Source organism: Phyllostomus hastatus, unplaced genomic scaffold (genome assembly GCF_019186645.2).
Source record: "Phyllostomus hastatus isolate PE091 unplaced genomic scaffold, TTU_PhHast_1.1 phas_contig_148, whole genome shotgun sequence".
Classification (NCBI taxonomy): domain Eukaryota; kingdom Metazoa; phylum Chordata; class Mammalia; order Chiroptera; family Phyllostomidae; genus Phyllostomus; species Phyllostomus hastatus.
In genome coordinates, this window is record NW_025333607.1 from 19,515,886 (window position 1) to 19,587,974 (window position 72,089).

A 72,089-nucleotide genomic window follows, 5' to 3' on the forward strand; every position below is an offset into this window, starting at 1 on the left:
ACAATATTTAATTTTACTGCCATTTTCCCTAGTGTTTTATATATTAAAATTTGACCTAGAAACACTATAATAAAGTGTGTTTATTCAAGGAACTTGAAATAAATATATTTAGGAACTTTGAGAAGGGGAGGAGGGAGAGAGGGGGAGGAAGCGAAGGAGGGAGGAGGAGATAGCTCTGCAGTGAGAATTAGAAAGTTCGATCAGTCACCTATGTGTTAAAGTAAGATAAAAGCCTGGAAAGGAACACATCTTGTCTTGGACCAGACTCAGTTCTAGGTGCTTCGTATTTTCATCATTAATCCTCACACTGTGGAGCAGGTAATATTAACCTCCATTTCACAGGTGAGAAAACTGAGATCAAATAATGTATTGTGAACAGTCTTTACCACTTTCTACCATATAAGACATCTAAACTGACCGTGAGATGGCAAAATAATATCAACTGAGTGAAGTTTGATGCCATTCCAGATCTGCCTGTAGACATGCTAAATATGTGCCCTTTTTATTTAGCTCTACCAGTATCCTAGGTTTCATAATCACAGCATTTCAGGATTTCAGTAAGACACTCTACATTTTTTTAAATTTGGTTATATACTCCATCTCTCTTTTTCTCCTCCCTCGCTGCCTCTTCCTTTCCTTCCTTCTCATAACATGTCTGTTGAACGAAACCAGGAGATTAACAGAAATGATTTCTCATCATTAGCTTATGTACAGTGGAGAAGACAGCCTGGAAAACCATTCCGTGGGAAGGGAAAGTGGTTTTTGAAGGTTTCGGGGCCCAGAGCTAACTCTGGGGACGGGAAGCAAGAGTTCCAGGAATGGAAATCACAAACGTTCAGCTATTCTGGCACGCAAATTTTAGCAAGACAGAATACTCATCAGCCATAACAGAAAGGCCCTTGAGAAGCTGCTACAAAAAACAGCTAAGTCCTTATTTCTCTATAAGTTAGCTTTAAATTTGGGATCAGGTAGGACTTCCCAGAAAAGGTAAAATGAGGTCTGAAAATAGATTTTAAGAACAGGAGGGTTCTGCCCTGCAGTCTCGCACGTCTGACTTTCTGGTCTTCAAATATTTTCTTAGGTTTTTTCCCCCACAATTCTAAATGTGTGTGTGTGTGAGTATTACACATATATGTCAAAAATATTAATTTGTGTGGCTAGGTGTTTGTGCATTGTGTGTATGTCACCAAAGACTGTTAATCCAATCGGCGTAGGAAAGGAAACTCGCAAAGTCAGAGTAACGTGCGGGAAAAATGCAGGCCAGGCTGCAGAACTTAATCAGGTGCCCAGTTCAGTTCACTTTCCTGTCTATCCATCGATTCTTTTGAGCTGGTTAAAAATCAAAACCACCTAAATAGCTGATTATTACCAAAAGTTAGAGGCATGCTTCTATGTTTTATAAAACATCTAAAGATGAAGATCAACTATGACAAAACTATGTGATTATGGTTACTATTCTACTAAAATGTCAATTAACTTCCAATCTATATATTTAGCTGGACATTTATGAACATCATACTCATGAAGTCTGGTAAGATAATCTTCATAGTCTTAATATAATGTTTTGCTCTCTATCGTAAAGGCTTGCACACAGAATCCTGATTTTGACAGAATGTCAGTATCGGGGGAACAAAATCAATCCACTGGTTGGTTGGCTCTACACAAGTGTGTTGCTTTATTCCACATGCCATTAGGGATTTGTCCTCATTTCCTTAAAGAGGATTGCTGGTGTTGCTTTTATGCCAGGATGTTGCTTTTTACTAGATTCCATGAGAGGTTATTTCCAGTTTATGGTGAGTTTTACTCTGAAAGCACAGTAGGGGTGTTTCTGCTGTCCATTCACAGACTCCGAGGAGCATGTCTGCTCTCCTGCCGTAAATCCTGCCTAAGCCGCAGCTGCTTCCCGAGCGGGGGGAACGGGTTGGCGTTGGATGCTGGAAGAAAAGCCCGCCGCGCTGCCCGCTACAGGTGGCCAATTCGGTTGAACCGCAGCCACAGGATGCGCTGGAAGCCAGGCTGTGTCCAGAAGGTTGCCGTGCGGCTCATTCATGGAATTGCCAGCGGAAAACTTTTAAAAATCCTCCCACACATCATGGATGTTCAGTCCAGGTAAGGTAGCAACCTACCTACCCACCGCTCAGCATAGCAAACTTGTCTGAAAGCGTTTGTTTGGGGACGGGGACACAAGTTATCGTGGTTATAAATTTTGGATGGTTTTAATTTAATTCTGTTGCCTATTGTTAGAGCAATATTAGACAGAAGGGTTTTTTTTAAACATTACATTATGAACAGGAAAATTTGTTTGCAAATAGGTTTATTTTTTGACAGTCACGGGGGAGGGGGTAAAGAAAGAAAGCACGCAGCCTGACCACTACAAGAAAAGAATTAGGTGTTAATCGTAAGTTCACAACATACACGAAGAGTTTAGAAATTCGTAGTAAAAGCACAGGCTGCCGGTGTGGGCGTGTCAGCTTGTAGTCCCTGCGTGTCACTGAGGAGTCCTGAAGGTCTCAACCAGTGACACCTGCTTCAAATGCCTTTATGTGTCTCGTTGCAGTCAAACACGAAGTGAGGCACCTGGAGACCTTGGTCATGAACCAAGGGGCCCACGTTTGTGTGGGATAAGCTCAACATTAAGAAGTCAGTGGTTGTAATTAAATGAGCGCTCTTTCATGAGGCTCTCACGGCAAAAATTACAGTGGGATGCCTCCACTCCACCGGTTTTTGTGAATCCCTCCCTCCCTCCCAGCCTGTCACAGTGTGCCTTTAGGTCGCCGTTCAGAGTAAGTAAGCAAAGAGAGAAAAAATGGCAAGGAGCGCCGGAGCAGATGGCCGACACAGTCCCCTCCCCGCGGCTCCTGCTAATGGAGAAGTCTGCGCGACACTACATGGTAAACAGTGTTTATCATAGGTGGGATCATTAGCCCCGTAGCCCCTCCATTAGCTCTTGACCCCTACAGCTCGGCATTAATGAAAGCGGAACTGCCCGTCCCTGGGGCCTCCGCAGTGCTCCCGCAGCCCCGGTCCTGGGCGTGCACGGCTGCTGCGGGGGTCGCCGCCCGAGCTCTGCCTCGCTGCCTCCAGCGTCAGCCCCGCACAGCTGCGGGTCCTGCACGCACGCTGGGAAAGTTCGTCCTCGAGCTGCGCTATCCGCGCCCACCGGGGAGGCGCGCCTCTCAGCCTAATGAGCTCCCCCGAGAACCGTGGCTGCCTCCCTGCTGGAAAGCTCCAGAAATGTATTCCAAATGTGGAGGCACCCAAAAGACACCTGTAATTAACTCTTGTCTGTCTCTCTTTTCTCTTTCTTTCTGATCAGTCATTGTTTTTGTTTTCTGGCTTTTCACCCTCAAATAGCCATTCTGATTAGTAAAGCTTTGCTGCATAATTTGGGAACTCCACATGGGGAGGTACTCCCTGCTGAAGGTCATGTCTTGAAGTGCCGTATGACTCTAACCTTGCTCTTCTCTTCATTGACAAGTTCAGCGGGTAAGGAGCGCACACACACACACACACACACACACACACAGAGGACTTGGGAAAACAAGCAGAGGTGTTCGGAACCTTCACTCCACAGACAGACGACCGATCGCAGTCTGATGTTCACACAGCACTTCTTCCTGCGACCTCCACTGGAGCCTGGCCTTGATTTTGGTAGGAGGTCCATCTCCTGTTCCTTCTCATTTCCCTCGGAGAGTTTCCTATTCTCCTTTCTAGCTGCTGTTTTTTTTTTCCCTTTCACTCTGTCATCCCAATGCGGCCTTCCTGTTGAAAGCTGACAGTCTGTTGACTTTAGTTATGAACATACCAATGATCGTGATGAGGGTTTCCAACCTCTCTCCTAGTGGGATGGGGAGCCGTGTACACATGCGCAGCAGGGGCAACGCCGGGGAAGAACCACAACTCCGTTCACTTGGTGGCCTGAGATGACGTGTCACCTTCATAGGGGGGGATGACATAGGGTCGTATGCCATCCGCTCTGATGTGCAAACATGTATCTAGCCCACAGCCATCTCTCGAGGGGTAGCACTGGTTTATGTATGGAACTGGGATTGTGATGAAGTTCTAAGCTGTCTTCTGTTCATTTATCCAGACTTGAGAAGAGCATGTTTTGAAGGCGACCAGGGAACAGGAATGCTAATAACCACGGTAATTAAAATGATCTTGCAGTTTCCAGAGTTCTTTTATAAACATCTTACTGAGGCAACCGTGAAAACAATAGAAGGAAGTCTGTTCAAATAGCTGACACTGGCGCCTCAAAGTCCCTGAATCTGAGATTTTAGAAAAGTCGACAATAAAGTCAAGATTCTTTACTCCCTAATTTTCCCGCTTCAGGGCTATATTTACACAACACAATCAACCCTGCTGTTTCAATCAAGCCAGCAAGAAAAAAAAAGTCAAGAGAACCAGATGTTTGGCATTTAGTATAGAACACAGCTGGCTGATTGTCTGAACTTTTCATTTTTTGAACTAATGTTGCTGTCACAGTATAGAAACATCACAAAAACTGATTTCTTTGCTTGTTAAATGTAAATAGATCCCTTAAGGGGCATGGGATTAACTACCTCAGAATTAACAGCAAATGGTTTAGATTGGGTGAAGTTGCAAGTGGAGACAGTGAGGAGGAGAAACACAAACAGTGTTTGAGGAAATTAAATTGTTCATTTTCCAAGCACTGCGATAAATTTTATCTTAAATTGTCTTCAGCTACACGGTGCCATAACTGCAATGAAGAATCAACTACTAATTGATTTTATTTTCAAAAGGAGATTATAACAGATCTTTTCAGTTATAAAATTAATAATTATTTGAAAGTGTGATTTTTGCACTGTAAGATTTTGAATCTAATTTTATAAATGTCTATTTCTTTTACTATTATATTTTTGTATTTACATAGAATTTTGTCTCTCAACTAAAAAGATTTTTAAAGCATTATGTGTTTAGCCCCTTAAATAAAGCAATTCCAGCATCATAGAGGAAGTCATGCATTAGCAAATTGCAGTACTAAAACATAAATATGTGCAGGACAAAGACACAATAAGGTTAAATAAATGTTATTGTCCATTTTTCTAGGACTCGTGTTGGTTTCTACACAGATAATGCATTTTAATTTCTGAGTCTTTGCTCTAAACTATTAATTTTATATTTAGTGTTTAGAATGTATCTTTCCCAAGAAAGTGAAATGAAACAATCATCTACGTATTTCAATGCAGTAATTTGCCTCCGTCATTCAATGGTTCATCAATAAAATATGTATTGAAAAATTGAATATGCAAAAGCTATTATTCCCGGCACTTTTAGAATGGAAAGGTATATGTACAATAATGCCTGTTGAAGTAAGGACAGCATAAGACATTAAGTATGTACAATTAGCAACGCAAATAACAAATGCTTGTAGTTTTTAGGGGATGATCCGTTCATGCTTGACACACGAGAAGGAGCTACTTGGATGAGCTACTTGGATGAGCTAGGCATTGACAGTGAGGAAGAGTCTGAAAAGTGGCGATGACAAGACGACGTTCCAGGCAGGCTGACCAACAGGAGCAAAGGCACCAGGGCGCCTGCTCACGGGGGACCGTCAGATGTCTCTGCGTTCGGCACTAGGCGCACCCGTGACAAGAGCGAGAAACGAGAATACAGGTTACTGGTGACTAATTCTCCAAACACAGGGTGTGTTAGGTAAGCAGGTGCACTACAGTGCAAAACACATTTGATAAGATATAGAGAAAGTAATATTTTACAACTCGTAACAATGTACAAAAAACAACATTCTTGTCTTGCTGGCTTGTGGCACCTCATGTCTCCCACTCCCCACCCCCCCCCCAAAACAAGTGATGGTGAAGCCCTAACCTTGAGTACCTCACACTGTGACATCATTTGAACAGAAGATTATTGTAGATGTAATTACTTCACTTACAATGAGGTCATACTGGAGTAGGGCTGGCCATAATCCAGTGCGACTGGTGTCCTCATTAGAAAAAGGCCACATGGAGACAGAGACTGGTGTCACTCAGCCACAAGCCGAGAACAGCCCAAGGTTGCTGGCCCAGCATGAGACACTAGGAAGAAGCAAGGGATGCCATCCTGCGATCGTCGGGGCAGCGGGCCCCATCAACACCTGGTCCCAGGCTCCCAGCCTGCACGACTCAGTGAATTTCATTTCAAGAGGCCGTGGGGTGTGGCATGCCGGCCCTGGCAAATGAAGGCACTGGCCACACAAGAGAGACCGCAGGCCGGGGACTGGCGACCCATTTGCTCGGGGACCGCTACAGCGGTTCCGGGAAACTGGAATTTTGTTTGTCGGTGGGTTGGACTGCGTGCTACTTTGATTCATTTCCACTTCAGGGAGGCAAGAGACATAATTTAAGAAATTATCGAAATGTTACAGGATCATTCAAAAGATGTGTGTTAATTATAAATATCGTATGTGCAAGATACGGTCTAAAGCACCAAGATCTAAACATAGATGAAGTTGAGACAGTTAAGATAAAGTGATATCTGAATTTAGGCTTCTGGTGCTACTCTGACAGAACAACTAAGAAGATAAGGTTAATTTATGGACACTGATTTTAATAAAATGTTCATTAATTAGGGGAAAAGAAATGTTCCTCCAGATCCAAACACTTAGTTCAATCCTAACGGCTCGGCCCACAAAAAATTGCAGACAAGGGACTGGAAAAGAAGTCTGGGAAGAACTACACCTACTGGTCTGTAAAATGAAGCACTGAATTTTAAATCCAAAAAGAACCGGATGAAAATAAAATACAGACAGTCCCCAACCCACAATAGTTCAGCTTAACGGTTTTCAACTTTACGATGGTGTGACAGCGATAGGAATACATTACATGAGACAGTCAACAATTTGTTAGCAAATAGGCTTGTGTTACATGATTTTGCCCAAGTGTCAGCTGGTGTAAGCGCTCTGAGCCCGTTTAAGGTAGGCGAGGCGAACCTAAGATGTTCTGTGGGTCAGGTGCGTAAAATGGGTTTTTCAGGTTTTGCTGTTTTCCATTTCCAGTGGGTTTATCTGGACTTGACCCCGCCGTAACTTCGGGAGCGAGTGCACTGCTATTGAAGATGCACGCCTAGGACAAATCAAAGCTGCACTAACGTTACCTCCATAGTCCTTCGTTAGGAAAATATGAATTATTTTAAGGTTTTGCATAATATAAATATAACTTTCATTGGAATAAAGTGCAGAAATGGCACGGAATGAAATGAAACCTCGTGGGGGGAGGTAGGAGAGGGTCCAGGGGGGTAAATGGTGACGGAAGGAAACTTGACTTGGAGTGGCGAACACAGTACAATAGACAAATGATGTGTTACAGAATTATACACCTGAAACCTGTATAATTTTACTAACCCATGTCACCCCAGTAAGTTCAAGAAAGAGTAAAAATAAATAAATAAAAACCTTTAAAATGAAATTTTCATAAGGTTACAAGCTGTAAGACAATGGATTTCTGGACGGGAGTAATAACACTGCAGCTCATCAAGTTTCGAATTACATGAAATGACTCAAGGTGCATGGTCGTGTGTGTTCACACACATTTAATGTTCACAGTAACTCTTAAACCCCCCCCCCAGCGGCCCTCCTGTGCCCCCGCCCCGCAGCGAGTGCCCAGCGCACTGGCTTCCCAGGTCGTGGTCCCTGAACCAACAACCATCGCTGCGTCGGTCAGCAAGGGCGTCTGCTGCGTCCGTCCCCTGCGGCTCCAGGGGAGGCGGGACAGACGGGAGCGCCAGGGTCCCACTGCTGCTGGTTTCGTTCCCCAACGGCCGAGCACGGAAACCGGAGAAGCACGGTGTACGGTCCCCGGAGAGAAGACTCCTGTCTTGGAGCGCCCTCTGCGCTGCGCTGCGCGGAAGGCCCCGCAGGAGGCCGTTCCGGGACGTCGTTCCCGTGCTGCGGCTCCCCACAGCCTGCAGCTCCGGTGGTAGAGGAGACCCCGGGATGCAGGGTCCGTTTTCCAGCCACTGGATTATACGCCCTGTCACCTGCTCGCTTAACGAGAGGCAGGTGGCTCGTTTTCCACCGCTGCCATTTATTCCTTTGACATAAACTTGGTTTCCTTCCTTTTTCATGGCTCTTTCGATTGCTCCTTATAATATTGCTCTCTCTGAAGGCAGGACCGGAAAATTCAAAACTGGCTGGTGTAGCTGCGCGGCCGCCCCTTTTCTAACAACGTGTTCGCAACGCCATGAGAGTTGCACAGGAGTTGCACGTTCCCTACATTTCTTAGAAAGAGACCAAGGTAAAACTTCAGCAAAGTAATTTCACATATTTATTTTAATCTGAAAAGCAGAAAAAGAACGCATTTCAGAAACGAATCTGGATTAGCAGGCAGCCCCTTTCAAGTTTTTTGAGCGGAGCGGCGATACTCTGGCATTGTCCAGAAACACCGCCGCCGCACAGCAGTGATAATCAGCAGGCCAAATTCACTCTGTTGTGTTACTGTTTTACCTGCCCCCAAGTGATTCCCCCCTTGTCGCCTGTTCCCGCAGTAACATGCCTCATCACTCGACTCTCGGCATGACTAAGAAATCCAAAGTTTGGTCCTGAATGTTGCAATCATTCAGAAAGGAGTCTGTTGGAGAAAACGGCGGGGATCAGGGTTAACGCGAGGACGGACGAGGGGTTGCACGAGTGTGCACAGAGCCAGCTGCGACGAGGAGAAGAGGGGGCACCACCACACCAGAGCCTGAGCCCCCCCGTGCTGCTATTTTAAGTGAAAAAGTTGCCAGGTCTGAACACGGCCATGAAAAGACAGACAGACTCCGGCTCCCTGCTAACTCAGTGGACGGCAGTAGAGTGAGTGATACCGGACAGCCACCGCCCCTTGAGAGAGCCATATCAGAGACATCACAGCGGGGCTGACACCTGGCCGCCTCCAGGTGTGTGGGAGGGTGCTCACCTGTATCTGCTTGTGCAGGCTGGACAGCAAAGGCCTACTACAGTGCAGAGGAGGAGGCACGTCTCTGCCCCCTGTATCCTATCCCACGTGCAGAATCCTGAGCAGATTCTAAAGATCTGGCATCTTGGGGCTCTCTCTCCAATTCCCTCTCCAAGCCTTCCTGCTGCTCTGCGTCCCCTGGCCTCTGAGGTTGGAGTCGCCTCACAGCTAGTGACAGGTACGTTTCAGAGCACGAGCCCTTTCGAAGGCTCCGGACCGGGCCCTGACAACGTGCCCGCACGGTTAAAAGGGAGATGCTTCAACCACCATTGGTTAGGGCTGCTGCCTTCTGCACACCCGTTTTCCCTCTTCCAGATCTCGGGTTCCCCCCAGGAAACAGTGGGGAGGCCTCGAGGATATTCCCAGGAAACCTTTCTTCACTGCCACCATTCACGTTGCCGAGTCAGTGCCTTCTCCAGCAGGAAGCGGGTTCCTGGCAACCCGGGGAGCCGGCAGGGACTGCAGGGACGCACACCGCCGACGGCCCACACGCCGCCCTGCAGTCGGGGCCCCCCAACGAGACGGGCATGGCAATCAAGCTTTGCAACGTGGTATTTTACAGACTCTAACACAAATGAATTGAAAGAAAAATTCTGACGTTGATCATGCTTTAAATGTAACTGAATGACGTTTAGAAACATGCTCCCAAAACAAATGGGAAAGGACAGATTCTTGATTTTCTGTTTGTATGTAATACTCACATTTGTGTTTTTATAAAGTTCACTATGAAATGACTAAGAGATGAGTTGAGACAAAATTTACAGTCTGTGAAAGGAAAGTGATAGGAATGAGGAATGAAATCAACTGAAGTTACTTTGACACTAAGAAGCAAACTTAAAGAGGAAAAAAAAACCATTTTCCAACTATGTAGGAATTCATTGAAAGAGATGCACTTTGGGAAGAAGTAATGAATTGAATCTTAAATTGTTTGATGATCTGATTCATGAACAGGAGAGGATGGTTGGAATAGAATGTGGAAAATAATTTAATTTCTTGTTGATTGAACATGAAATGCTAATATTAACAAAGATAACATAAAACTGATAATATAGCACTATAGTGACTACACATCTATGACAAACCAAATAATTAGTCTGGTCAGTTCGAAGATTTTTTATATTTACTCTAAAAGAAAAATTAAGATGCCTGAGATTTTATAGCTTATATGTGGGAAGAACTTATATATGGCAACTTCCCAAAAGTTTCGTAGTCATCCTACAAATTCACATGACATTTACAATACCAGTTCTAAAAGTGAAATAAACTTTTCTAATATATCTATAAGGAAAAACAAATGTTGATCAACTGCACCAGAGAACAGAATTCAAAAGCCACTGTAACAAATGGAGAATGCATTTGATGACTTTTATATTTAATAATATTATTTTTTAAACAATATAGTATGTTCTTATTCAAGTCACTGTTTAGGACTTGAATAGGTCACTTTAGGACAAGTCACTTTAAAAAATTTTTAAATCTTTTTAATTTAAAGAAGTATTCTTCAGATGTTCTTAAAACTATTTTTAAATATAAAAATTCATCTGGTCAGTATGTGGTTGATATTAATTAAGCTACACATTGTAACAGATTCATGTATTTCAGAGGCCTATAAATTAAAAGAGCAAAGTAAAAATAATTATGTCCCTGGAAATGAAGATGCTTACAGTCTGCTGTATACAATAACTAAAATCTTTGTGAGTTGTTTAAAATACAATTTTTTTCACACAGAAACTGTGTTCAAATGAAAGCTCAGTTGACAAAAATGATGCAATCTATAATATGACTGAAATATACACATGTAACAAAACCTCTTATAAAATACTGCTCAATACTCCACAATATTTTTTTCCATAAGTTACTTTACTGTTGTTCAATTACAGTTGTCTGCATTTCTCCCCCCGCCCACCCCAGCCAAACGCACCTCCCTCCCTTGCTTCCACCCTCCCCTTGGTTTTGTCCATGTGTCCTTTATAGTGGTTCCTGAAAACCCTTCTCCCCACTGTCCCCTCTCCCCTCCCCTCCAGCTATTGTTAGACTGTTCTTAATTTCAATGTCTCTGGTTATATTCTGTTTGCTTTTTTTCTTTTGTTGATTAGGTTCCAGTTAAAGGTGAGATCATGGTATATTCCACAATTTTTTGAAACAATTATTCTAAATGCAGCCACTCTAGAACTAAAAATACTTTAAGAGAAAATAAATAACAGATAAAAGTCCTTGTGAGAATTAAGGGAGTTTCTAGTTCATTAAGGTTGCTAACAACTCGAAGTCCTTACAGAACTGCCATTTTATCACACCTAAGCAGAATTTTGACACATACGCTTTTAAAAATCTATTTGCATGACTAGGAACGCCCTTGCACCGCAAAGCCACGATTGCTTCACTGGAGAAATGAAAAGACAGCTTTCTAAAATCTCTGTGTGTGCATGCACATGCCTGTGTGGACATCTGTGTGCACACGTGTGCTTGTATGAGTGCACGTGTGTGTGTGCGTGCTCACACACGTACTGCAAGAACCGCACATGAAAGAGCAGCCAGGGGAGGCTGAGAGCGATGAACGTAGTCTGGGAGGAAATGCAGTGGAATCTAATAAGCTATGCTAACCATCACAGGCATTTCCCAGGACGTCTTCGTAATGTCCCAAAGAAGCCTTGTTAAACACATCAGACTGTTGGAGACGGTGAACAATCGGTTTATGTCTGTGGGGTGATTGTTAGGGCAGCCCTCAGGCACGCGGTTTAGAGTCTGCCCGACCTAGATTGTAATTGGGGGGTGGGGGAAAGAATAATAGCTACAAAATCTGTGCAGGTTTGGTATGCCGGTCAGGATTCTAAGTTGCAAACAACAGGGTCCACTGTGAATAGGATAGGCAGAAAACAAGTTATTAAAGAATATTAGGCAGCTCACAAAGTCTTTAGGGAAATGAGTAAAACTACCTGGAAGCCAGGTACCTGGAAGCCAGGTACCTGGCCACAAAACCCGACAACACGCTGAGATCTGCAGCACCACGAGGAATCATCGTGGGCGTTAATGAGGCGTGGGACTGGACTCCCAGGGCCCCACTCCAGCCGCTCTGCGACAGCCTCCAGCACGCATGCTCCTAAAAACAGAGCTCGGTGTCTTCCCCATTGAACCCCATCTCTATGAACCTCCTGACGGCGTATCTGCTTGGAGGAGGGCAGTACATAGTCCATTCCTAGCAGCAGGAGAAGCCAGGCTAATCCCATCAAGTAAGGGTTTACTCAAAACCTAGGAGAATGTCCAAGACATGATGGGGAACCACAGACATGGCCCACGTCTACTAGAGTTGTTTCATGTTGGACTTCGCTGAGTGATGCTTTTTTATGGAACAACATCTGGAAACCTCTTAATACCATGGCTAGAGTATGTTCAGTACTCAAAACGTGCACATTACCATTGATCTACAGAAAGTTTTGTATTTGTAGAAGCTTTAAGCATTTATTATGCATAGTCCATCAAGTCCTGCTACTCCAGCCAAAAAAAAAATGATTGTAGGCAGACATTTAGACTGATGCTAATAAAAATGGAATTATATAGCCATAACTGGTATATCTTATTTCCATTATAATCACTCCCCCTGTGTGGTTCAGTAACAGGGGTGAAATTCACTGGCCAATGAACACTACTATCGTGTTTGAGTGACAGCTCAATGACAGGAAAATCTAATGGTGGCGTTCTAGGTTTCTGCAGTCTCGGGGGGATTGGATATTGTGGATGGACTTTGAGATGAAGCCCACAGACCCACATAGCGACAGCCCAGCTTTTCCAAAAGGAACAGCTGGCGGCTATGGCTCCAGCTGCGGCCAATCACTAAAGTAACGCCCGTTTGGGTATCGACCAGGACACCGGTTTCCCTGAAGCACGTCCGTAGTGGCTCACAATCTTCTTTTCAACCCACAACGTCTTTCCTCCAACGTCCACCATCCACAAGGGACTTTGAAAATCTAAAAATGCAAAATAGTGGCAGCCAGGATTTCTTTCCTCCATTAGTTTTCCAATTTATTGTTCGCTTTTCATCTCTAATGTCCATTTCATTGGCTTAAAAGAAAATCTTTGGACCTGTCAGTGACGGTTTAAAGTAAGTAGCTTCCTAAATCAATGCCTTGTCACTTTGTGTTGGAACAGCTTGCCTGATTAAAAAAAAAAGAGAGAGACAGTAATTAAGTGTTTGCCTGTTAATCTAACTGTTATTTGGAAGTCAGTAATGAAAATGGTTTTGGGGTTCAAGTGGCATTCCTTGCTTAAATTAATTCTGTTGCTGAAAGCTATCCGAGGTTTGCGCAGTATTCAAACACTCTGAAAGTAAACTATCGAATTAGCGGAGGCACGGAATGAAGAGGTTGTCTCGGAAAGAAACAGTTTATATTGGTTTGCAGCCTTTTAATGCAATTCTAAACCTTCTGGGTGTTATTTATCATTGAAATGAGAAGTCAGAATATTATGAAAATAAAGGTGAAAAATAAAATGAGAAAAAATAGCAAGAGTTGTCCCTTTATTATTTTTGGCCCCAAGCTGGCCTCAGAGCTCTCTAATTGTAATAAATGGCACTTATCCTCTGGCTAGAGAGAATTTCATAGCACTGCAGCGGATGCTGTATTTTGTCTGTGAAAGAAAAATCACAGGAAGCAGTCAAATACACAAACGATCAAATGAAGAAACTTCGGATACAAACTGTGTCAAGAAGAGAGTCCCACTTAGTCTTTAATAAGTCAAAGGCGTATCCTCTCTGGGTATCTCCCTTGCAGATGAACAATGATGGTGAAAAGCCGGCCTAGCCTATAGGATGTAGAAAAAGCAACAATCGGGCCCACCCACCTTTGAAGCACGGAGAGGGCTTTGAGGGTTTGGGGCTGAGAGTCGTAGTGGATATAGAGTGCAATCCCTCATTATTCACAGATCTATTTTATGTGTATTTTGTTTTGAGGTCTGCTCATCGAGTCAGTCTGAGCAAACATCTTAGTGTGTTTCCTAATGACTCCGGTGGCAATTAGGTTTGCGAGTCCTTTGTTGTCCAGGAAAATACGAATCGCTTCTTTATGCAGCAGGTTGACGATGACTTCATTTCTTTTACAGTATTTCATTTTAAGACTTACTGACGGCTCCCTGCTCCTACACAAAAGCTGGAGCTTGGCGTTGGCCTGAAGGAAGCAGCACAGGGCGCACCGATTCTCTAGACGTGGCCACGTTTCAAGTAGCAGGGAGGAAGCGGAAGGCGGCGTGTGCGACAGAAAACACGTCTCGCATCTTCTTCTGGTTGGGTGCGTGCGAGTGGTGTGTGTGAATGGGGTGCTGGTGTACCGTCTCCTCATCATTAGCAAACTCCACGAAAGGGGTGTCCGTGTCTCACCTCCCCGCCTCTGGCTCTCTTTCAGAGAGGACCCCAGTCACTACGCGAGTCTTCAGGGTTCATCGTGTTCTAGGGTGACATGATGCTTAGTATGACCTCCTGTCTGAAACACTCTTCTCGGCTCCTGTGAAAGAGTGCTCACCCCACTCTTCCCCGATCGCAGCTTTTCAGTCTCATTGGCTGGATTATTTCCACCACGTAGTAAACGTGCTCAGGGCCGGAACCGAAGCTCCTCTCTGCCTCCCGGCTGCCCCCTAGGAGCCCCGTGTGGACACGGGCGCTGGTTTCCTGGCCAGAGGCAGATGGCATGCACATCTATTTTCAGACTTCTGTATCCGACTGCTCGCGTATTCCTCAGAGACGAGTCAATGTATCCACTCAAGACTCAACACAGCCACAATAAACCCACATTCTTCTGAAAAGAAAAAGGTCATTTGAAACCAAGAGAAACGGGCTGCCTCAGTCCACTGTTGTCCGTCTCAGTGCGTGGCAACGGCATCTGTCCTGCACACAAGTGGCCCCGTGACAGCCCACGTGCCCTGTCCCTCGGCCCCGTGACCTGCGCGCGAGCAGCCGGAGCACCTCACTTCTGTCTGCACCCTGTCTACCGCGGTAATGCTGGGGCCACCCGTTTAAATCCAAACTGTCACATATACATGGTGTTTCACAGAGCTGTCCACTCGAAACCCATACAGTTTTATGAACCGATGTCACCCCCAATACATTTAATTAAAAATAATGAAAACGAAGTAAGTAAAATAAAATCCCTGATCAAACCATGCTCCTCCACCCACACTTTCTCCGAATGATATTCACGACTTCCTATTGCTTCCAGAGAAGATACAAAACTGGCCAGGACACCTGTCAGCCACGCACAGTCTGGACCTGCCGCCACTTTGTCCCCTGCTCTGTGCTGTGTCCCGCTCGCTGGGATCCGGCTGGGGGCAGTCCTGTAAGACCGCACCACCACCCACCCCAGAGCACTCCACACTGGCGCCTCTCCATGGACACCCTTCCTTCACGATGCCCCGTGTCAGGCCTAATTCTGCACTAACTGTCACTTGAGGGACACCTCACCTAGTTTCACTACCAGGGTCCCATCAGCCTATCACATGCGTGAAGAGAACCATTCATACCAACCAGCAGGTTTCCCATAATGCAACTTGTACCTTCACCCTCATGCAAGGTGTGCCACGGGGTCAGGCGCCCGGCGTGCAGGGGTCGCCACTGCATGGTTATCTAGCACAGTGACCACCAAGTGTCTTTCCAGCTCCCTCCCGCCCAGCGTCCACTCCCCTCACCGCCGTACTCTTCATGGGTAAGGAAGACTAGCCCCCCCGTCATTTCCCCATCGATGCTCCAGGGCCCTGGTCACATGCCAACGTCACAGGCACCAAACCTCAAGGTGAGCATCTTCACGACTCGCTATAGCAGGCCTGGCATTTCCCGTCTTCCTTCTCCTCGCCCTCCCACAGCTTCTGCGTGACTCGTGTCTGAAGTAGGCTGAATCCCACCCATACTTGAAGTTAGAAGTTATACAGCACCCACCCACAGATGCATCTCTAAATCGAGCTAGGCGCTCTCGTTTGACCTAGTTCAAGGGGAACAGCGAGCGGGAGCCTGAAGCTGCGTCTCTGAGCTGCTGCTGACCAGGTAGAATGAGACCGACGGGCCTCAGTCCCCTGGTCTTCCACCAGTTCACAAAACTCTGTTCTACCACCGAGGACACCGCCCCATTCTTTCTGGTCACTAGAGGCAGCGTATTATGACGGTAAAGGCACGGACTATGGAAGCAGACACCCCAGGGTTCACATCATGGCTCAGCCACTCCGGTGGCAAGGCACCTAGCCTCTCTGTGTCTCCAGGGTATTAGCCACATGATGGAAGTGGCGAAATGGTGGCTTTTCACCTTTTCATTTCAATTTTTAATGCCACACACTGAGAACAGTGACTAGTGCACACGAAGTACCAGGTAAATGTGAGATATGAGGATCTGTCTCCAGCTGGGCTACCTGTTTCTCCCTGCTCCTTACAAAACCGTTTTATTGCAACAATGCCCAGAACTTCTTCAATGCTTCTTTTTCATAATTAACTTGTCTTGAAAATGCAGTCTATTTGAGAGTCATTTGTGTCTTAATAACATGCTGTCCAGTTTCCACTATACTATATTAAATAAATTTGAGGTTACAGGAATCGTTTTTAGATGTATTTTCCAACTGGGCATTTCCCTTCATGTTGCAAACTTCAACCTCCAGGAAGGAAGTTTTTAATTTTCCTCTCTTTGACTTCACTGTGAATTTGGGCCAGTAGGGAATTAAATTAGGAGTATGGTTCAAGACGACTAATTCTTTTCCTTTTAATTACTTCTAAAATTCAAATGTGGGTACCTAAAAGAAATCTTATCGAAATTACATATTGCCCTGGAAAGATGCTTTATAATCATGAAATAGTAAATAGTTACAGCATTTTATGTTTCCACACCGCAGCTTTTCTCTTTAATAATATCGGCTATTTTTTGATGTCTTCTAAGATCGAATCTCTCTCTGAAATGCAGGAACATCCATATTTCATGAGTAATTTGACAAGGAGCTTGACATAATGTTCTAGGTCAACCTGGCAGGATGCGTGTGTCCGAGGAGACGCGCTGCCCCTGAGCGCTCCTTCCTGGTCCCCCTCCAGGGCGGCGCCGCCTCTGCTCGGGGCATGAGGCTCTTTGATCCGGTCCCTGCACTTGCTGTGCAGCGAGACCTAGGCTGGAAGTAGCGTTCGGCGTTTTATGCCCTAGTCTGCCTTCTCCATACGAAAGTTTATTTCAGGGAGCATCAAATGCAAACATTTGTGTTTGGTGGATTCTATATTATGTTTTGAAAAGTTCATGTTTGGTATTACTCTCAACATTTGAGATGTAATTAGAGTATTTTCATATTTAATGGTGATTGTTTAAGTCACGCGCACTGAACCAAAGACCTGGCCTCCTCTGCCTAGGGCAATAGGCTCTTTGGGCTGGGGCTGCGGAGGACGTTGGAACTGGAGGGGAACTGGATGTCTTAGGGGGTTCGACTGAGTTTCGGGTCTCACAGCCACTGCCCACGCACCCAGTTCACTGCTTCCCTTCAAGGTAAAGTGTGAGTGCTGCAATGATGTGAGGGACACTGCATTTTACTGGCACAACTGTATATATTTTCACCACATTTCAGCCTGTTTTCTAAATACGAAGATACTTTAAAACAATTTACAGCTGACAAGCATGACAAAACAGTTTTCGTTAGCCCAGAGTTATTTGTAAGCCTAAATATATCGGTAGGCTCTGTCTAGGCTATGTCTGAAGTATATGAATATTGGGCAAGTTCAAATTATTCAAATGATAACGGGCCTACTCCTTGCCCAACGTTTTCTCACGGAAGGATGTCACAGCAGCAGAGCTTATGGGCACGCGCGGTACCAGAGTCTCCCTGAGAAGAGCCCCACTGACTGCAGGGCAAGTACACGGAGCCCATTTCCACGGGTTCAACTCGGCTTTTCTAAAACAGGTAATGAACTCTTTTGCCCTGGCTGGCATAGCTCAGTGGATTGAGCGCGGGCTGGGAACCAAAGTGTCCCAGGTTCGATTCCCAGCCAGGGTACATTCCAGGGTTGTAGGCCATAACCCCCAGCAACCGCACATTGATGTTTCTCTCTCTCTTTCTCCTTCCCTTCCCTCTCTAAAAATAAATAAAATCTTAAAAAAAAGGAGTTAATGAACTCTTTAAAAGTATGTGGTGGGTTCCAGAGAAACAGTGGAGACTTTGCCCTCTGACAGTGCATTTGAGGAATGCCCTTTCAGGAAAAATGTAACTGTCCTGACCCTATAACAAATCCCTGTGGGCCAGGGTTACGTGGGGATGCACGTGAAGCATCGTCCCGTGAATGTAACTTAAAGAGAACAGCTACTAAGCATACATCCAGTTAGGCAGAGCTGTAGCTTATCTTCCGCGACATTTATAGTCAAGAGAACTAAACCCTCAGACGGGGAAGAGATGGCTGATAAAACTAGGCTAAGTCTATATTCTTTAGGGTATTTTTAAAATTAAACAGTGTGCATGTAGCATACACGCTATAAAGATTTATGTAAAACACTTGGTGCGTTTTTTTAAATACAAGCAAAATAGTCTATTTTAAAGTAAAATATAAGACATTAAGTTTTCATGATATGTCAAAAGACAGTGCTCTGTTTGAAGTGTAGTAAGGACGAAGTCTATTATTTTGTACTCGCCTCCGAGCGGTGCTCTGAGCTTTGCATTTTCATTTATGTGCAAAGCAGGGGCATGCGAAATTCACCTTACAAGTGAGCTGACAACATGCCCAAGATTGGGACACAGACAAGCTTGGTGAACCTCTCACAGCGGCACCGCGAGAAGGTACACCTCACCTTGGACAGGGCCACCGTCCTTGAAAAACAGCGGACCAGTGTGGACAAAGCTTCTGTTACTAGGCGTTTTTAAATCTACATGTGTGTATTTCATAGCATTGGCTTTTACAGGAAAATAAACTCCACTGGTTGCATTGCACGAATAATTGACAGGGTCAAAGTTTTCGCAGATAAGAGATGAATTACCGTAATTTAAACTACACCGTGCCAAGGAATGGAGAGTCTCGTTTGGGCACGTACTTTGTAGGCGGCAACTGTGATGCCATTTCATCACGCAGAGTTCTAACCAGCTGCATACTGTTGCTGTCCCCCAATTATATAAAAAAATACGAGACCAAGGTTCAAGATCTTAGGGGCAATATTAGAAGGCATTCCTATATTCTTATATGTCGATTTGATGACAAAGACGCTTGAACAAAAAATGCCAAAAACGTCTGCACCCCGCCCCATAGTACCAGAGATGCTGACCTTTTCCTATGCCTTGCTCACCGTGCAGGCACCGGCCACGGCCACGGCACCACCGGAGGCACGCATTTCCGCCAGCCGCGTCTGGGACCTGCTGGACCGATCATCAGACGGTGTTCTGGGCCCCACGCTTTACAGTCGTTTCCCCGATGACTTCTGTGCTTGTTCGCCTTTGATTGGCCCTAACTTTTGTTTTGCATTAAACAATTCCATTTCTAAGTGAAAACTCTCATACCCTCAAGGCACTGGACCATAATTACTTCTCAGACCTGCAAGCATTAATTTGCCTCTTTCCCTAACTAGTCTCCTGAAGACAAAGATGCCTGAACTATCTGAGAAAGCAGCTACAAAATGGGAGAAGAACACATATTGACCTTAATCTTCACCTAATTTTTATGTATACATACATACATATACATATAAATATATATATTTATTTACATAGAGAGATATAGATATATCAGAAAATCAGGGACAGATAGTTGAGAACACCTCTCTTTCCAAAACCACTGACCAAGCACATTCAGGTGCGTTCAAAGAGAGAGGGACAAGGAGAAATGCACACTGTTATAAAAATAATGTTTTTGCAGCTCAGTATTACAGCATTTCCATTAATGCAGAATGTGCTCTGCTGTTCGTCTGGTCTGAAAGTGTATAATAACTGACAATTTTAAGTGACAAATGCCCCACTTTTCAGAAACTGCATCAGAGTCCCCGGAGTTGTGCGTCACAAGCTGTGTTATTTAAATTCATTAGGATACATCCATCCTACACTCTGAGCCGTGTTTATAGAGGAAAATTGTACGATGTGGCACGCTTAAAGTCAATCACAGTATTGCTGGTTACTCAGCTTGGAAGCCCTGTTTGGTGAGGATATATTAGCACCCCGCGTATACATCGAGGCGTAATTAGCATCTCAGAATGTTTACACAAGGAGACTGGCTTTTACTCTCCTTTTTTTTTGGAGACATAGTTTTATTATTTTAATTTGGCTTGTTCACTGGTAAGTCCTTGGATTTACTTTTCCTTCGAATTCAAAGCTGTCTTATTATCCTATAAATATTTTCCGGTTCAATTGAATATTTAAGTGTTTGTACCACATACAAACAGGAACCACCTTTCACTTTCACGTGTTTGAACAGAAACGTCCCCGAGTTTCCATAGCAGCATTTCGCAGGAGGAGCTGCGACAGCCGGAAGACACACGGCAGGGACGCATTCTCAGGGGCCTGGGGCGCGTCGCCCTGAAACGCACGCAAGCAGTGAAGAAGTTAGCAGCCGATCTCCCGTCGTCTGCGGACGCACAGGCTCCACGAAAGCAGCCGCAGGCTGAGTTCACGGAGCTGAGCGGGGGCTGTGAGCCCAGGGCACTGCGGACGTCTCTCAATCACAGGGTCCCCGGGAGCCGCAGCCCACTGGGCAGCACGCAGCACACAGAGGTGACACGGCGCTGTCGAGGCCTCCTGCTGGACGACTGGCGCTGGTTTACGGCGAGAAGGTGCACGCAGTGGGCTCTCTCCGCCTGACCACGGAAAGGCGAGACTTCTCCCTGTCTTTGCAACCTCTAAGCGCACAACCCGCGACGGGAGCGTGCTCTGGTTTAATGGATGTTCCTTCATAAAGCTAGAAATGGCTCTTCCTCCTCTAGCTTTGTAGAGAGGCGTTCTGGGTTTGAAGGAGATTCTGTTGTCAATCATATTTCCCCAACACGCTGCAGAGAAACTGTCCTGTTATTACCGAAAATGTCAAGGTCATGAGAGTAAAGCAAAGCTGAAGAAATTATCTAAATTAGAGAAAACCAGAAGACAACAGTTAGATGCAGTGCGAGATTCCAGACCAGTTCCTTTTGAAAGGAAAATAATATTAGGAATTGTTAAAACTTCAATGGAGTCTTATACTAATGTACTGAGACTAATTTTCTTATTTTGATGGCTTTGCTGGAGAATGCATTCAGGTGAAATACTGAAGCATTTATTGTAGATGCAGCATTATTTTCAAATGGTTTAGAAAAGAAAAGTTATTTCAAATGTACTTTTCTCTAAATAGGAGACTGTTTCAAAATTGGTGTTGGTGGGGGAAAAACAGGTATAAAAGAGACACCTATACCCTCATCAAGAAGGATAAAATTTGTTAAAATTTCTGCTAGTTTGTTCTTTCTTTAAAAAAATACAAGTACTTTTAAAGCTGTATTTTGTATTCCTTATTTTTCCTCCCTTGAAAGAACTACTTCTGAACACAATTTCGTAACTTGTTCTTTTTAGCTAATGTTATTTTGAGATGTATACACTTTTATATATCTTGCTAAATTTCTTTTTTAACAGTAGCATTACATAAGCCCAAGTTTATCCATTCCTCTACTGAGAAACAGGTCACTTTGGTTTTTCCCACTATTCTAAACATTGTTACAGCAATATATAAATTTCAAGAATACCTTCTCCCAGGGTGTGGCCTGCATTTTTTCCATTTTGAACTGACATTTGACATATAAGCTATTTCAGTTTTAATACTGACACATTTGCTGACCAATTTTTAACGGTTTGCCCTGTCATTTTTTAAGAGACGATTTTATGTTTATGCATATCAGATATTTTTGTAGGTACGTTGGAGGTAAAAAAGATTACAATGGACTTTGTGTAAAGCTTATTCTGAAAAGTAAAAAGGAATATAAGGTAACTCACTAAAAGGTCAGTTGTGTGTGTATGATACATATATGTTCATCTAGGCTGTCGGGCCTAACAAACTTCTAGAAAACTTCTTCAAGAAAAACTAGCGTAGCATTACAGGTTATGTAAGGAGAAGTTTGAGAGTAGTCATTTTCTGCATTTGAGAAAACACACTGAAGACCGTTAGGCTTGAGAATATCACCCTCTGAAGCTACTTCTAAAAATCATGTATTTATTCATCCATTCATCCATGCGTTCAGTCGAACAAATGTTTGATTTGTTCGTATTCACTTAGTGCCTAGCAGCTGCATTAGACTTTCAGAAGCACATCTAAATCTCTGGCCTCAGAGGTTTTGCATCTTGGCGAGAGGCAAGAAACAAACGAAACCGTGTCTACACAGAGGCCGGGAGAAGAGCAACACAGCAGGCAGGGCGGGGCTGTTCCCTCAGGTCGGGTTTCCCAGCAGGGAGGCACACGAACAGCAACCTGCAGGCGGAGAGGGAGCGCGCCGAACGTCCACCTGGGGGGACACCGTTTGGAAGAGGGAAGGACAAGTACAGAGGCTCCAGCTCAGCGTGCGTGCGTGTGTGCCTGGTCGAGGGGGTTCTTAGTAATGGCCAGGAGCTCAGCAAGGCTGGCTCGGAGAGAGAGACGGGGCGAAGGAGGAAGTCACGGAGGGCAAGGAGGGTCGGGGTGAGAAATCCGGCTTTCACTGGGGCAGCTGGAGAAGCCGAGCAGAGAATTATCACCAACTGACTTAGAACTCACACCCTCGGCTGCTGAGGTCAAAACAGAGGAAGGGTGGGCAAGGAACAGCAGAACGGTGAGTTAGGATGCTGCAGTAATAAAAATGACGGTGGCTTGGCTGGCCCGTTAATAGTAGACGTGGTGAGAGATAAACGTATCTTTTCAGTAATTAGTAAAACATTAATATTTTTTCAAACTATGAGTTCTATTGCTAGTTTACCTTTGATGATAGCATATGCCTGTCATCAATCAGTAGATGATTTATGTATCATCTACTTGGGACCAAATACCACACTGAGCTACTTAAATTTCATGGTATATAATCTTGCAAAAGAATGCAATAAAACTGACATACTTAGGTGACAAATATTCATAGCTCCCTTTCAAGATTTATTTTTATAACATGCACATCATTTTTTAAAAGATCCCCAATATTTTCAGCCTATTCATAATGTTTAAAGCGATCAATCTTCCTCTTTCATGACGAATCTGATCATTTCCGATGAAAATATTTTTGGGTCTTGCCAACAAAGCTAGTTGCTGATGCCAAGCCACCCTGAACAACAAGAGCAAATGTAATCAGAGGTAAAAAGAGCTCATGAAAACTACACAGCAAACTTAGCAATGCCCAAGTCTCTGCTGCATTCACGATCGAGCAAAAAGAAATTTGCTAGCGATCTGTTCACAAGGATAATTTAATAACTAAATAATGCTACCACCGGAATATGAATTGTACTTTTCTTTTTAAAGATTTTTTAATTCATTCATTCATCCATTCATTCTTAGAGAGAGGGGACGAGGGGGAGAAAAAGAGGGAGAGAAACATCGATCAGCCTCCTGGCCCATAACCCAGGCACGTGCCCCGACCGAGAACTGAACCGGTGACCCCTCGCTCTGGGAAGCAACACTCACCCAACCGAGCTGCGTGGTCAGGGCTGAAGTTCACTTTCCTTACTGCTGGATGCGTAGCGTCTAATGCTCAGTGGGGGGCGCGTCTGAGTGCCTATGGGGCGCTTCTATCAAAACACACTAAAAGACAAGTTTCTTTCTCTGGGTAACTGTATTTTCCGTATATAAACTGTATCCTGCTGATTTTTATTTTTATATGTAAGTTAAATACAAAGTTCCCCCATCATTAGGAACACTTCATCCAGGCCCTTTTCTTTGAAAGTGTATCTTCTGTTACAAAAATGGTTTTGTGGATGGTTATTAACTTCCTTAAAAATTGGTAACACCTGAATTAGGAAAACTCTTTCTTAAAAATTAGAGAAGTGCTTCAGAGGGATTATTGCATTATCTTGAGGTGATACATACTTAGAGCCCATCAGTTAGTTGTTAATTATATGGCTTAAGACGAATTAATTTTCTGAGTATCAGTTTCTTCACAGTTACAATAGGAAATGCATGTTCTCCTTAATTAATTTCATTTTTGTTTTGTGGTTGTTGTGAAGGGTTAGATAGAATGAATATCAAATACATAAAACACAGTACGTATTCAATGATTTTTACCATCTTAATATATTACATAAAATAATTAAAATAATTAAATGAACTTAGATATATACATTCCTATACATTTTTTAACTTAACTAGCTTTCTATCTTTTTATTACAACCAGAGACCACAGCTGCCCCAATTATGGGTCAGAATATCACTGTGTCCCAGAAACGAGCAAGTCAAGGTGGACAAGGAATTAAGGGAAGCCCCTAAAAGGTGTACGGCCACACGCTGACAAGTTAACTCCCTCGTCGTGTATTGGAGATGTATTGCTGGGACCGCGCATGCATGGAAGCCACTGATGACGTCAGGCAACACCGAGACGAGGAGCTGGATGCCTGTTTGGGCCATGGAATAAAACAGTTGGGGAGCCCAGAGATCCGAGCACCCGCAGGGTCCCCCTGTCTGGTTCGGCGAACACTCGCTTTCCTACCTCCCTGCCAACTACCTTCTTCCCCTGGCAGCCCCAGCGCCCCTCCTCCTTGCCCTTGGACTCCACGTTCTTCTGGAGACCCCGCAGGAGGGGTTTAGCATGACGTGACGTTCCCATTCGTGTGAGTGTCAACATAGGTAACATTAAATAGCAACATGGCGTGTAAGGGCGCGTTCTAAAATTACGAGAATAAAATTCAGGGAAGTGTTCATTTCTAGGCGGAGAGAGGCTGCTGAGGATTTCAAAACAAATGCTGGACTATTCCTCCATCAGGCTGTGGGAAAACGGGGTTGTGTCTCCTCCAGCCACGTGGACACGGACACTTGTGCGTGTCTGGTACTGGACTGAGCTTCCTATCGTGGGCCCAGCCCTCAGGACTGACGAGGAGGCAGGCGGGTCAGGGCGCCACTGAAACCCAAGCTTTGGGAAAAGTACAAACTAAATCAGATCAAGAAAAAATAGAAACTCAAAGGAACACTCTTTCCCTCTGGGGCCCAGAAGGAGAGCTACAGAGTCCTCCCTTCTCCGGGAAGACGCCCAGCAAAATGCTTGAAGGTGCCCAGCGGGGCAGAGAATTCAAAGGGCCCCCCCCACCCACCGAGAGATTCGCAGCAGGTGTGGAGGGTTCCAGCCGCTGCTGTGGGATCTCTCCGCTAGTGTTTGATCAGCATCTGTAAAGCCCCTGGGTGTGGGTTTTTAAGTACGGCGGGCTTTTAAATATTTGAGGTTCTTAAGTACTTTGGCTTCTCAAATTTTGGTTACGGACCCAACCCTTTTAACACTACTTTTGCTCACTTTGATTGAGCATGGATTGTCCTTCCAAAGACCATTGCCCCTAAAGAACTAGTCTGACCAAGGTAGAGACATAAGGGAAATAAGAAAGAAGGCCAATATTTAGAATTTATTTATGAGGTCAAGGAGAGACACTGAAAAGTTTTGCAGATTTTGGTATGCTCAGGGAACTAACAGGCATAGGAAATGTTTCTGGCTTTCACAGCCTTTCTTTTTTAGATTTTATTTATTTTTATTTTTAGAGAGGGAAGGGAGGGAGAAAGAGAGAGAGAGAGAGAAACATCAATGTGCGGTTGCTGGGGGTCATGGCCTGCAACCCAGGCATGTGCCCTGACTGGGAATCGAACCTGCTACACTTTGGTTCACAGCCTGCACTCAATCCACTGAGCTACGCCAGCCAGGGCTCTTTCACAGCCTTTGAGCCTCCGACCCTACGGGGTGGGTATGAGCCTGCAGAACCTCCTGTATGGATGAGGAATTCTGTTGATCCCCACACCTTCCCAAATCCACAAGAAAATTCATTAATAAATTACTCTTCCTTCTACTTCCCATGACTAAATTTGGTCCTGCGGTGGCATGTTGTTCTGGAAGTGTTAGCTGAAAAAAAAGATATTCCAGCTGCAGTGTAATTTTGTAATCATCTCCGGAGAGGTGGAAATACTAAAAGGTGTTGTGAGCGACAGACCGCCCACCTCCGCCGGAGAACGTTTGCGCGCCGCCTGGGGGACCGGGGAGCTGGGGGCTGAAGGAACAGCTTTGCAGCTGACTGAGTCTACCTTCGCCTGTTTTCCATGGCCGTTTAGGAGGCTTAGAAAAAAACACACGGAATGACGTGGCACGCAGCTCAGGGCACGGCGTCGATGCAAGAGACTGGCGGCATTTGTTTGGGCAGCATTGTCACTGCTGGCCAGATGAGCTCGTCACACGGCTCTGCGGGCTCGGTCCTGTCGACACAGACTGGATCGCGCTAACTCAGAATGGAATTGTACTCTACATGCTTGGTGACGGAAACAGTTTGCAGAAAATCTGTGCCTTGTTAGGCCAATATCCAATGAAGGCTACACGCAATTTCCACAACCCCCACATACAGTGGCCCGCCTAGAAAAAATAACACATTTGTGCATTTCTGCCCTCCTGGGATTGGAAGGTACGAGGAGAGGTGTCATTTGGGCCAGTTCTCTATCTTCCCCATTTTTCTTCTCCCAGACAGTCTATCAAATAACCAGGGTTCTAAATTGTTAAGCCAAATGGACAATTTTTCAACGAATTTATGTTTACTATCAATCTATCATCCCATTAATATTTATAGGACGTTTGAGAATCTACATGCTCTAACTGGCAAAGATCTATATTTCCATTTTACAAAAAAAATGATCAGGTATAAAATGTAATTTATTCTAGATCAAGTTTGAAAAATGCAGCATGCATTGCAAATTACAAAGGAAACTGGAAAATAATGTGATAATTTATTTTCCAAATCTGAAGTTTTTTTTAAAAAACCCTCTGGTCAGTTTCAATATACAAACAGGTTGGGACATAGATGACATTAACTATCTACAGGTAGGAATTTATTAATATAATTATATAACTATCTTAAATATTAAATAAAACGTTATTTAGAAATACTCCATTTGTTTTCCCTTGTTACTTTGTTTTAGACAAGATGGTATTTAGGCTCTGGACTTGCAGAACAGCCATCCATCATCACAGAGCCAATTTTCTGTGTCATCTAACACAAAAGGAGCCCTCCCCTCTGCATTTTTAAGTTGTGTATATACATAATTTATATACTTATATGTCATATAATTATATATCTCCTTATAGAATATTCTTTTGTAACAGCCCAACTAATATTCATCATTGATCACTGTACACCAATAAATAAAAGGGAAGACTTTAGAACAAGAAGTGGTCACTAGCCAACTTTTCTTCTCCTGACACTTACTATGTGGTCAAAGTGCCCAGTAATGATGCCTGTTTCTCATGCATCTCTGCTTAGTGGAAAAAACTAATTTTACTACCTAATACAGGATCTGTTCATGTTTACGAAGCACTGTTAATCTATAACTATTATAATTACCTCATCTTAAAAGAAAAACTCATAAAGAATCATTTTAATTCTGCCAAATAAACGTGAAGCCTGGCTTGAGAAATAATTTAAAAAAATGCAATGTTTCTCTAATTAAAGGCAGCACCATGCTTCAGTGACCTTCAACCAGATCACTGACTTCCAAGCTAAGAGTGGCGCGATCACGGCCTGCAGACCAGGTGCCAGTGAAAACACCTGCCAGGGTGCTGGGACTGGCGGAAAGGCAAGTGTGGGCCGTGCTGACGCGGGGAAATCAATAACTAACCCCCTTAGTTTTAAGTAAACTCGCCTCAGCTCCATTTGGTGGAAGCTTTGATGAATAAGCGGCATCTTGGAGCACAAAACAAAACTGAACGCGAACTTAAGGCGATCTTAAAGGGCAGGAGGAAAGCGCACGAGCCAGCGATGTCGGAACAGCTCGTCACTCCCTCCTGAAACCGCGCATCCTCAGGGCAAGTTATTAGCATCCACAACTCCGGCCGGACCCCTCGGAGAACTCGGTGGTGGTAACGCATGGCTGTTATCTCGCATTGGAGCGTTTCATCTCGAGACTAAAAACTACGCCGCAATGCAGGAGCAATTAAAAGATAGTTCTTGTTTAATGATTTCCTCTGTTAATTACCTCTACAAAGAATCACTTTCAAACTGACACAAACTGTTGTAAATGTATCTTAAAGGACCAGGAAAGTTCACAAGCGTGGCAAGATTTATTTCATTTTACTCAGAAACAGCATCTGTCATAAACAAGAGCATTGCCCTCAGGACAAACATTATTCTTGGGTTCCGCTCAGGAGCTGGGGGGCATAGATTTATTTTGATCAAATATTAATTTTGACTTTTAGACAAATCACTCTTCCAGACGTAATTACCTCAACAAAATTAATATTTCAAAAAGATTTAAAGGTCAGAAAGGGATATACAATGTATTTGAATGTGCATTTACTATTAGTTTTATAATTTTTGTCTTATTCATTAAAGTATATTTTATTGTATTTTTACCACTTGAACATGCAGGAAGAAATTCCCTAAACAGGAGACTCTGTAGGGGACACATACCATTTTAGTTTTTAAAAATCGCTCACCAGTTACATTAGGCAAAGGTACTGCAGCAAACAAGCTGCTATAACAAAAAAAGCCATTATGAAATTGCTCATGCGTAACAGAATTATGCTTTTCCCGGTTTAATTTGCATGTTCTCAATGAGTGGACTTCTTTTCTCCAGCTAGTGTTTTAGAAATTAACATTCCCTTCCATCTTACGATTGGTCATTTAAACACATAACATCCACTGATTCTAATTTCGAAGTGGAGGAGGTGATTTCAGAAAATGTTAACTATTAAATAGCTGGAGTGTGAGCCATTTGGCTGGCCTACAAATGAGGTCTTTGGCTCTGCTAGGCAGAATTGCAGTAAGTCAAATATGTATTCTGTGGACCAGGCTAAGGCACGCAACTGGGGTGCACACAGACCTAAAGCTCTGCAAGGCTACCTTTCTGTAACACGGAACATTCGGGATGAAACGCACGCGGGGTGGACAGGTGCACTACCCCTCTGCCTCTCTCTGTCCCACCACTTTTTCTCAGCATCCTTTCACTCCCGCCACCTTTTCAAATGCATGCGTCTCACAGATAAGTTTGAAACTTCTAGTGCACCCAACACTGTGCCGTAGGGGGGAAAAGTATAAAAATGGCATGTTCCCTTTGCCCCAAATATCATAATCCAGGGGAGGAAACCCATTTTTTAAGAAAAAATCATACTGAAATAGCTAAGATTGGACAATAGAAGGGAATACCCAAATCTGCCTGGTGAAAGGTTAAAGAGATCTCCCCTGAGGACTGGCCTGTATCACAATGGGAGTGACTCTAACTCAATACACGTGTAGTGAATTGCGGGCCACCTTCCTGGACCCTTAAAACCCAACGTGAGTGAGACCTGGCTCTTGTTCTCCAGGGGCCCCTAATCTACGGGTGCGGGAGACACGGTACACGGGCATGCAAAAATGCACCTGCAAGGTGTGCGTCTCAGGTGCTCGGAGTGACGAGAGGCAGAGCCTGGGGTCGAGCTGGGGTCGGTGGCCAGGACCCCCACCATCCATCGGGAGCCCAGGCACCTGGGGAGGGCACGAGAATCGCTCTCTACCCCACGGGAGTGGGAGGAAGGGCACTGGCTGTCCCCGCCCCCCGACTCTAGGAGAAGAAAAGAACAGTGTGTCTCCTCTGAGAACGCCTTCCCACGAAATGCACTCACGCCCACCTGTCCCAGTGACACTCAAACAACAGCTCTCCAGTGACCCTAGGATCTAGCTTCTCGTAGGCGCCTGGTGTAATCAATCCAAGGAAATCAATCCATTTGGGAGGGAGATCCTAGACACCACTTGTCACGAACATATCGAGGACCAGAGACTGACCATTAAAACTTACCATCCATAAAGGAATCACTAAACATGAGGCAGAGTGAAGGGCAAGAAGTTAAAGATATATCTACAAATTCTGTTCTGAAAATGATGCGGCCATCAGAAAAAAACATATAGGAAAATATATTAAGTAGATTTAAAAGTATGTGTTATCAAAAAGATGAGGGAACAGGTTATTATGAAAAGTGACCACATATTTTGAAAAAATGACAACTTTGGAAATAAAAATATAATTCTTTTCATTAAAATATCAACAAATGAAACAAATAACATATGGACACAGTCAGGGTGAAACTAACTGAAAGACTTACAAAATACATGTGCAAAACAGCCCAAAGCAGTATGAAGAAATTAATTTTCTGATTAATATGCTTGAAGACCAGAGAACAATCTAGCACAACAGCTTTCCAGAGAAGGGAGAAAGTGGCGGAATGGGAGGAAAGGTTATCTGAAGTAGCGGTGGCTGAGCATTTTCCGAATGGATGGAAGGCACCCATCGGTGCGAGCAGGTGGAAAGGCTGAGACCCCTCTGGGGGAAGCCCTAAGGCCAGGATGGCCCTTGAGAGCTGTCCATCAGCCCTGATCATTCCCTGCTTACGGGCCGCCCTTGGGCAAGGGGCAGGGTCTGGGGTGAGGCAGCTTCTCGTGGCCAAAGGCAGTGCCGCGGAGAGATACAAACCACCTACAGCTCTGTGCCTTCTACAGCCCGCACTGGTGGTAGCGGCGGAAATGAGAGTTCCCGCCCTGAAGGGAAAACCAGACACAGGCTGCAGCAGGCACCGCAGCCAGCCACATCCTCTGTGAGCGGAAATGCTCAGGGACTCCAGATGAAGGCCCGGGCGCCACTGCCCGACAGCTGGATTTGCTCTGCTACTTACGGACCCAGGCTGGGTCCTTCCTCTACTGCCCGAAGTTCCAACGATGTTTTAGACCAAAATGTTAGCTGGTGGCACGTAAGAAAGTTACTTTTCCGCCTCTGCATTTTCAATTATAAAGGCTTTAATAAATATGGTTTTGACGATGTAGGTGAAAACTTCTAAATGCCATTCTCACCTCCTCCACCTCCTCCCATCCCCCTCGGGTGGGCCAATTCCATGCCCACTGAGCATCTGTCGACATGAGGACTAAAGACTTACACTCCGAGACTCGACACTCCCCAACAAAGGGTGACTTCTCTGTCTACTGAGAACAGACAGAAAGGAAAAGCTAAGAGGAAGCAGGTGAACAGAAATAGCATCTGGGTTATAAATAACCGGCCCATCGGACCTTAGGCTTCTAGTATCAAGTGTTTCAGTTAAAAACTAAGAGAGAAGTAAGTTAAGAAACCTCTGCACGGACAAGAAAAGCCCTACACTACAGCCCGGCCATCGGGCTCAGAGAAGTCATGCCCACCCCCACCGCCCACCCACGGCCCTTGTTAGTTCCATGTCCCCCCGCTCCCCGAGGCTGGCAGGTATCTGCTTACCGAAATACAAGACCGTTGTTCTTGCTCTAACAAGAGAGAAAGAGCTTGCTTGTCTGAAGACAGAATAGGAAAGCAAGGAGAGAAAACAGGTTACTGTTTTAAAAATCACCATTGGACAGTATTTCTCATCTTCCCCTCCCATTAACCTAGTATGTGTAGAATCGTTGATGTGTTGCACCTGGAAACTGAAGTAACTGTTTTGGCTATGTTTCCTGGGTGAGACACAATCCCAAACTCTGTAGCTTCAAATACAGGTTTATTGTTTATCATGACTTCATATTTGGCTGGGACTGCTTTTGTTTCACCTGGGCCCACTTACATGCTGCATTCAGCTAAGGGTCCTTCTGGGCCGGGCATTCCTGCTGAGCCTCAGCTCACGTCTAGCAGCTCATCCTGGCTCACTGGTACCCCGACCACTTCCGGGGGGCTCGCCGACTGGATCCGCTTCCTTACATGGAGGAACCCGCGTGGAAGCTCCTCGACCTCTAGCCCCCGACTCAGCACACTGTCACGTCTGGGTCACGGTGCTGATGAACCCCAGTCTCAAGACGTGTAAGGGGCTAGGGAGAGACTCCCAGCTCTTGTCCGAAGGAGGGACAAAGTCACCCTGCAGAAGAGCATCCGAGCACCAGTGCCGCTGCCTTGGGAACCCCGGATCAGAGCTACTGAGCAGCAGCAGGAGATGAGAGGTGGGCGTGGCCTCCTGCAGGTCCCCAGCATGGACTGTGCGCAGCCCATACTGCCTTACAGGCTGAGCCCTGCACGTGGGTCAGCAGAAAACGGATGACGGTCATTTGGTAGAGTGTCCGTGTCATCTGCAGCTACTGTGCTCTTTGATGTCATCCCGTGTCCCGGCCAGGGACAGACCAACGGCGGGGTGTTCCCTTTCCCTGGCAGTTTGCACTAACCTGCTCCGAGCTGGCAGCTGGAGCACAGTTTTGTGTGAGTGGACCAGTGTAAAGGGAGATGCAGTCTGAGCACCACAACGAGGGCGGAAAACGGAGGAAGAGAAATAAAAATCCCTACTTGACTTTCTCAGCACACATTTCTCTCTCTCTCTGTTTGAAATTGTTAGTGTTCGGAGCCTCTAAACTTTGAAATGTCAGCATCTCCAAAGACTCAGAGTTTGGGGTCAAAGTCTATCTAGATCTGAATTTCCTTCCTGCCACTGAGCACTACAGTTCTACTATTTAAATTACTTCAGGCTGAATTTGTTTTCTTTCTAGCTATAACACGAACTTTATCAATTGAACAATGCATGTTAAAGGTTAAGCACTCAATACAGGTAATATACTATAGTTTCTGTTCCGAAAGGCCACTCATGCAGAGCAGGTTCACAGACAAGTTCATAGATAAATATAATGTAGTTTACTATTAGGTAAGTAAAAATATGTATCCAGTACATTGGGGCCACAAAATGGTAAGCAGTCACTTGCACCTGGGAAGGCTGGACAGCTGTAGTTCTGGGGCTAAATATTGAACTCTGTGTATTATTTAGCAGGGCATGGGGTGCTCTGCAGGCTGCAAACAAAGGCTCCTAAGTGCACAGAAATAGACAACCACCTCGCATAGGCAGATGAAACAAAAGCAAAAATCCCAGCCAAATATAAAATCAGTCGTGGCTGTGGTTTTACATGGGTTGAACTTGCAGGTGGGTGGGGGGGGTGGGGGGGAAGGGGTGGTTAACATGGGGACAAAAGCCTGAATGGGAGACAGGCCTTATCTTGTAAAGGATATTTTGAGTGTCATTAAAATGAGTTTCGAATTTATTCTCTAGGTTGAGGACATTGTTAAAAGTACTCATCAAGGAAGTAAGAAGGTCAGATTGCGGTTTTCAAATGACTGCCGTAGGGGTGGTTGGCTAGAAGCGGGTGGCCAGCTGGAAGACCATCTCCAAAGAGCGTGGGAAAGAGGCTCAGAGGTTGAACAAGAACAGCCGTGGAGAAAACGATGCCGCAAATGAAAGCGTCACCGGACGGTGACGCCGATCAACAAATGACTTTCCGTGTCCAAACATGAAGTATTTGCGCACGGCGTTAAACCACCGTTCTAAAACGGAGGGCTCCTCTCAGTGAGTTCTCGGTCCCGAAACACCGAGAGTTTGTTTCATGTCTCCCCCCAGTCGACAGCAAAACACCCAGTAGTATCTCGTGATGAGACATGCATTCCCAAACTGGTCTCCTTTACACAGTGGGTTTTTTTTTAAGCTTCATAAAACGAAAGCCTCAAGTGACAACAAGAGAAATGACTCAGCACAATTCAATAGCTACCTTGACACCTGCTGACAAATATCCCCAACTTTCGGGTCCTTTTGAAGACATACAGGGTCCGGCAGAAGTAACACCTGCTTGAGTGTAGTTGGTAGGCTAATCATATGGGTGTAATCATTTCTAGTTTTAATTTGAACATTTCACCGAAAATGCCATGTTATGTGCTTGAGTGTGACATTGTGATATGTTACAGAATTACATGCCCGTGCTTTTGCAATAAAAGGTTCTGTAATAAAAGGGGGTGTTATTTGGGCTGGACCCTGTATGCAAGACCAAGCCAGGTGCATTCCTGGTCATTGATGGCAACATGCTTGCTTGTCCTGCCTGCACATACATGAACGGTCTCGGCTGAGTGGTCACCAGTTCAGGTCTAACTCGTGCATCTTCTCTTTCTTTTCTGAAGCTGTTTTCCACGTTGTGGAGAAAGCTCCAGGTTGAGCCCTAAGGACACAGAGAGAAGAAAACCCCTGCAGTCTCCTACCTTCCGACCCACCCTCCCCAGGTAAGAACTCCGCGTGCACGGGCAATCGCACAGAATCCCACACACCTGCGGACACTTTTCAGTATTTTCGTTAACTCGGAGGAGAGAGAGGGCTGCTTCAAGGTTTGCGGAGCAATAAAGCAATACAAGAAATACCTAAACAAAGGAGTACCTAAAAAAAGCCACAGAGTTCGTAAGACAGAGGCACCCATGGTGATTTAGAACAATTCCAGAAACATCGCAGGGACAGTAGGATACACCCGAACGGCCCGGCGGCGCGAGTGTGGCCGACTGGGGAAGCCACGAGAAAGGGCTTTGCCGCGCAAGGAGCGGTCTCAGAAAAGGGACTCGGCCCCGGCGCGTTCTGCAGCCACCTAGAAAGCGTATTCCGCAGGCTGCTCCACTTCTTTCCAGTTTTATCAAAGCTGAACTCGTTTTCATGAACAGCAGGAACACGAGTCAGATAAGACAATTCATTGTAGCAAGAAGAGGACAGGGAACGGGTAGGACACGGCCCGCTAACGAGTCAGAAAGGACGGCCAGGCGCTGGGAGTAACTGCGTGTGAGGTTACCTTGGCTGGGTCCGGGCGGTCAAGGTCACAGGACTGGGCACACACCGGGGCTGGCGCTGCGCGGGCCGCTGGTGCATGGCGGGGCTGCACCTCCCACCCAGCGTTTGGCATCCGCAGAATCTGCCCCCCTCGGGCCGGAAACGGGAGCCCACGCTCCCGGCCGCACGGGGCCCCGTGCCCTGGACAACAACAGTCTTCAGCCCGCAGCCCGTGGAGCCCGTGGCTGCAAAACGCCCGATGCAGGTGCAAGGGTTAGAGGTGGATTTTGGCACAGAGGACGGCCATGTTTCTGTACAGGGATGCTTCGTAATTTCATCAATCTCCTGTGATGGGAGAACTGGACACAGTGGGAGGGGCCTGCTGGCTACAGCCCCCTGTTGACATAAGTATGTCCGAAGCGGGTCATGCCAGAGGTAACCTGAGGCCGCGAATTCCCCTTCGGTCGCGAGCGGTAAACGTGTACTGACTCGTCCGTTCACAGGCGCTTTTCAAAGTGCACTGATTTGGACGGTTCCCAGAGGAAGGCTCCGAGAGGCCAGGACGGTTGTTTTTCACTAATGTCAGCATCACCATCATCACTATTTCATCCCCGAATAAAACAGCTGCTCAGGAGGGAAAACGTATTTTTCCAGTTCATATAAGCAATAAATTTTGGAGACAGAACTCTGGCCTAAGTTTTCACACAACAAAATTTATGCTTTATATAATGTCACGCCTCTTAACAGTGTCCTAAGATTTAATATTTTTTAAAAATTGGTGAAATAGAAAGGAGCGTGCTGGCTATGTAGGGGGTGTACTTGTTTTTCCGTGTAAGTAGAAGCAAGATTCGTGGATGGTTTGCAGACCGCCAGCAGGGCCCAAATTCACCGGATGGAAAACTGAGCCAGTCAGTGTTAAATTGCAGGCATTCAGATTTTCTGAATGACGTGAGCTTTGAAAGGTCCTCGGCATTATAGACGTACCTATAAATAAGTCAGCAGATGAATCTAATATTTATTGACCTCTAGTACGTTATTCATTCTCATGTCACAGTCAGCTTATGTTACTGGCCGTGTTGTAATTTGTACTCAGTGATGGGTAACTGTGGTATTTTATTTAACTGCATTGCCCCGAGGTTAGCCTAGTGACGGTCATGCAGCAAGCCAATTGGAGTGATAAAATGTACATATTTGATAATATTTCATTCATAAAGTTAAAGATGGTGAAATTAAGATGTGGACATTTTAAAATATTTGTAGGAGAACTCAGAGTCAGGCTGGAGCCTTGGAAGGAAGAGACCCAAAGCCAGACTTCCTGACCCACCAACACCGTGACAGAATAAATGCTATTTTCGCTACTACGTTTTGGGGTCATTTGTTACAAGGCAACATAGGACTGACACCTGGGACATAATGCAAGATGCAATAAATCTCCGATAACAGAAATCATAAAGACTATGTGCCAAGGTCAAAGTGGACATACAGCAGAAATCAGTAACAGGAAGACAGCTAGAAGACACCAAAAGTGGAAGATGAGCCACACACATCTCAATAATCCTTGGGTCAGTGTGGAAATGGGGATAAAAATTAGCAAACACATTGCAAACATCAAAGCCTTATACGGTGTCCACAAACTAGACCCAAGGCCAAGCTCCCCATGTCTGAGTGACACTACTAGGTGGACACACACCTGCGAACACACACTCGCAGCACCTGGCAATTCGTGGACAATGAGACGTGAATTCCCGGAAGTGGGGCCCAGTCCCTGGGAAGTAATAATGCAGCGCACACCCAGCCTGACCCGGCCTGACCTCCTTCTGAGGCGACTTGTCTTTGGTGCGACCTGAATTCCATTGCCACTTGTTGAATAATACCTCTCCTCTGCTGTCCTTTCCAAAGAGGAAAGAAAGAAGGTGCCTGCAATGACCATCAGGATTGAGAGACAGGTCCCAACTGCAAGTACAGACACACGCCATCATTGTCAGGGTTCTGTGCGGCCACAGCGCTGGGTAACACTGTTCCTGCAAAGGCGACATTAGGTACCACTGGCGTTCAGGTTACGTCTGTGACACTCTCACAAGACAGACTGTTCTGTTATACACACTCTTCTATCCATAGGAAAATAACGGAAGGTTACCTCACTCATTCTGTGTTTTACTCAAGCCCAAAACTAGTAAAAGACACAGTAAGAACCAAAATGAAAGACCATTTCTTTTATCAACATAGATACCAACGTCCTGTAATGATTGACAAGCTGGTAAACGAAACGATGTGCGTGGACGTGTACCTGTCTATAAAACCCCATCGTTAGAAAGCACCTGCATGAGCACAATAAAGCATTCTGGCATGCTCCCAGGTCAACAGCAAACAAAACAACGGATTAGACACGCGATTCAGAATATTTCTCTGGACTTGCTGCTCTGCATTTTACACATTTATTTATCCAACTTCCTTCAAGGCGATACTTTTATCTTCATCCTTTTCAGTTGCTCGTATCGTGGTGGCGTCCTGTTCAAAGGCCTCCTGGAACCCGCACCTCTGGGAGGCTATTTCTGCCCAAACAGTGTAACCTTTTGGGCTCGGCTTTTTCAGTTTGTCTTATTGGCTAAGCTCGTGCCTCACTGAAACCCCTCTGCAATTGGCCTAGAGACGCCATCCATTGTCTGAACTCAGGCCAGCTCCTCTGTTAAAGAACTCTCTCGGCTTTCGATTATAACGCACCGAAGAATATATAAACCGCATCGTCTCTCCGCCTGTGTGTGGTCATGGAAGTGTTTCAGAGGTTCACTGGCCCACTACCGCGCCTTGCGTTCATGTCGGCAGAATGACCGACATTTCCGCTGCTTTCCGAGTGAGGCCAGAGCAGGAGGAAGCCCTCGTAACCATTCTCTGGAGTCAGCAGACGCGGGCAAGTTTCCGTTCGTGCCCAGCACTGCCCTGAGCGGTGGAGAAGGATGGGGAGCGGGGCGGGTGAGGCTCTCGCCTCCGGCCACCCTGCACTTCAGGAGGCTGATGGGCGCTGTGCTTCTGCGGCCGGGCCACCGTGTTCCGTGGGGGCACACGTCTGTCGTCGTACTGACCCCGCACGGCCCTCACTGTGTTTCCATGATGAGTTCAGAGCGGGTGGTGAAAGTTTCACGAAGTTGTTCTTCTGAGTACTGCTTTGGCAGGGTTTTCTTTTTCTTTTTCCTTTTTTGCATTTCCACATACATTTTAGAGTCAGGTTGTCGATCGATTCCCTTCTCCCCTCAAAAAAATACCCCTGTTAGAGGGACTTTTCCTTAAAGTAGGGATCGCAAAGCAAATGAAGTTAATGGAACTAGCTCCAAGCCTGTAACTTACAAAGACCTAGAAGTTGCCCAATTTGGAAGAAACCTGTTATGTTCAGTGGCGGTTGGGGATGCAGTGGGGTAGGAGGAGGGGACCTCTGGGAGGATGCTGGCCCTTTGGGAAACATTGCCTTCCAACAAAGACCCCTTCCTGAGGGGTCAGGGGAGGCCAAGTCCCTTCAAACCCAATAGGCAAGCACACCCAAGTGCCTCATGGGACCCCAGGCTGCTGGTGGCCAGCAGAGACAGCCATGGGTGGGGAGGCAAAGCAGAGGGAAGCAAGGACAAACTGGGGTTCCCGGCACTTTTCGGTCACCTCGTCTGAGACAGCCTTCTGAGAACAGCAGTGTTTGTTCTGCTCCAGCGTTCAGAACCACACCCAGGTCCCCTTCCGGCCGCTCTGACCTTGAAACATCCTGGGAAGGGATTTCTTGAAAACCTAGTCCCTGGTCTCACCCGACTTGCTGTCACACAGTTCAGCATGTGGACCGATGGTAAAATGCACGCTGGTTGGCAAAATCACACGCTTCTGTCTGTGGATCTTCTCCAGCGTAACTTGAAAATTCTGGTAATTCCTGGAAACATTTCCTTTATTTTGAAATAGATCAATGTTGATAGCATGTACTTCTTGATCTACTTAAAGGCACTTTACTTTCCAACTAAGGCACCTCTTAGGGCCATGGATATATCCAAAATAAATTGCGTCCAGAGGACAGGTGGGAGAAAAGGTCATTTTTAAAAATTTAATTTATTGAAGCAAACACTCCTTTTGATTTGCCTCATCAAACTCTCCCATAAGACCTGCGCTGGGCTTGAAAGTCAGTGGATGAAAGATGGGGAGCCCATCTTTCAAGATGGGGAGTCTTAACAGAAGACTGCCTACCTAGCACCCCTCTCCCTGCCCACGCTCTGCAAACACGCATGGATTCAGAGCATTCAGATGATCGCCAGGGCAACTCATTTCCGAGGCCATGCTCCGTGCGCAATGGCAATAAGCTCAACATAAACACAAGCAGTAAGACCTTAGATGGGATAGATCTTCCACTTTCAGGGGCCCTTCAGCGCTCCGCCCAGTGAAGGACTAACCCGTAACGAGATTCTGGATGAGTGAATTATACTGAATTATACTGATTCTGGATGAGTGAATTATACTGAAGCTAGGAAAGGATGCATATGGAATGTGAGGGCCGGGAAAGGGGTTCCTTTAAAACCGTTGCTGCTCGTACGCCGCTTGAAACATCTTTTAAGCTCTCGCAAAAGGACGTCATGCTAGCACTGAAACCGTCCAACCCTTTAGAAGCCTCATTTGAAAAATGTTGGCGTATATCTTGACACAAGGTGGGCCCACTCATCAAAGGGCTGGCAGTCTCAGCCCACAGTGTGGAGCATGGCGTGGAGGGTGCAGGCCCACGGGAATGCCGATGACATCACAGGGCACAGATGTCATCCCAAACGGGAGAAAATGGTGACGTGAGCTGGAGGCGTACTAGAGATGAAAGCGTGTTAAATACACAGTAGTGATGTGAAAGTCGGAACAAACTTTGGTTGCTGATTTGATGTGGAAGCTAAGTGCAATGTCATAGACAACTCCAGTGTGTTGAATTAGGCAGATAAATCAATAATGCCAACTACCATTTGCTAGCATAGAAAACATAAAAATGTGACTGGGATATATTGGGCCCTGCCACCCAAGTGCATGACATTTGCAAGATTGTAAGAGGAAATAGGAGGGGGGACCCAAAAGAACCAGAATTATTCTGGAGGGCAGGTCCTTGTAGTCCAGGCTCCCCTCACTAGGTGAGTGTTCTGGGAACCCACCTGGATCACTGTGCCAGCTGGCGTTGTTGTGAGAGGCTGAGTTCATTTTCAGTGAATATTTTTTTAAGACTCTTTCAATGCATTTGCCCATTTCGCAAGGGGTGATTTACAAGGGCACCTGCCCACACCGCACTGAATGTTCAGCAGTGTTTGGCCAAAAACAGCATGACCCCCTTCCCCCACCCTCCCTGTTCACCGCCTATCACCCAAGTGACTTTGTTCATCTGTTTCCCCGGATGAAAAAGTCCTTGAAGGTAAAAGGTTTGCCGATGTGGAAGAGGCTGGACAAAAAAAGGCAGAAACATTAAAAGGCATCAAAATCAAGAGTTCAAAACTGTTTAGAGCAGTGGAAAAATAACTCATTAGGTGTATTGCATCAAATGGAGAGTATTTTGAAGGTAACTGAAGTTTAAACATGGAAGAATAAATACGTAATTTTATAAATAAATTCCAGTTATTTTTGGTCCCCCCACATATGTCCCCAGCAAAATATTATAGACATACACCCACATTTTGCTGTGTATAATGCACACTTTTTTGTCCAAACTTTTGAGAAAAAAAATAAGGGTGCACATTATATACACAGGTAGTATCTGAAATGCTATGTATCTGTTCTTGTGTTTTGTAAAATTATTGGTTACATAAAATTTCTTATACCAAAATATGTTCAAAAATAAATGCTAAATTTCCTTTATAATACAAAAACAACTATCTAAATATTAATTAATCACTTAATTAGTTAATTAAAAATTTTTAAAAGATTTTTTTCCTGAAAGTTTGGGCCAGAAACATGGGAATGCATTATACACAGCCAAATGCGGCGTGTTGAGTGACAGAGTTGCCCAAGAAATGCTGAGGGCCGAGCACTATCAAATATCCTAGAGAGGCCTTTTTTAAAGCACACACACTCGAGTGTCATTCTAGATCAGTGTCCTGGAGAAGGGGACCCACAGATCCCCTCTCCTTCCGCCCTCAGAGGACCAGGCAGAAGATGCCCACCTAGGGGGTGGGTGCTCTCCAGAAAGCAGAGCTGCTGGAACCATGATTTGGGGCTTCCCCAAACCGTGAGAAATCAATGTTGTTCTGTTCATAAGCCCACCAACAGACGGTATTTTTGTTACAGCAGCTCGGTCAGCTAAGACAGACTCCAAAGGGGACGAAGTGCAAAAGAAAGAGTGTCGGATGGAACTCCAGAGAAGGCAGACTCTTAAGGACCGGGCAAGAGGAGCTGACCTCGTGACACTCAGATGTAGAAGCCACAAGGCGAACGTGACATTATAAGAGGCAAAGAAGGGACAGTTTTAACAAGGTTTGTCTAATTAAAAAAAAATCAGTATAGATTAGCTGCAGCAACTCAATGTGATCGATCGTCCTGACTGGGGCCTGCTCAGGGAAGTCAGGAGGGCATATGCCAGACTGCAGGGAGTTTTAAGAAGCGAAAGTAGGAGCAGTTGGTCTGGGTAACCCAGCCAAAATATTGGGGTATTTAAGTTGAGAAGACATAAAATTAGCTAAAGACATGAGCCGTGGACGGCTGGGTTGTCGTTGTTTTCTGACTCAGAAAGGAAACTGGGGCTCTTCTGACAAGCGCCGACGCGGAAAAGCCAGTGATGACAAAAACACTGCACGTTTGCGCGGGGAAGTGTAATTCGTGGGGCGGAGTCCTGAGGAGGCAGAGTAGGCCAGTGACACGGATGTAGTAAAACATATTTTGAGAATTAGTGATATCTTACACTTCGCACGCAGCAGAATTATCGCATGCGTTGCTAATCTATTATTCTTCCTTCCTCTCTTGCTCAATGGCATTGCACTGGCTACTTCTCATATTTTGAGAATTGGTGATATCTTACACTTCGCACTGGCTAATTCCCCTCCTGCAGCCTGAGGCAGAGAAAACGCTCAAAAACCCACAGGCCAGAACGCTCTGACTGCATGCTTACAGCGCGAGGGGTTTTGTTTCTTTGTCTGTCTTGTTTCTTGGTATGTGTGTGTGTGTGTGTGTGTGTGTGTGTGTGTTGTCTTTTGCTCACAAATATTCAACAAAGTTGAGGCTGGAGGAAAAGAAAGGTAACCTGGACTTCAGAGGATGGTATTTTGGGAGTCAGAGCTATTGAAATGAGAGTGGAGGAAAACATTTTTGCTGCTGCTGTTCTCAACGTACGTCCTGGGAGCCCGCCTTAGACGTGAAATCACAGAACATGCTGGACCGCCCTCCACCCAGCATTCCTGGATGCTGTAACCCCCGGGGTTCATGGGGTCACTTTATCTGGGAATGTACACGAGGAACAGCTTCGCCCTTGACTAACGAAACTGCACAGAATTGGGTGGGGACGTCCCCGTGGGCTGGGCAGTGGTGAACCACGCCTGCGTGTGTGGAGGCCTCGGCGACTGAGTCGTGCGGGGCTGTAGGAAAGCCCGACGAAGGACACCGGAGGACGCCAGGGGACTGGGACATCGGTATTCGCTGAAGGAATTTGATATTTCCAGTAGGAAGGTAAAGGAATTTCCGAACAGCGTTGGAGGCCTAATTATGCTTGAAGACCATGACCTTGTGGGGCGCTAACAGTCCCTGTGGTTCTATTATGGCTTCAAAACAAGGCAAGTAAAAGCACCATTGTCTTCAGGGAGCCGAAGACCATCTCTGTGTATGATTTAAGCACTCGGTGCGTTTAGAGAACTTTACTGTGAATTTAGAAGAGATTCCTCCCAACTGTCGTGGGCGATAAGGTCGGTGTGCTCGTCATTTTAACTACTAAAGAGCCAACGTAAGAAAAAGATCAGGTGCTTTATCAGAAGTGGCCCAGGAACTTGTGGAGTAACTTCCAACCCCAACAAGCACTGTCGGCGCACAAGTGCCCAGCCGGCTCCCGGGTCGGCCGCGCCTCGCTGCTAATGGCTCGCTGGCAGGATTCGCAGCTCTCTCCGAGGCTGCGCCTCCCGGAATGCACCCTTGCCGTAGTCTCGGTGAGTCCAGTGCCCGCATTCAATGTTTATATAGGATTCTGATTGTTGGAAAAACCTTCCACTCCCGCTGACATCTTGGCATGGGCTCGGGCAGCTGTGGGAGGGATGATTTCAGGTCTGAAGAGAGGGCAAAGATTGCTGCTAATTACAGAGGACTCTTAACATCCCTTCAGCATTGTGCTCTCACAATGCGTTCGGCACTTCCATTAAAAAAAAAATCCAAAAGAAGATTAGTTAATATTGAATAAAAACACAGGTTAAACAATTCTATCCTTACATTATCCCCTCGTGAGGTTAGGTTATTTCTCTGTTCAATTATCCTCTGATATTTTGCTATTTCTTTCATTTTTATGACCTTTTTCAATCCTTACTTTAAATGGATTCAGCTAATGTAAATCTCAAGCTTAAATCCAAATTATGAAAACTCTATTCGAAGTAACAGCTACTTCGTGCTTACTTTCCCCGAGACCCATTCGGGGAAATGCGGATTGCAAATATTTTTTAAAGGAATAATTCCAGCAAAAAATTAAACAAACTATTTGCTTTCGGCTAAGAAAATAGGATAGAGATGATTAATTCTGAGAGGGATTAGATGACACATGTCAATTTAGTGCTGCAGCAAAATAATTGCATAAACATACGAAAAAAGGGCCAGTGCACAAGCTGACCACTGGGGTCTAGATGAGGTGTCAGGGAAAGGGCGGTGGAAGAACTCGGTGCTACTCTGAGCTCACATCTATATTTTAAAGCAAACTGGGCCCAGAGTACCCACCAGAATTTTATTTCCTATTTTCTTCTACAAGGAAATGTAGGTTCCGATGAGGCAGTTTCACTGGCTGTACACGGTATGCTAGTGTGATTATTTATCTTTATCTACTGGTTGTTCAGCTACCGAGAGACAGCTTAATTACCCGAGTGCAGTGTTGTGATGAGTCTTGTGTCCAAGTCTCTTATTCCTTCTGTGATTTTTACATGTTTTAATAAAATGCCATGTCTCACAACTTCCTCTAGGCCCCAAAGTCGAGGCCTGAAAATGTGAACAGATTTCAGATCTCTTCTCTGTGTCCCCTCCCACTTACGCGGTGTGTATCCTGACTGAGATCAGTGGTTATTCTACGTAAATTCTACATCAATGCTACGTAAATTCACGGAAGGAGCCCTGGACTAAGGCTGCACGAGACAAAACACAGGGCACCCAGTTCCATCTGAACTTCAGAGAAAGAACACACCGATATTGTGAGCACTCCAACGGACATAGAATAGTGCAGGGGGCAAATTTAGACTTAAAAAAACATACATCTGTTATCTGAAGTTCAAGTTTCACTGAGTGTCCTGTATTTTTATTTGCTGTATCTGGCCACCAAAAGGTTAGCAAGGAATCTTTTGGGGCATCAAATATTTGAGATGGGGAGGAAGGCTCCGGCCTCCTTATCGGATTCCCACTTGCCAGGGACCGTGCGACCACCCAGCCATTTTAGCCGGAGGGGCCCCCGGAGTCAGGAGCAATGGGATAAAGTGGCTCTGTACCCCCCAACTCCCCACGTAAGTGTTTATGTTTGTTTTCATTTTTCCCTTTTTCCTCCATGCTTCTTGGTAACCGTCCCAGATGCTAATATCAAAAAGGAACCAAAAAAAAGATTCTCTTGTCATAAAAATGCTTCTAACACTTTTTTATTACACACTACAGTAATATAACTGGCTTAAAAAGCAATCTTTGAAACTATCAAGAGAGAAAGGAATGATTGTACAAACCCCAAAAAGACCAAAACAGAAAGAATGCGAAAACTGCGGCTGATCCCATTCGGGTGCTTTCAGCAACCCCTTTCGTCTCTCAGAGTTTCTGAGAGCTTAACGTCAAAAAAAACAAAAAAAGGTTGAGAGGAGTGGACAGAGAATTACAAATATAGTCAAATCTATAAAACAGTTGAATAAAAAACAAAGAAACAAACAAACCCAAATCAGTCAAATAAATGGATTGGTCTTAAACACTAGTCCCTTCCCATGACCTGTTAAAAAAAGGTCATCAAATATAAAAAACAAATTTGATTTATATTATTATAAAGGTTTATTGTCAATGGCTTATTTTTAATGATATTTTCCAACTACTGTGTGTTGACACTAATAGTTTTTTAATTACAGCAAGAGGATGCTGGGAGGATTTACGATAAAGTAAGTATGGTGTAGCTCTCAGGAAAATAGCATTTGTAATCACCTAGCTTCGAATAAAATATGGATTTCCCTTACAAACTCTAAGGATCGTGGCCAGACAAGCTTAGTAAACCTCTGAAACCCTGGTTTGTTTTCTCCGCTCGTACACTGGTATTATTGACAGTACCTCTCCCATGGGACCAGGTCACGATGGGGTTGAGGTGATGTTTGCTAACATCTTAGAATAGCACCCGAGCCCCAAAGTAATCTGTAGTAAAGTAATTATCACCGCTGATACAGCTCACTTTTCCTAATCATTCTATTTCATACATCGGCACACAGAAAGATGTGAAGTTTCGAGTTTGCTAAGGAAAGTCAGAGGGACGTTGAACTAAGGGAGCGCACAGAAGAAAAAGATGTTCTCATTCATTTATTTACATCAGATCCCTGCCAGGTGCCAAGCACGGGGGAGTATGAGATTACCCAGCGGATACGGTGCCCCTGTCCTCAAAGAGCATGTGATCCAGGGAGGGACACCGTCAAGGTGCAAGACTGTCTCTTACATGCGGGTGTCAGGTGCAGGGATGGAAATTCTCACAGCGGGGAAGGGACTTACGTACACGTGGGGCGGGGAGTGGGGGAGGGACACAGAAGGAGGCGTCCCTGAGTGTAAATGTCTTTGCTCAGTCCTGAAAGATGTACTTGAACTGTTCAGATAAAGAGAGGGGGCTGATTGGAAGGTGGGCGGTTACAACGTAGCTGCCTGCGTGGAGTTTCATTGTAGCATAGTGCAGGATCTTCCAGCGCTGCAGGGAGTGATGATGCAAAGTTCAGCACAGGATACTGATCTGTGGTGGAGACCACAGCCAGAGAGCAAGTCTTGTATCGCCGAGTTAGGAGGACAGATTTTATCAGGGAGGCAGTAAGGGACTAGGAGATGACGTGAGAGAGGGAGAGAGAGTCGGACATTTTCTTACGTAAAAACCCACCCTGGAAACAAGACAAGACCGACCATGCTGGGGAGAACTGTGTACAGAGGAGGCGCACCTGTCGTGGTCATTCAGGGGAGATGCAACCGAGAGAGGGAGGCCGGGGACGCGGGAACACTCAGGACTGGAAGCAGTGCTGGGGGGTGAGGGTGAGGGGAAGGGGCCCTCGAGGGTGAGGCCACGGACCTGCTAGGGCACAGGTGGGGCTGTGGGGCTGCAAGAGGACGAGGCATCCAGCTTCACGTCATCAGGTAACCCGCAGTGTGAACCGGGCAACCGGGGTGTGAAGCACTTAATTCGTATTAGGAAAATACTATTTCATCTCCTCGCCGGTTAGGTTCCCAAAACCTCAAAGGAGCATATTCTGGTTTTGGGGTTCTGGGCAAATACATAGCGTATACTCATCAGCCCTTTTCCAGTTCTAAGGGTGGGGTTCCGGGTGAACGCGTGCTCCTTGCTCCAGTAAAGAGAAGGACACAGTCTCGGGGATGAGTCACTCCTTAAATGTCGCTGTTGCGCAAGGAAGAGGCATTGAGGTCACCCATCCATGCCATCACGCAAAAGAGAGAAATACCTGGACATGTCTAAAGCATTTCTCCTAAAAACGAAATGAAGGCAAGCATACTAGACTCGAAGATGGAAACAGGGTCAAAACATACACGAGACGAGAAAGCTGCCTGAGAGGAAAGAGAATAATGTTTTAACATAAGTATCAATGGAATGTGTAGTGGGTGTCCCGATGTCTTGGCCTAGGGGAGTCCCTTTCTCTGGGAAGTCCAGCACTTACTATACGATATCACTTTTATGAAAACATCAACATGACTTAGTAGAATAAGGGTTTTTATGAGACATTAGTAGGGCATATTGACACGGCAGAATAATATAAGCCCCAATTTTCAGTCACTTGTAACGTTGGCAGAACATGTCATTTCAGATGGGACTTGGCGTGAGTTCACTCTCTGTCAGACTTCGGTCTCTGCCAAGTTTGACAGACATCCAGTTCAGCTGTTCTGGGCTCCCGTGCATGCCAAAGCAAAGGCTCTTTTCCCCCCTCACTCAATGCAACAACATCTCTCATAATAAAGAGCAAAAATGAGTCAATGAGTGTTTATTGTCAGGCTCCTTAATTAACGTAAAACAAGCCTCAGACAGAGCGGAAATGCAAAGTGGTGCCCGGAGCAGAGCGTGGACCGGGGCTCCGGAGAGGGAATTCCGGTTTTGCGATCAATGCACTATAGAAACTTGGAAAAGGAACCAGCCCTGGCCAAGTACGTGAATACAAACCAGCATCATCGCCATAAGGAAAATGGCAGTAAAGCCGTTTTCAAATTTAACCATATAATGACTTTTCTCTTTTCAATATTCTTGCATGACAGGGTTTTTTTTTATGAAGAAACATAAATTTGGGCACGCAATGGTCCCTATCTAAAGTTGTATAAAAAGCCAATCCACTGATGCATAAACTGCCCTGGGAATTAGTTAAAATCTATGGGAAGCTATGTTTATTCTTTTGAATTATTAGGTATGACTTAGCAAATGAATGACTTGATTCACCGTTTTGCAAATTACTGCTTCATTACATAAAATAACACCTTGTTGCGGTCTACTCAAAATATGCCTAATTTTTTCATTAAAAGGTAGTTCACGCACTGAACAACAGCAGCAAAAACCCGACTAGCGGAGTAGGTCAGTGTTTGAAAGAAGGGAGGCTCCCTATGCGCCGTAAGTGGAGGGGTCATCTGCTCAGTCACACCAAGGAGCAGTTCGCTCTTTGAAATGGCACAGCTGATGGAATGGCGGTTTGAATTTGCTCCTAGGACGTCCCAACATGCCAGGGTAATCCAACAATGTTAAGTGCATAAGCATAGCAATAGATAATACCCAGCACATTCTGCGTTCACTATTGAGGACCACCCACTGAAGGAGAAAAGAAGACATTAAGTGACATTTAATTGTATAATGGTCTACAAATGCTCAGGTACCCCCAAAGAGTGGTCTTACCCAGATGGTAGAGCAGGAGACCCCAGATTCCACGCCCCACCCCCAAAGATCAAGGACTAGGCAGCTGCTCAGGAGCAAATTCAGCCCCGGGAGTGCTCTGGAGGCCATTAAGAAATCTCCCAAGCCCTGGCTAGCGTAGCTCAGTGGATTGAGCACGGGCTGCGAATCGAAGCGTCACAGGTTCGAACACAGGTTCGATTCCCAGTCAAGGCACATGCCTGGGTTGCAGGCCACGGCCCCCAGCAACCATACATTGATGTTTCTCTCTCTCTCTCTTTCTCCCTCCCTTCCCTCTCTAAAAAGAAATAAATAAAATCTTTTTTTTTAATAAGAAAGAAACCTCCCCAGTTCAGTGGAATAAAACGCTCGAGAATAACTGTGCAGAAAAGGAAGGACCAAAAGCTTCATCTAAAGAAATGACTTGTTGGTTAGTATTTTCAAAGGCCACTTGAACGTAAACAGCCAATACTCAATGTCGCTTGGTTAGCAACGCCGCTTAAAGAGCTCTGTGTTTAATTATATTACGTAGTGTCACTGTTACCACTGGCATTTATGCCCTAATGTCATATCTATCAGTGGGCATCAATGGCCACAGCTTTTTGTTAAAAACCTCTCTCCAAGTTAACTTGAGATGACAGTTCACGGTTCTCCGTTGAGGGAACCAGTGTCACACTGACACACGTCTTCAGCCCGCGGATAAACTCGTCTTCAGCCCCGGTGTTTTCAAAACCAAGTCCTTCTCGCGTCAGCCAGCAAGCGCTGATGCACCAGAGGCCAGCGGACCACAGCCCCAGCCCTGCACATCTGCAGGCCTGCTCAAACACACCCACGGATCGTTACACCTTGACCTTACACCCCTTCCCAGTTCTCAACACCGCCAGCAGCCCAGCCCGGCCCACCCAGCACATGCTGTGCACACCTGTGCTCCCGCGGCTGTCTCTTATTTTTGGTTCCAGTCACATTCAATATTATTTTACATTCGTCTCAGGTGTTTCTGTTGCCATCCTGTCATTCCATTCGTTTAAGCATCCACTTAGGTCTAATTACTATTAATATTCTGGGGGCAGTAACCCAGAACTAATCCGGAGTTCAGTGCCCATGTGGCTGCAGGTATCTGGACAGATTCTAGTGTGTGTACCATTTCCTCGGAAGTTAATACTAAACCCCACAATATAAACGTGTTTTGTTAAGCCTGGCTTTTTTTTTTTTGCAATGATGGAAATGGAAGAGTGTTGTGTTTTGTTTTTAGCACAGCATTATCTGTATGGAAAATCAAGCTAGCCCTAAAATTTTAACTAAGCCATTTGATTTTGTAACATCTGAGGAAATACACCACAAAAAGCATTTAAAATGTCTGACTATTAAGATAGTATTTCACATGCCTTTTCAAGGTAAATTAATTTGGGACTCGGGACAGGGACTGGTGCTTCTGGTTGTGTCGCTGGGACAGCAGGCGCCGGACAATGATTTGTAAGACCTGGGTGAAACGTAGTCCCACGAAGGATCAGCTGCGCCGTCTTCGGCTTCTCCGGGGACGCTGACCTGTTTCATAGTTTCACCCACTGGCCTTTCTGGGGGGAGGGGTTCAAAAGTGTATTCCACACTGAAGGAAATGTTTTATCATAACCTAGGTAGGAAAAGTTTAATTCCTCCCTTAGAGAAAACGACACTCTTCTAAGCACTTCTGTGTTCACCACTCCCTTCCCCAACCACAAGTTCACGTTCTGCCGGCCCGTAGCCTGAGCATCCTGACAAACACCTTCGGGGTGGAAATCAGGCACGAGTATTACACGTTCTCCTGCCTGTTGTTAGACTAACTTGACTGGGAGTCCCGGGGTCACCGTCCGTCCGGCACGCCTTAGGAGAGGTGCCCTGACTCGGTGGGTTCCACCACCAGCCCCTCTCAGCAAATCGTGTTTCCTACTCTACCGTGTTTCCCTTCGCGTCCTCCTCACCCTCCTTGAGGCTCATCCCCCTCTTGTACAGAAGCACTGAGCACTACGAGGCATTTCGTTGTTTCTCTCCCTATGGGCCAATTTCTTGGTTTCACCCTTCCACAAACACACACTTGGGCCCTAATAAAACCCACGTAAATATTTGTGAGTGGAAGGTCAGGGGGTGACCCTGGAGCTACTTAGACTCACCTGGGACTGAAAACAATGTCTTTTATTTCACTTGTAGCCTCCCAGCACCAAAAATAGAGTAGAGGACACCTCAGTTCTCTATTCATAGGTGATCTACGTAGACTAACCAAACTTGCAAGGGGAAAATGTATAAACAATACCATGAGAGACCTTGCTAGTAGAGAGAGGAAGGAAGGAAGGAAGGAAGGAAGGAAGGAAGGAAGGGTGGAAGGAAGGGAGGGTGGAAGGGCGGGCATCTGTCAGAAATACTGAGTATGCTTCTCTGGCTCAGTATTTATAAAATTAAGAGATAAAATCCAATCAAAATGGATCATCGGCCACAGAACCAGAAGAAATGGAGTTGGTGATGTGCAGTTCGAGTGGAAGGACTAGTAGACCTTGTTGGGAGCCCGCGGCTCTCTAGGCACAGACAGTCGTGGTAAATGAAGGGTTTTTTCCCTCTAAAATGCCTCCTTCGGCCTCGCCTAGAAATATGATCGCGGAAAGTTTGCCTCAGATAGCTTCTTGGAGTAATGGGACAATAACAGCAATGTAATAAGATAGCGATGACCTAAGATTGTCTGTGAAATCCCAGTACATGTCTGAGACATGCATTTTTCTTTTCTTTTTTTTTTTACCTAAATGGCTTTCCTGAAAATGGAAACTAATGTATAGGAAACAAATTAGTCACTTTGGAAGTATATGTTTAAAAGAAACAAAGCTAATGAAATTTACGTTTATTGTTTCAACTTTAAATATTAGCCAGAGAGAAAGCATTGGTCTCGAGGATAGGTGTTAAGCAGAGATACGATTTCTGTTCATGCATGATAGTGGCTGCAAATTGTCCCACAGAAAACGTACCAAATTTAGGAATATTTTCATTATTAAAGTCATGGAGGAAACCCAATGAGCAGAGCATAAACTGAAACTTAAAATACAGCCCTATCAATCAAAACAAGCGAACCTCCCAGAGCTGCTCATCAAACAGCAAAGCATTTTTGCACATCATTATCCTTCTTTCTATCCCAAGGACAGAGTCAGCACCCTAAAACCATTCAAAATCTCTTACACAAATCTTTTGGGTTCTCAGCACTTAAACTTTGGACTCAGTGTGTATTGCTACCAGGCTGTGCTGTTTATCCCTTAATCCTTTATTGTTTAATCATCTTTCTTCACAGATGGCGACACTCGGATTACAGTTTCCAGAAGTGAATAGTGCTGAGGACGCAGATTTGGACGAGAGCAAATCAGATCTGTCTCAGGGGGCAAAGGGAGTGAAGAGTAGGGCACATGGAGATGCCAAGCTGACTTCGTGTTTCGTCCACTCCTTATGGCCTTCCCATTTTTGAGCAGGCGGGGCGTCATCCAAGCAGACTGTAACTCGGTATTAACTCAGTCCCACGGACAGGTCACACTGAATTAGGGGAGGGAGGATGTGTCAATTCACACGATCACTTTCCCAAGTCAGTGCCAGAAGGAAGACGGTCTGACCTCTCCAGACGGCACCCACCAAATTCCCTCTTTATGAACCACCGGCTCCTGTCCCCTTCCAGGTGACACGGGTGACCGACCCCCTTCCCACCGTGATCTGAAGCCGTCCTCCTGAGTTGTGGCACCGCCAAAGAAAGCCGCTCTCATTTAACCGGCCAGTCATATCCGAGTTACGCACACAGTGAAAGGCTAGAGTGCTGAGAATCTATCTGAGAAGCAAGAGCCAAGTGGACGGTTTGGCAAACTTTTAGAACCAACGCTGCCATTAAAGCGAATAGAGCTCCTCAGAGCAGCTGCTGTGTAAATATCCTGAACAGTGTCGAGAAGGAACAGACTTGGCACCTCAACCCACATGTCCGCTCAACCCCCTCTTCCAAATACGGTTTTGGCTCAACGGCATTGGCAGGTGATTTTAAAGCAGATTTGGGTGGATGTTATGAGTGAGAAGCCGAAAACGATTTCCCCCCTTCATTTCCCAGACCTGTTTTCAGCGTAGTGACTGTGGTACTCTTTCTCCCCCTTATTTTTGGTGTTCAAGGAGCAGAGGGTAAATGGAATCAGAGAGAAGTCCGCATAAAATCTCTGACAATGGTCTTCCAGACAGCGTTCCATTCAAAGGGCTTGTTTTTCATAGAATCAGTCAACAGGTGTCAAACTAGAAAGACAAGCAATAGGGCCTCAGTGATTCCAGTTTCCAGTTACCTGGACGGAGGCCGGGTGAAACCAGCAGGTACGGAGACTCAAGAGGATGTATCAGAGAAATGGGCTGGCATTGCTCAGCTCTGCAGGAGCTGTAGTCTAAGCTGAGAATCATCACCAAACAGGCGCAATGGAGGGGGGGAGAAATTCATACACAGAGAACAGAGAGAAAAAAGTAGGGGGGTGGGGATTTGATGTCAGACCAGCATTCAAAGCCATGATGCTAAAATCTGTCTTTAATTTAACACATTTGGCATAAGAGGGTGGTCATTTGGAAGACAGTGATTTTCAGATTTCTGCAGTGTACTACAGGTTTTGATCGTTTGTTCTATGGAAGTCTTGGATTTCGATCTCTTAAAGATCTCCGGGCAATTTTAAGTTGCAGCTGGAGTTAAGAAGCACTTGTCTAAAAGAAGATACATAATAAGCAAACCTGAATTGGAAAAGTAGCCAAAATTGCTTGCAGATTCATTATGGCTTTTTACATAAAAAGACACTGACAGATCCTGAGAAATTTAAGAACTTCCTCAACAATCCAACTTGTTAAAGTCTCTGATATCATGATTTACAATAAGAAACATATATGGGTGTATCTATATTATATGTAATTATATATATATATTTTATGTGACCTACCAGCAGCTTATTCCTATTTAACATGAGAAAGCTAACAATCGGAGGAGTGAATAATTTTCATACAGCAGCAAAGCCACAGTTTGACCCTCCAGTGCCCTGTGCGCCCTCTGCTACAGCAAACTGTGGGTTTTCAGACGGCCGTGGCCAGCATGTCTGGAAACCACCCCCTCCCACCACCAAGCACTCTCATCCACTGGACCAGCCACATACCTTGCAAGGCTCAGTGCTACAGGGAATGAGGGGGCCCCTTCTTCAAGAGTGAAAAGTTTCAAGAGCCCTGGCTGGCATAGCTCAGTGGATTGAGCACGGGCTGCGAACCAAAGCATCGCAGGTTCGATTCCCAGTCAGGGTACATCCTTGGGTTGCGGGCCACATCCCCAGTGGGGGCCATGTGAGAGGTAGCCACACATTGATGTCTCTCTCTCTCTCTCTCTCTCTCTCTCTCTCTCTCTCTCTCTCTCTCCCCCTTCCTCTCTCTAAAAAAATAAACAAATAAATAAAATCTACAAAAAAAAGAGTGAAGAATTCAAGACAGACACGGCAGAGCCTAGATGAAGTACAGGGACCTCCCAAGCGGGGCCCCTCTGGACCCGCAGCCGGCCCTGCTCTCACATGCACCACCTGCGAAGCCAGCTGTTTCTGCAAGGGGGCATCCGTGTCCCGTGCGCTTGTTCAACAGCCTCTTCAGACACTGCCCCTGCTTTCCTACCAGTTCCTCCTGCCTCCCCTACTAGGTCCAGCACTGGGCTCCCGGGAACAGAACCACTGAGCTCACAACCCCTTGCTTGCTCTGTGGGATGACACCCAACCAACTGAGCCACACTGGTCAGGGCTCCCCCTCTCTTATAAAACAACCCTCTGTCTGGAGACCCCCATCCCAGCGCTTCAAGAAAACACACTAATCAGCATTGCTATGTTTCACATGAACAGGTAAACTAGGTCCGTCCACCTCTGGAGCTTTTGCGCAAACCTGGCTCCAGGTGCACGGACCCGCATGAAATTGTGCGTCACAATGCAGACCGTGGTTCATCCCCGATGCTGCTAATTCCGTAGAACGTAGCTCTCAGTGACTGCACCACAAATTCAACGGTAGCTTTATCGTAGGAAAAGCACTTCATTATCTTTATTTTTGGTAATCGACGATTGCATATTTTTATCATATGATTATATATCACATTTCCCTCTCACCATCACGATGAAAATTCAAGCCTAAGACATTTGAACCTTTTCGAACCTAAGCACTCAGCTCAGTCACTGTGGTTTCACATTAGTAAGTTAAAAAGCATCTTTTCATCAAGTGCATGCATGGTATGGAATAGTTGTAGCTGCTTCAGGATGGGCAATATAATTTTCAGGCATTAAAAATAAGAATAGGCCTTGGCTGGTGTGGCTCAGTGGATTAAGTGCCAGCCTGCAAACCAAAAGGTTGCCAGTTCGATTCCCAGTCAGGGAACATGTCTGGGTTACAGGCCAGGTCCCCAGTAGAGGGCGCCTGAGAAGCAACCACATGTTGATTGATGTCTCTCTCCCTCTTTCTCCCTCCCTTCACCTCTCTAAAAATAAAGAAATAAAAATCTTTAAAAAATAAGAATAGGATTTTACTTGTACTTCCTACTTGCTGAAATTGATAGTTTCATGGTCTTTGTTAATTACATTGTTGAAAACTTTAAAGGATCCCCAATAAATAGCATCCTTTTCCCTGCCTGTGTTTTGACACAATTGAGAATGAAAGAAAATATTTTTTAAATGAGACATAATAACCCTTTACAATGAAAAGGCCTAGGCTAGAACATACGACTTACAGTTCTAAGCGAGTGACAAAACTCCATGGCGTTCAGTTTCCTTCTCGCCCCACATTTAGGTACCCCGTGCGGTCCGGTATAAGCGGGTGCACGTGCTGTGGTGGGGTCCCTGGCAAGACTGACATACCTGGATAGAGAGACGGTCGAAATGTGCGTGTTCGTACACCTGTCCCCTCATCAGATTCCATGCTAGTCCTCAGCATGCCCCAGGCCCAGCTCTGGCCCAGAGACCGAGAAAAGAAAATCCACACCTGAGACCTCTTTATAAGCTGGCGTCTATAATAAATAATTAGGAAAATTGAAATCTCTTCCCCCTACAAGTTAAATGTCCAAACAGATGAAAGCCAGAAACACCCCGGTCTAGCTCGTGCTTGGTTCGGTCTCAGCCAGAAGGCTCTCGAGGCTCACACAGACTCATGAAGCTCCCCCTCGCTGGAATAAGATATGAAATTTTTATGGCCTCGCCACTTGATTTAAGTTCATGCCAAGTTTCTGACGTACCTCGCTTTTAAAAAAAACCTTCAAGATGATAGCATATGAAAAATTAATACAGAATCAGCACCACACTCTCCAAATAAAAAAACATGACAACTCTTCCCAAAAGCAGCTCCTCCGGCAGAATTATGTTCCTATAATCTGCTACCTTGTGTTGCCGAAGACCATGGCAGAAGCTCAGTCACATCCAAGGGCAAGAAGCTTGGGAGGGTGAACTAGCGGCTCAGTCCTGTCGGGGGTGCTTTCAGACCACAAGGCTGCTGAACACAAGTCCCGCTGGCAGGAATCTCCTAGCAGGATTTTAATTTCTCCCATGCACAACAAATATCACTGGGAGAAAAATCTAAGGTTGCCCTCTCTTCTCGCTAAGTGACCAAACGCTGCTGACTACGTGCCAAGCTTTAAAATTCAGAGTGGCAGCAGTCCTTGCCATCGGGCCTTGTGGGTCAGACGCCTTAGGAGCAGAACCCGAGAAGTGGAGTCTTGCTTCGGAGATTCAGGGGCCGTGACCTCTGGCGAGGGAGTGGGGAAAGCGGAAGAAGTCAGAGAGGGAGCGAGGCACCGCTGTGGGTGTAGGTGACGTCTAGGCTTTGCCTGGCTCAGTGGGGTGCGTGGGGTCTGCAGGCACAAGGGCGACCACGGGGAGCCTGAGCAGCACGTGAGCTCAGGAGCAAGGGATCTGTGCGCGCAGCACCAAAGCATCAGCAGCAAAAAGTGCATGCAGGTCAGCAGCCTGAGAGAACAGAGTCGCTGCCATCAGTAGCAGCACCGTGTTCCACGGACGGTTATCCACGAAGCAGCTGATCAGTCTGATGTTGCCAATCTGTGGAAAACTATCACTGGACATATTAACAATTTGACACCAATTTTGAATTTTATCTTCTATCAAACAAAGACACGTGAATAGAAAATGAATGGATCCAGAATCCATTTCTTCTCCCCAGAAGATAATTTAAATGTTACTCTAGCGTTAAGGGGCCCATTACTGAACTATCTCCTGGTAACAGACTGGAGATCAATTTTAAGAGTATAGCATCACTTGCTCTTTCTGAATAAAATTTAGAATGAAGGTCCAAGCTGCTGGAATTGCCTTAAAACCTTTTCTTCCATCCCTAGTAACGTAGTTCATGTGAAACTGGTTTCCGCACTATACGGTGAAAAGCAAGATGGAGAAGGAAAAAAAATGAATACAGAATCAGCGTAGACACCGTTATCCCCTCTAGGTTGCGTCATTCGGTCCACGTTCGGGAACCGAGCAGACAAAAGGGCGTTAATTTGTGTCTATGAAACTTTTTAACATTGATAGAGGCGTGGGTTTGGCCCAAGAGTGACTTCAGGTGCTTACTACAGGAAATCAGTATTTCACCTGTAAGTTTTGCTAATTCGTAATTCAGCAACAACAACATATAACTGTAAAGGTGATTCTACTTATTAATCATGTATCCAAACATTTTCAATCAGTAATGCCTTCAAACTTGCAATTCTTTTTCAGTTTCATGGTTTTTTATTAGATTTATTAGAACATTTTTATGTGTTGGATAGAATGATAAAAAAGTTGAGGTTTTTACATGAATTTTTTTCAATTTTTAAAATAAATTTTTTAAATCATTAATTTGTATTGTCTGCAAGCGTTTTAGTCCAAGCTGATTTTGCAGTTAAAAAAATAACAAAAGCAAAAAAAAAGAACACCCCCCCAACACACACCACTGCACTCTGTCACCAAAGGTAATTAGGCAATTTTGGAAGCACTGCTCTCTGCACGGTGACAATTAGCTGCCGTGAAGCTGAAAAGCAGCTCTTTGCTGCAGCTTTGCCTGTGAAATTCAAAATTAAATCTCAGCAGTTTGTAGGCTAAACCTGCGCAAACCGGACAAAAAGACTGCGGCTTTGCCTGGGCCAGAGCTGGAGGCTGAGCACCTCCCCCCCGCGGGGGGAGGAGCCTGCTGGGGGCCACCCACCACTGCCGCCGGCACCCCACTGCCCCCCACTCTCCTACAGAGTCCACAGACATGGGGCAGTGCTGAGAACGGGGCCCTCCTCTGAGAAAGACATGGTTTCCTTTCCCTGCCGTCTCGAATGCCCACGCCTCACCCTACACTCCTTTTTCTTGGCGGGGTGGGGGGTGGGCAGGGGGTGGGGGGGGAGGAAGGAATTGGGAAAGAACGTCTTATCCCCCCACCACAAACCCACTGACCCAACTGTTTTCTCTCCGGCAGGGCTGGACTCTGTCTAGGGCCAGCTCTCCTGGGATGTAGCAAGATTCCACCCCCTCTCTCACCCCGTGGATCCCACTTTGTTCTGGACTGTTCCTTCTTGCTCCTGTCTCCTCAGTTCTCCTCACTCCACGGGATCCTTTACAAATCCGCTGTCGCTGTCGTACTTCCCTCCGAAATCTAGCTCATCTCTCCCTCCTCCTCCGGTTAATGCCCCAGGGCCCGTCCCCTCGTCCCCAAAGCCACAGTGGATCCAGCGCTTGTCCCCACCCCATTGCACAGTCATCGCTCCTGCCGAGGTGGCCAATGGCTTTCATCTTAAAAGTTCAGTGGTTCGGAAATATTGGGGGGCGGGGGGGACACTGTGTAACGTCCATGACTGTCTAACCGCTGCGCCGTACACCTGAAGCCAATGCAAAATAATATTGGATGTAGGCTGTGATTGAGAAATAAAAATAAAAATGCAAAATAAGAGAAAATAATTCAATGATTCGCTCTTGGCCTTCATCTTATCTGACCTAGAAGACCAGGGTTGTTGTTTCTTTCTTTCTTGAAACATCTTGTTTGCCCGGAATTCAGGACGCGCCTGCCAACCTCCCCTTTACCCCCCCCCCCCCCCCACTGAAACTCCTTCTTAGGCTCCTTCGCCCGAGGCTCCAGACGTCTTTCCCGTGCTGGGATGCCCCGGGTCCTGTCTTCGGGCCTCTCTCTTCCCCAGCCGCAGGGGGTGCCTGAGTGAGCTCATCCGGTCCCGTAACTTTAAGACCTCTCTCCTTCTGAGTGTCTCCTGCGAAGTGCGCATGGCCAGCCCTGACACTCGCCCTGGGACATGTACAACAATCTAACAAACACGCCCCCTTGAATGTCCTTTATGGACCTCACACTTCCCACGTGCAAACCGAACCTGTGGGTCCTTCCGCCCAAACATCCCTCATGTCAGCCAGTGCTCCCCTTTCATTGCGTGCTGGCTCCGTGCGCCCCGCGGTGCGGGCTAAACCCTCCAGCAGCACACGTGACCACTGCCTGTCTCTCGCGGCCCAGTGAAGGGTGGTCATGAAGCGATGAGCATCAACCATGAGTTCTGGACCATTAAAGACGATAGCAGAACTGTTTCCTCTCTCCTCTCTTTCTTCACGGCCAAGCGCTAGGCAACACGTGCCGAAGCCTCTGAACGTGGCAGAGACAACGTCTGAAATCCCCAAGCTCCACTCACCGTCCAGAAGCCAAGCCTGCCCTGTGGGCGCCCCGATAACACAAACACCAGGCTCTTAAGGGAATGAGAAATACACGTTTGCTGACTTAAACTACTGAAATGTCGGCACTGTTCATTGTAGCAGCCGGTCTGTTCTCTCTCAAACAAAAGCTCCTACTTAGAAGGATGGCATCACTTTTTGACAAGAACAAAATTGATGATGGGCTATCGGTTTAGTGATTAGGCAGCAAAAGACAAAGCCACTGGGGGTGGGGGGCAGTGGGGAGCTTGAAGGCTGTGAGCCACATTATTTTGTTGCAAAACATTTAGTAAATATTGTCCTACAATCACTTGAAATGAAGCCGACACACTTACTGAGCCTATCGCCTTCAGGTGGTACCTGGAAGGGGTCAGAGTGATATTATCACCAGTTGCTTTTTGTAAGTTGTGATAAAGAGAGCTGTCCATGGAAGACAAAGATGATTTTCAGAGAGAGTTCAAAGGGAATAGAGGTCCACCAATCAGGGACATGATAGGCTTAGAAAAGTTAACTGCTCCAGACCATAAATAGTAACAGATAAGAGGAGGTGGGGGGAGGAGGACAAGGAAAGGAAAGAAAAAAAAGAAAGCCTTGAGCAACAAAAGTCCAAGAAAGCTTTTGCATTAAACTAAGTGGCGCAGTTTTGCAGGGAAAAAAAATCAGGTTAAGAGTATCACTCAAGACCCTTTGTCTCAGTAGCCACAAGTGGCTGCCATTAATCAGAGAGTAGGTGGGTGGAGACAATAATAGGAAAAGTCAAGCTTGGGAAATAATCTCACATCACATTTGGTTTGTTGCCGCATGGAATTATCTGGGAGCAAACAGATAAGAAGCTTCCTAAGTCTCTGAGGAAACTGTATTGCCAAAGAAAGGCAAGCGTGGTCTAAACACAGTCCATGACGGTGTGTTGAGTCTCCCACCCTCTGCTGAAATGGCCCGAGGGTATTTGATGAGCCTCTGAGAAGCCTCGGGTGCCACAGCTCTCTCCCCCAAAGAGGCCAGGCTCTGAATCACCCACACGCGCTTTGGCCACGCAGGGTGAGAGACACCCACAAACACTCCCCCAAGAGCAGAGATGGGAACATGAAGACTCCATTGCCCTGCCTCAGTTAGGTTAGGAGGCCTCCATGATGAATGCCCAGTGGATGCTAAGATTTCCTAAGCTGCGGTGGCTACTCCAGACCTTCCATTCTGCCCTTTCTGGGCAAATTTGATTGCGCTTACCATGCGCTCACTTCATCATGATGCACTGGGTGTGGAGATGCAGGTTGTATTTTCAGTTCACACAACATACACCTAGATCAGACAGAAACAACTGCTGGTCCCTTAGGCTCATGGACTAGTGGTTGGATGGAGTTCTTGGGTGGGATTCCCCAAGTGCGGGGTCCCCTCACTTCGGAAAGGGGGCATTGAGTCCCATGAATGGAGGAGGCATGAAGCAGGCATTTGGTGACCGAAGTGGCATGTGGTGGCAGAGGCTTGCTCGAGTTTGAATGCCTTACCTTTCTTCCCTGGGCACCTGCCCTGACTGTATTTCACGGGTTTGCTGGCTGAGGCCATGAGACTGAGTTCTGGCCAACAGGACACAAGGAGAAGCAGTATTTACCCTTCTAGGCCTGACACCCTCACAAAATCCCATGAGATCCTTCGGTCCTTTCTTTCCCTGTCAGCGGCTGCACGCATGGGGTTCCCAGGCTCTCGGACAAGACCAAAGTGGGAAGAACCTCAGATGCTGTCTGCCAGAGAGAAACTGGACTGAAAAGTGGCGCATGGCCCAGAGGTTTGACCAGCCAGAGTCTGGGCTACGGGGGGAATCATGAACACGGTGTCACTGCGTTTGCCATTAAGGTGCCGTGTTGGTCTGTCAGAGCAGTTATCTTCGTCTGCCCACAGGATAGGTGTCATTTCTGTTGTTGTTGTTATTATTTTATGCTCTTTTTATTATAGTCTCAACCAACACTTGAGTAGGAGTTACTCTAAGGCGAGACAGAGGCTTAGCTCTTACCCTGGTCACTCACTGAACTATTTTCCAAAACACACTCCCTGGGACATGATCTACTAAAGTAACAACATACTTTATACCCCATCCCACGGGGGTGGTAAGTTCCGAGTCACTGAAAGGTGAAAATCCGACACGAGAGAACATGTATGACTCCGCGCTGCAGATTTCGGAATGGTGCTGAACAGCTCCCTGTCCGATATTTGAGCAAAACTTACGAGTGTTGGGCGCTGATGAGGACTGGAGAGAAAGCTCAAGATCAAAAGAGTGTCGGGTCAAGGGAAACAGAGAGAAAGCTACCCTGGACTTCATGTGAGAGAAGTCATTAGCATAATTCTGATTTCACTAAGAAGCAGAACCATGACACCCTGCTGACCCATCCTGAACTCGGCGGCTAAGACGAAAAGCGACATTAAGTCCCCAAATGATGTGTCGGCTGCAACGACCTTTAGTCCTTTCAATGCCGCCACACTCGTGACACACTCCTACACATCATGCCCGTGAACATATGTCTGGATAAATTATCTGATTCCTGTAAAATACGCCAAAGTATAACTTACCACTATTTAAACAGCCATTCTATATTTTACCAAAAACAACATGCCCATTAAAATTTCGAATCGTTTTAAAAAATATCTTGTCATCCACAGAATTGGGTATTTTTCTGTGAAAATCTACAGGTTTGGTGACTCCTTTAACTATGTTATACGAAAGACAGTGCAAATCTATTTCCAATGATTGACTGTTAATGACGAACACCCACATGACTGAGAAATCCGCATAAAGTAGAATATTTTACTATAACGGAAACAGAAGCTTGAAAACAAATGGCAACTGAGTCTGTTATCCTGAACAACGTACTTTCTTCTCAGGGAGGTATAGTTCCACACTGGAACCAGAAGCCTAAGAGGAGACAACTGTCAAACTCGATCGTGCCGCTGCCTACTTCCGTGGGGATGAGTTTTGGGGGTACGGAGTACAGCCAATCTGTGGCTCTGACTTCGGTGTGGGAAAGAAGTATCTGGACATGCCGTGGGCAGACACTGAAGTCACGGGTGGGGGCAGTCGCTGTGGTCACGACACTGCTGAGTGACGAGAACATGTCCACGCGGGCCACTCGAGGTCGTGGAGCTCAGCTCCCTGTTGCTGTCTAACCCTCGCCCGGGCAGTGGGGACCCTACCAGCTTCGTCCCAAATCCACTCCCGCTAGCTTCTCTGAGACCCTCCGAAAAGGACCTCAGAAGCCGACAGAACCCTTGCTCTGAAAAGCAGGAAATGTCAGTGCCAAGACAGTCACGCGGGAAGGTGGGTGCGAACTGGCTGTCTGTGGGCACAACTGGAAGAGTCAGTGCATCTGGTCCGTCTGTACTCTTGACCCCTGAGTGACCATGAGGGTGTCATCCCCCGCTACAGGCAGACAGAGTCGCCCGAGCCTGGGTTTCGACACTGAGACCCAGGAGCTCAGTCTGTGGTTTGCTCTGGCCAGGGGCCTGGGAGGGAGGAACCCCGACCCCGCACCAGGACCGGGTCCATCACGGGAGGGGAACGCCGGCTGGGGTGTGGGCTGGCGGCCAGGCCCAGCCCAGCTCCGTCTCCGTGGCCCCAGTGCTTCATAAACTGAAAACATATCTGCGGGCGAATGAAGAAGCCAACGTTGAGGTCCCTGGGGAACGAGACGCAGACGGGGCACTTGGGGACGGGTTTCTTTGGAGATCTCACTCCGGTGAGAAGTGCACTTTGACCTCCCACAGACCCTCTCCTGAGAGCAGAATTCGGGTTTCAACGGAATAAAGTCTGTATTTCCTTCTCAGAAACCCAGCATTTGTGTACCATGGAAAAGTAAACGTATCGAGAATCAGAGAGGACCTTCATTCATCATTCATCAAAAAGCTATGCCACCGCATTCTTGAAACACAGATGCGACGAGGCCTGTCTGGTGTTTACACGGGAGCATCACAGGGGGAACGCAGGACGTGACCGTGGCTTCTGCCCGTCTCTCTCCCCCTGAGCTGCGTCTGTGCATAAATGCCACCCCCCCAGGGTGGGCTGAGGCAGTAAAGCAAAATGCATTCAATCGAGTACAAAAAAAAAAAGTGATATGCCTGTTCAAGAGAACAAGTTTGGATTCTCCTCTGAAGGTTAATTTTCTTAAGAGAATCTACAAATAAATTATACTAATATTGAAGTTCGTTACAAGCACGCTTTTTGCTGGAATCCTTGAACGATGTATCGGGTAGAGAACAAGGAAGAGAGACGACTATATTAAAATCTTATAAAAGTCACGGACAGGGGCTTATATTACAATAGTAGCAGGGAAAGACGCACAGGCATTTCTAAATTCAGAGCTAACCAAATGAATTTCAGGGATTACCTTAATATGGTCTAATCCTTGCCTGTTTACCTAGAGAAATAGAATTCTCATCTTTTCTTTGGAAATGTACCTTTACAGTTTGTACAAATGTGGACAAAACACTTGGGTGAACAGTAAAATACAGTATGGCCAGTTATCCATTTATTCTGGTTACTCATATAAATCATAACATAAACTGAAATTCAGGTATATATATATATATATATATATATATATATATATATATATATATAAACCTTTAATATACACAGGGTGGGGCGAAAGTAGGTTCACAGTTGTTCGTATGGGAAATAATACAACAATAAAGAAAGGATACAAGCATAAACTCATGGACTCACAACTGTAAACCTGCTGTTGCCCACTCCTGTACATAGCTTTCGAAAGACTAAGGTTATTTAGTCTTTAGACAAACATTCTAAGTGATTTATACCAGCTGCAGCAAACATTTAATTTTAGATGCCCAGAATTGCAAATTTCCAGATGGAATTCTCAGTTCCATCAAATATTTAGACACCAGTCATACAGTATTAGTCCTGAAAACAGACAGCAAGGTAACCCGGAAAGTCAGAAAATCTTCTCCTGCTTGTTAGTGAAAACTGCTTTCCCGGGAAAGACGCCTATAATCCTCTCTCTCTCTCTCTCTCTCTCTCTCTCCCGCTCTCTCTCGCTCTCTCCAAAGCCGTTCTGATTCGTCCCTGTGTCGGCTGTGGTGGAAACAGGCTCCCAGGCTTCCTGGGTGTCACACGCTGTTCTCCGTCTGCGGGCGTCACTGTGTGTTCCCGGGCACACCTGTGGCCCGTCTTCCTCTGCTCGCCTTGTCTGTCTTCCCTCAGCACGTCGCCCTGGGCCGCCTGCTGTGCCCGCACCCGGTGCCATTCAGTCGGTAGTTCTCAGCAACGGGGTCCACTGTGGAAATCCGGGGGCACGTTATGTGCTGTCGCATGATTAGCAGCTGGAGGGCAGGTGATGCAGACACCAGCCCTCCGCATCATTATGGATGAAATGAGACATTCACACGGACCACGGAGTCCGGTGGAGGAAAAGGGACGGCATGGCTTTTCTCTCGAGAGGAGCAAAAGCCACGCCATGACAGGCCTTTATTTCTATTTCCCAGCACATTACATGATGGTCCTCATTAACTATGCACACGTGCTTTAGGTGGTTACCTTTCACAGAAAACAAAGGAGCCAATGCTGCTAATCACATCACAGAAGAGGGATATTTATTTGCCAATGAAAAGGCAAAAGTAGTTGAACCGGTTACACTCATCCTTAGAAGGTTTAGCATGGTTTTTAGGAAGTTGCTTTGCAGTAAATGTCCTCACTTCAAGGTGAGGGAGTTTTAGCAAAAAGCAAGACTCAGAGTGGCCTAGGTACGTTGCAGGCCTGATTCCCCACGGGAGAACCTATCTGTGGGCGTGGGTCCTGAGCATCTCCCAGTGGGCGTTGGGCCCACGTCACACAGAGCGGTCTCCTACAGGCAGGGGCCAGAGAGGCTGGGGGCTGGGGGCTGGGGACCGTCTTGCGAACAGGAAACGGCTGGGAGCCTGGACAGCTCGGAAACCTGTCACCGGGCGTTGACGGCGGTCGACATGCTTCAGCAGTCGAAGAGGAGCATCTCATTGCTGTCGGTGTACAATGCAGCTGATGCCCAACCTGGGGCGTGGCTGCAATTTTTGTCTGAAGCTTTACCAACCCCCGGGGAGCGGCCTCTTTCTACCGTGAATGTCTGAAGCCATCTTCGCTTTCTGCTTTTCTCCCTGCAGCGCAGCTCTGAGCCCCCGCCAGAGAAGGACTTCTGGAGGGGCAGCGTCTCTCCGCCGCCTGTATGGACCGCGTCCTGCCTTGAGCAACCAAAGTGTCTCGGTAACCGCAGTCACCCAGCACTCTGTGTCCAGGCCCACGCCCCATTAGTGACAATGAGGGTGAAACGTGGGACATGGAGGCAGGTGGAGAGGTCATCCAGGCCAGTTGAAAGCACATCACGGAAAAGCCCGCTCTGGCTCCAGCCCTTTCTGGGGTAAAACTCAGTTTCTTGAAAGGTGACTGGAAGGTGCCTGTCTTCACCCTCCCAGGTAAACGCTCAGGTTCTCACCCTGGTGATCGGGTTGTGAAAAGACGCACCAGAGACAGGGAGGGAGGAGAGTGGCAGTTTGTACTACAGGAACACAGCCGTCTGGTGCACAGGCAACAGAGGCAGCACATTAAGCTCAGTGGGATCAGGCCTAGAGTATGAAGCCATTTTCTTTGTTACTATAGAAACAGCGAAATGTCAACTATTTTTAGAGCTTCATTCCAAGACTCAAGCAACCGCGCTAGTTATCGGTATGTTTAAGGATGAGAGGAACATATGCTGAGTAACACAGAGCTGGAAGTTGACGTGTATACGGTCATTTGTTTCTCCTCAGGCCTTTTAATGGCACGCCTGTGCCCCCACCTTTAGCGATGCTTGTGCAAATACAAATCCTCACATTGTAAGAAAGTATGTAAACGGTATTGTTGTATACACACGTAGTTAATAAAATGAGTTACTCCACATACGATTTTTCAGGGGTGAGTGTAACACAGCGTTCACGCTAATGAACCTGGTACTTACACAGGATTGGTGGGCCTGTCTTATCACTGAGCTAACTTCTCTCACCTTCAGCCCTGGCTGGCGTAGCTCAGTGGATTGAGCGTGGGCTGCGAACCAAAGTGTCGCAGGTTCGATTCCCAGTCAGGGTACATGCCTGGGTTGCAGGCCATGACCCCCAGCAACCACACATTGATGTTTTTCTCTCTTTCTCCCTCCCTTCCCTCTCCAAAAGTAAATAAATAAAATCTTTTAAAAAAACTTTCTTTCACCTTCAATAAACGCTGACTGAAAGCCAGACACCCCACTGAGTTCTGGAAACACAAGCGTGACAAAGTGCCATGTTTCTGCCCAAGTACACAGTTCTAAACAAGGCTTTGACCTTAACACGCATCACATTATAAATCCCGACAAAGATGTTAGGACAAGTGTTGACTAAGGAGCTTTTCTCCAGAAATAAAATGTCAGTTCTTAATTCTTGCAAAGAAGCAGAAATGGAGGACGGACGCATTTCCGTGCTGTTTTCTTTGTGTTTGATGCTTACTGACACTCCTCTGGCAAACACAGATCTGAGAGCCATCTGGGCAGAACACGTCACTTATTTGCGTGTGACGGAAAATTAGCGACTTTTATGTTTTCACAGGCAAGATACAAGCCTTGCAATTAGGAGAAATGATTCGGCCATGAAAATTCTGAATTGCCAAATGCAGTGTTCACTCAGTGCTACGTATGTCTGAGATGTTTGTCATTTATGACCTTCGTCTTCCATTTTTCTATTTTCACTGAAAATGTACGTTTTGGGGTTTCGCAGACTGATGTAATTATTAATAGCTATCTAGGAAACGATCCAGCAAGTTATTCTCACTCGAAGACTCACTTTCTTGCATCACCACTGCTGCCCCCGAATGCCACAGAAAAAAACAGCCACTGGAGGGGAGCAGGCGGAAGACCTGTGGAAGGAAAATGTCCTCCTGTTTGCAGTGACTGACTTCCCACTGTTGCCTAACCCTGACTAGCAAGTTACAATGCAAGTCATCAAGCAAATGAAGCTAATGTAAAGGGGTTAAAAATTAAAATCAGCACAGCACATTGCTGTGCTGATCACTCAATTAGAGTTGCTGTCCGTCGGTGAAGAGGTAACAGGCGTCGAGTATGAAGGTTGGGGGTGAGGAGGCGGTGCGACCGAGTCCAGGAGAAACAGAATATCCGTTATTCTGCAAGTTCCAGCAAGGGCTTTGGGCTGCATGCCACTGTCATGAAAAACCGAGATTTGGAAGTGACAGGACAAGGTACTTTTTTTTATAGAAAGCGCAGCTGGCCAGCATGTGCAGGGCGGGGAGTACCTGAGCGGGCGGATACTCCCTACTCGGTGTGCGGCGGAGGCCCGCGCAGCCAGGTGAGAGACAGCCCGCTGGCTGCGGGAGCTGAACCGTCATGCGGAACGACCGGGAACAATGGTGCCTGACCACACTGAAGACCGCGAGGACCCTAACGTATTTACGTGGTCCCCAGGGGTCACGTGAGGGTTTCTGTCGGGAGCAGAGCCAGGATTCGGGTCTCCAGAGCACCGGTGACTGGGGGGGTCCTCTTTAGTAAAAGATGCATGACAAAAGAAAGGAATCAGTGCAGGTGCTTGTGTAGATCATAAAAGAGATACCAGTGAACTTGAGCGTGTGCCCAGATCGAGCCCCCTTAGCCAGGTCCCCACTCCAGCGGTGTCCATCGCCAGGGGCAGCAGGGCAGACGGCAGACGGGGAAACACACAGAGGTTCTGAATGTGCGCAGTAGAAACGTCTTATTGTTTAACATGCGTGTGACCACGTGAGCAGGTTGCCCAGGTCCTTCTGGAGGCAGCGGGGAGAAGGGGGTTCAGCTCGGCCTCCAGGGAGGTGCACCACTAGTCTACCTCCAGCTACCAAGTGGGACAGATGAAGTCTCCCAGGAAAAGCTGAAAAATCCACTGTCCCCACAAACCTCTGTGTCTGAATCCATCCAGTGTATCAAGGAGAGAATACGGTTATTCTACAGGAGCTTCGATGTACCATTAGAATTCATTTAAGATTCTACTGAATGATTTACTCAGGACAGTTAATGGAATAATGCTTTAAATGCCTGTGTATGTCCATGGCCAATGCCGTGGAATATTGAAAAAGACATTGTGTCCCAGGACTACCTGGTTTCTGAAGGAAATGAGGGTTCAGGTTTACTTAGCATAATCTATGTAACTCGGAGATACTTTTAATTTTTAACGTTTAATAGCCTGTGTACACCTTGGGAAGTGTTCTCCTCCTCTGGCTGTGGAGCACACAGAGTGAGCGAGGCAGTCACCACCCAGTGGCCTATTCATGCTCTCCCAAAGAAGCAGCAGCACTCAGATTTATGAATAATAGTCCTAATGCATTAGTTGTCCTTTGAAAAGGGGCTCTCTAAACAGACACATCAGGAATTATTGTTTTACAAGAATACTCGAAATAGACAACTTTTAACAATAACGTGAAAGTGCATTTTCACCGAGCGGATGAGAAGTTCTTTCGGGGCCAAATAAGGAAAAAGGGCTGAATCCCTTGGACTTTAAAACATGAGGCTCTAGTAACATTTATAAAGGACTTCCTAAACTTGAAAAATACATAGCTTTTGTATCACCTATGACATTTTATCCATCTAGTTACCAGAAAGTTTCCTTGCTACTTAATGCTGAGTGATATAACATCATCACTTGGCATCTATAAAGATATCCTCATGCGGGGCATATCTTTTTATTTTTTGTGATTTGTGAGTGTTTGATGCTTATGAAGACGGTCGGGCTGACATCCCTCGACGCCGGAGTCTCCCGTTTGTGGCTCGCTGGGGCCGTGGGGAAGCGGAGTCTCCTCGCGCTCTGAGCCCACACGGTTACTGGGGAGCAGCCAGAGTCACACAGGGGAGCTCAGGGCTCGGCCCTCGGCAGCGCCCGTCAGCCGGTGCACCAATCAACTCAAGCGTGGTTTTATGATACGTACCAACTCCGCTGGAAAGCGGACCCACGGCTGCGGGTTTCACAGGTGCCTCGAGAAGCAAAGAGCCGAAACTAATTACAAAAGCTGTCACCACTGTCAGGGAGCCAGGGAGTCGGAGAGTTGACTGAGCGATCGATCTCTCGCAGTTGGCTTTGCACCTAATAATCTCGGTTTTTACCTAAATTATACTATGTGCCTTAGAGCCGAAGATGAAACGAGGAAAAATGGGTTAACAATTACACCGATGCAGACCTGCAGTGTTTTATTTATACGATCGTAAATTCCATTGTGCAGACTAAACAATCTCCTCCTTCTCCGCCGTCATGCTTATTCAGTCCATTGCCAGCGCTGCTCCCCGAGCCCCCTGTGGCCTTCATGAAAGGGTGGTTGTTGAAGAGTGTGAACATACTCTGGGTAGGAGCTGCTTCTACGACCTGCCGGTGATTCTTGAAAAGAGTGACTGTATGTGAAGTCTACTATTTCGTCAAATTTAATATGCCGGTCTGAAGCTCCCAGAAATTTTAAGATTGGATTCTTTCCTTTTGTGACTAGTTGTTTAAAATGTAAGAAGATTTGTTCAAAAAAAAAAAAAAGAACAAATGCATGGGCGCCTGCCCTCGCTTGGTTTGGGAGACTGGCTCTCCCTGCGGATGCGTGAGAGAGGTATGAAAACCAGAGACCACTCAGCAGACGGGAGAGACGCGGTCGGAGGTGGGCGCCAGGGTGGACGGAAGGAGGCTCGGTGGACGGTGGACCATTAGGAGCGCAGCCGACATCGTGCCGAGGGGGACCCGAGTGCTGTGTTCTCACTTCCATAACGCCCAGGGCAGGACACGGTCCAGGCAATGCACATTGTACCTCAAAAATGTGTTTTAGCGTTCAGCATATTTGGAAAACCAACAAAATTATAGGCATTGACTTAACACCTAATTAATCATAGTTTCAACCTCTCCCAGCGGCGGGGGTCGAGCGGAAGGGGGACCTTCAACAAGTCTGCCTGGAATCGCCTGGTCGGCACGAGGGATGTCATCTGGGTGACAGACCCCTGGCCTGCCCTGAGAAAAGGTGACCCGGCCGCAGGCAACCCAGTCTTTGCTAGTCCCTTCTCTGCCTGCCAGCCCCTTCCGTCTCCTGACACCTTGGGCAGCTCTTCCGGGCTCCTTTCCATCCGCCGGATGGGACGCAGCTCCATGCACGAATTTGGGGATAAAATCAATAAGATCTTTAAAACTTACTCAGCTGAATTTTGTTTCTTGACAAGGCAATACCCAAAAGAAAAATCTAAAAATTTCAACAGCATCAATAACCTAGAATTTACATTTGCTGATGACAATATGATAAAAGTGGAGATCATTAAATATTACTTAAATCACTGAATTATGAATAAATTATGTAAAATTAAATATAAAAATATGTTATGCATATAGGTATAGATTACTATTAAATATTCATTATTTGTTATAGAAATAAAATTGTAAATATTAACTAAGAACACTTAGAACAAAGTGAAAATTAAAACACTGCATTTCAAAAATATAGGGAGTAGATGATAAAGTAGGACTAAACAAGAAATAAAAAGTTTACATATATTTGACAGAAACAAGGCAAACTATTTAAAAATATCAACATATCTAATTTAACAGTTGGTGGAAGAGGGCTGGGGCAAGCCCAAGGGAGAGAGAAGGAAAAAAATAATAACAGTAAGAGTGGATAGAGGTCAGGAACACAAATAATAACAACCAGAGAAAAATCAATAGATTAACAGAATTGGATAAACAACAACTGTGTTTTAGGAAAGAACAATAATTTAGCCAAATCTCTGCCAAAAGGAAAAAATAAATGAGAACATGCAAATAAATTCTGAATGTAAAGGAGAAATAATTCCAAACACAACAGAAGATTAATGGCTTAATAAAAGAACATAGTAAACACATACACACTAATAAATTTGGAAACTTATGGAACTTAAGAGAAAACAAATAGCCTTTTACAGTCTTATATATTTTATTCTTTCACTTACTGCAAATGACTTTTCATTTATCTCACGGTGCATAATTATAAGATCTGCTTTAAGTCTTTCCTTTATCCGATAATTTCAATGTCTGAAATAGCTTGCAGCTGAAATCTTTTTATTGCCTTTTCTTGAGCATAAATCACAGTTTCCCGGTTCTTTCGATATTGAGTAATGCTGACTTTCCCCTTGTGGGAGCATGAGGTGTGCTCCGGGTTCTGCCGTAAATCTCTGCAAAACACCGGGTTTTCTTTCGGGAGGCGGGCCATCGCGCTGGTCTCACACCCCGAGTCCTGTGTCGCCTGCCACGGGGGGCTGGCACCCTTCTCGGTGCACTGCTCCCAGCCTCTGCTACACTGGGCTGAGTCTCCAGATGCACGCGCAGTCTGGAACTTTTGAGGGTTTGTACACAGACTTAGGGGATCTCCTTAGCTGGTTTTCTCCCTCTACCACACGCCCCCATGTTCCACCCAAAGGAGGTCCTTTTCCTGCCTTCTAGCTCACAGCGTGACATGACTCTGTCACAGTCTCATCTCCAGATGGCGTGGCATCCTGACTGGGGCCGACCTGTGGAACAGGAACTTGAAAGAAAGGAGGAAAAAAAAATGTTTTAACTTTCCTCCACAAGACGCCTGCTCGTGTCCATGGTCCCCAGCCTCCGGAAGCTGTTCTCTCATTTTGTTGAGTCGACAGCTGTCACCAGTGGGAGCGATGGGCTGAGGCCCCGCCACAGTCAGCGCTCCCTCGGGTGTTGGGTCCGGGTTTCTGGAGCCTGAATAACGCAGTGGCACTCTTCTCTCGTCACTGTCCACTTCGAGATCTTGGAGATATTCATGGCATGTCACTCCTTAAATAGTGCGTTTTTTACCGACAGATTAACACACGCTAATAAGACGGGGACGGAGCCACAGTCCTCGGTCCCAAGGACGTGGGAAGTCAGGAGTGAAGACAGCTCAGGGAATACGCACACGCGGCGTGACGAGGACAGCAGCGGAGACGGTCCCGGACTCTGCGTGCGTTCAGGGGAAGAGCCGGCGGTGCAGCCCCTTCCCCGGAGGCTCCTTCCAGCCGAGCCCTGGAGGCTGTGCGGGAGTCCCCTGGTGCAGGCGGCGGGGGGGAGGGGAGCCTCCAGCGTAGGACACACAGAAACCACGCCGAGTGATGTGGAGAGACTAATGAAAAAATTATTGAAATCGCATAAATCGGTATCTCGGGCCACAGGAGGTTTGCAGGGTATTGACTGGGAGATCGATAAAGACTGTATAAAGGTGGGGAGACAGACCGGCTCTCGGTGACACTGTGGAGACAGGGGAAGAGACACAGCACAGGGACGACTAGACGAACTAGGGGACTCCGATGCTAACTCTGAGGGGGGATGGGGGGAAATGGTCCCTGAACTCGGACGGAGAAAGGGAGAGTGGGAGGAAGTCAACGGGACAGATCTGAGGGAGACCTGGTGACTGATGGGCGAGGGTTTGGTCATGGAGTTGATGCTCCAAGTGAGAGAAATAAAGTCCCAGGTTATTTCCTATTCTCACTTATTTTACAAGGCAAGGAGTTCTATCAGGGGTCCATGTAGGCATTTTCGATTGCATTGGGAAGGAAAGAGGCTC